Source organism: Amborella trichopoda, chromosome 4, assembly GCF_054954075.1.
Source record: "Amborella trichopoda isolate Santa Cruz 75 chromosome 4, AtrichopodaSantaCruz75HAP2 v2.0, whole genome shotgun sequence".
Taxonomy (NCBI): domain Eukaryota; kingdom Viridiplantae; phylum Streptophyta; class Magnoliopsida; order Amborellales; family Amborellaceae; genus Amborella; species Amborella trichopoda.
The window spans coordinates 24,105,991-24,178,079 of NC_142339.1; the positions used below are offsets into that span (position 1 = coordinate 24,105,991).

Sequence of the window (72,089 nt, forward strand, 5' to 3'; positions counted from 1 at the left end):
TGGGTGACAACGGAGCCCAGTCATTATCCCTTCTTCGACGGCCATCCCTTCTTCAAGGCTGAGTGACAACGTAGCCCAATCATCATTCCTTCTTCAATGCTGGGTGACAACGTAGCCCAGTCATTATCCCTTCTTCAAGGCTTGGTGACAACGTAGCCCAGTCATTATCACAAGGCTGTCATAGGTACTGTCCAACAGGCTGAAGACTTAAAATAATAATCCCCCCAAATCACAAACAAGGTCATCATAGGTACCATCCGAGGGTGAGGACTTTGATAGGATCCCTCAAAAGTCTCTTCTCCCCCTAAATTCTCCACGGATGGACCTATACATTGCATCCAAACGTCTGAGCATCCTAGTTACAGCATTGCATGAATCTCCTCGACATTCACGTGGTACTGTGGCTAGGAAGAAAAAAGTAATAAAGCCGAAAGAAATTTTCTTAATGTTGTCCTTCTCTCTTCTCTAGAAACATAATATTTGGCAGGACAAGTTGTTTGAACACATTTTTCAGCACCTTGGTCCCTGATGCGGAATAAAGAGGAAGCCGGTCAATAAAGCTTGACAAAACAGTTGAAATTTTGACAGTCTCAAAATTCTGCCAGAATTGGTCAAAATCTTCATAAGCACTCCAAAAGGCCACCTGCCAAGTTTCGACTCATTCTGACATGTCTAAGGTAGTGAACATAAAGAAACAATTTTCAGAAAATTGGCCTCTAGCACCATGAAATGGACCCGTATAACTAAAAATATATTTTTGGTGTGTCGAATCGCTATGGGACCACCTCCATTGGATCTGGAACGGTTGAAAACCACTATGGATCAAGTTTCGGCTTAATCAGATACTCCAAGACAAAGTTATAAGAAACACATTGAAACAGGAGGGGCCACGCGCTATTCTCGTGTGGCCACCCTGCACCAAAGCACCATTAAAGGTGGCTATTTTTAAAGTCACGGGTAGTGACTTTCAGGGACCATATCTCAATCGTTATGGGTCAGATCACACTCAAATTTTATGAACGTGTTGGTCTCATCGAGACGAGCGTTTTGATTTGTGGTACGCCCCGTGATGACATCCGAACAGGGAGAAAAGCAAGAGAAAAGTTTCGGATCGGTGAAGAAGCAGAAAATTCAGCAGCAACAGGCCTCGCTCGAGCGGCCAAATCATGGCGCTCACATATCGGATCAACACAAAACTAATTCCATAGTGTGCGTAAGGTCTAGAGCTATCATTGGTCCAAACTTCGTACATGATGAATAGTTGGATTTTACACAAGAAGCCAACGAAGTGATTCAAATTCCAATGTCGGATTTCTAGATTCCTACCAAAAAACCCAAAAGTCGCAAAATCTTCGCTCGGGCACCAAATCGTGTCCTGTTTGTTGCAACGCGATCGTGACGGCATGCTCAGTGCACTACGATGAAGAAATCACATAATAACATCCAAGAAAGATCGCACTATCGATCCAAAATTTTCAAAGTTCATGCAAATTTCAAGTCTCATGATTGTGGCTTAGAAACACGATCCATGGCTCGAAATTGGTAACAAATCGATCGCCATGCCGAGTCCTACAAGAAAACTATCATCTCTTAATAAAATGGACATCAGAGCAACCCTGGATTAATCATGGAAGATCACGCAAGTTTTAGGGCAGCAGCAGGGACTGTTTTGAAATTCCATGAATTATTAAGTAGGAGCAAAACAGTCATTTTTTACTCTATTTTCTTAATTTTCTTTAATTTAAAATAATTGTAATTATCCTCAATGTAGGTAGTTTTTTTGTATCCACCCATGTTTGAGCCCAATTCTATATAAACATGTTAAACCTAATTGTAAAGGGACCTTTGATCATTCAATAAAATTTCAATTTTTGGTTTAAGTTCATCGGTACGTCTTGGAGAGAGAGAGTGCAGAGAGAAGAAAACAGTCGATACCTATCAATAAGGTCATTTTCTGTCTCCTCCTCTTTTCTCTCTCATCTCTCTTATCTCTTTCTCTCTCTTTCATTTCTCTCTTCTCTCTCTTCTGTTTCTCTCTCTCTCTTCTCTTTCTCTTTCTCTTTCTTTGTCTCTCTTCCTTCTCATGACTAAGATGATAGTCCAAGCTCCACCGAGACGGTGGGTCCCATAGTCCGCATGAGTGGTAGGGCCGGCCATCACCTCAGTCTTCTTCATCTTTATCTCTCTTTCTCTCTCTTCTTTTATCTATCTTCCTCTTGTCTCTCTCATCTCTTTCTCTCTCTTCTTTTCTCTCCTCTCCTTTTCTCTCTCCTCTCCTTTTCTCTCTCATATCTATCTCTCATTCTCTCTCTTCTTTTCTCTCTCATCTCTCTTTCTCTCTCCTCTCTCTTTCTCTCTCTTTCTCTCTCCTCTTTCACAAACAGCAGAACCCCATCGCCGTCTGTGTTTTTCTCATTCTCTTCTTTTCTCTTCCCTTGTGGTCTCGCATGACCACAACCCTCCTCTTCTCTCATCCCTATGGTCCCTCACGACCACAACTTTCTCCTCTCCTTCCTTGTGGTCGAGCAAGACCACAATTCTCCTTTTTTCTCATTCTTTTATCCCCTGCAAGTCTATCAGCTCCATGTGCACCCTCGGGTCTACGTCCTCAATCTTTTCCTTGTGGTCCCTCTTGTCACCTCCCTTTCTCTTCTTTTTTTGTGATCCTTCACATTACCCCTCTTGGTGCACCTTCGCATCCCGTATTTTCCTCTCATATTCTGTGGTCCCACGAGACCACCATTTCCAAAAACTTTTTAACTCAGCGTCATCTGTGCAAAACATACTTTAGCGCCGCCTGTGCAAAATATAACCTAGCACCGTTTGTACAATTTTTTTCCCATTGCCGCCCGTGTTAATCAAAACCTATTGCCGACCGTGTTAACCAAAATCCACCGCCGCCTGTGAAAACCATATCCTATTGCCGCCTGTGAAAACTCCCTCCTAATGTCGTCTCACCTCACCCCACTTCATTCTCTTCTACATTTTGTCTTATTATCCAACACACTCCTCTTACATTTATATAATCGCCCTTTTAATATTATTTTATGTCACCCTTGTCTAAGTGTCAATCCTCCCTCTCTTCCTCTTAACCAAATTATTACCCCTTTTTCTTTATTATTATCATACTTCTTTCAACCCATTCCAATAACCAACTCATTCATTATTTTATTTTATTAAAACATTCTCTCTCTCTCTCTCTCTCTCTCTCTCTCTCTCTCTCTCTCTCTCTCTTTCTCTCTCTCTCTCTTAACTAACTAATTTATTTACCTTATTTTATTCAAACACTCACTCTCCCTCTTTTAACAGATTTATCTCTTTGCTTTTCTTTTTTATTTTGCTTTACCTCCCCTCATGTCACCCATTATACCGTATTTCACTTTATCCAATTACTTCATTTATTTTTACTTTATTTTATTTATCTTATTCATTCATTATATCTTCATTTATTTCTATTTACTTGATTTTATTTTATTTTATTCACTTTATCTCTTTTTATATTATTTCCATCACCCCATTTTATTTTATTCATTGCATTTATTTTATCTTACCTTACTTTATTTTAGTTTATTCCTTTACCTTATTCTATTTACCCCACTCATTTATTTTAATTTATCTTTATCATCTTTATTTTATTTTATTTTTCTCACCTCATTGATATTATTTCATTATTCCATTTTATTTTATTTATTTTATTCCACTTATTTCATCCTACTATCCCTTACTCTATTTTTATTCATTTATTTTATTTTAATTATCTCATCTTATTTTATTTTCTTCCATCCCTTTTATTTTATATTACTTCATTTTATTTATTTCATTTCACTTCATTCCATTTTAATTCTAATTTCATTTTCTGATTTTTTTTTATTTTTATTTTTATTTTAATTCATCTCTCTCATTTTTATTTCATCCTGTAACAAGGCGGGGACCTTTCGCCCCACTTGTCGATACTTCTAATGTGTGTGTGTGTGTTTGTTTGCAGGAAAAGAGAAAGAGGTGATTCCAAACCGGCCATAGGCCAGGGGGGCTTTCCAACGTGATCTAATAAGGCGCCCATGCCAGCCAACCCGAGCGTGTCACAAACCCACGTGAGGTAAGTCCCGCCTCACGATCCCAATTCCTCTCTCACTGGTTGGTACTCCTGCCCGCGTGTTCTTTACGTGGTTCCCGATATGGTGATATTAGATCCCGGGTCCATCTCGAACCCGGAACCACCAGGTCAACCCGACCAGGAGGGCAAGATCGAGGCACCTAACCATTGTTCTGTGATGATTGTGGATGCTGAGAATGAATGTATGTTTCACAAATCCGTTACAAAATGTATGTTTATGTGTATACATTGTGAGAGAATAGTTGTTATTATGCTCTTTACCATGAAATGAAGGTTATAGAACATGTTCTTGAGGCACGTATGGTATTATTGTGAAGTTCCAGGAATATCCATGTATTTTATGGGGTTTTCGAACAGTTAAACCAAGTTCTTTTGACCTCAAATCACCGCCATTTGAAGGATATGCAAGTCTAGTAAAATGTTCGTGTTTATCCATTATCGAAATTCTTTATAAAAACGAAGTTATATTTCAAAACATGGGAGTATGTAACTATTGGTGGTTTTTCCCTGGATCTTTCACTATCACTGTTGTGGTCACTGGTTTTAACTAACCAAACGATGTCCATTTCCTCTCAAACCGCTACCATTTGTAAAGTCTTTGAGTGGGCTTAAACTTTCATTTAGAAATTATTTTGAGATTCCACTTAGATGGAAAGTTATTCATCATTTTGTGAAAATATGTCACTGAAGACAGTCTAGGTAAAACTCAGAACTATCACCTTGTTTGGCATGGGTCTTTGAACAATCAAATGGAGTCCAAATGCTTTCAAACTGACCTTGTTAGAAAGATATGTCTTGGTTTAAACTTTTATTTTGAAATTGTCTCAAAATACTTCATGAATTGAGAGTTATCGTGATATGAAGCAGGGTATGTCACTGTCTCATGTACACAGCATGATGCAGCTAGCAAACCCCCCATTTTCTTGTACCTCTAAGAGGTCAAACGGGGTCCAATTGTCTCAAACCACCTCCCCTTGTGAAAGATAGATGTGTCTAATACAAAATTGATTTTGGAACCGTTTACAAATTCCAAATGAACCAAAAGTTACGACTCTATTAGTGAGCACACATCATTGCCTATAATTACAGGAGATTGAGCTGTAACGCTCGGCGTTGCTATTGCTACTGTTACTATGACACTGCTACTATTACCTTGATATTGCTATGGTCATTGTGACACTGTGAATATGATACTGCTATATTAATAAGCGGAACTGATAATGACCACTACGCTATGGGCCACCCATTGATAATAAGTAATGTGATATTGTTTATACTATGAAATATTGTGCCTTTAACCACCACGCAATGGGTCACCCACTGGCGGTTGGATACTACTCTGCCAGCTACTGATTTAATTGTACCTCAACCCCAATGATAGGAATGGGGTCTAGAAGAGAAACTAGATAATTGGATGGGTTGCTCCCCCAATTGTTATGAGTACTACGCATTGGGACACTCAATGGTAGTGTAACGCTTTCTCGCCAGAAAGGCATAAGGAGAGGGTCGTGTATTGCAGGGCCACTGCCCATCGAATACCCCAAAACGCGCTGGGGACATGTATGTGTGTGAGGGCATTACGAAGTGGGACACCTACTTTTCATTGTCCTCCCTCTTGAAAGAGGGTAGAGGTTTCATGCTATAGGATTGGCTTGACCTTATCAATGAAACTTGTACTTCAGGAGTAGGCTTCTCTAGCTTTCACTGCATAATTTATGAACTGTTAATCTTACTGTCTGCTAAAAATGAAATGATTTATTATTTATACACTGCATATTCCTGATAAGTGGACTGTGTTTATCCTTTCATTATGAATATGTTAAAGGCGCACAATAGAGGAAATTTTCTTGATACCTCCGTAAATTAGTGAGCACTGTTTACTGTTATCACTGTTTATAAAGTTGGAATGCAATGATGTAGATCTGCTTACTGGGCTTTTAGCTCATTTCATTTTACTCCCATGACTATAGAGTGAAGAGTGTTAGTCTCTGATTTGAAGGCAGGTAGTTGTTCTGTGTTGGGTGGTTGAAGCTTGAAGTTTTGTGGAGTTGCCTTCATAAGCTTTTCATAGTATGTATTTAGTGGTTATGCCACTGTGATGTTTATTTTAAGCCTTGTATTTTGGGCCATTAGTGCCTTGGAGAAATTGTAAGAACTTTTGGACATCTAGTGAAATGGACATGGCTGTTCTTTTGGTATAATATCTATCTTTATGTGTAGATTTTAGTTTTATTTCATGGTTTGCTCTTGATTCCATGTTTTTATGCGTTGAGCCACGCCCACCTTAGTGACATTCGCCACCTCATGTCGCAATCCCACACTTTTTCGCCCTCCGGCATGTACCGTATGGGGTTAGGGGGCAAGGTCGTGACAGCACATGCTAGCGTTGTGCATGTCTGAACCTGATCACTGTCATGCGTGTCAATGCTATTGCCACCCATGGCTAGCGTGGCGCATGTTTGAGCCTCGTCACTGTTGTGAGTGTTCGGCCTTCATCCCCAGTAGGAGTTACACTTGTGCTGCAGCCCATCATCCCCAGTAGGAGTTATACTTGTGCTGCAGCCCATCATCCCCAGTGGAGTTAGGTGTATGCCAAAAAAAAAAAGGTCATGCTTACCTCTTCAATCCCCAGTTGGTCTGTTTCGCACTAAGCTATATTATCCCCAGTGAGTCGAGTCACCTTTCATAAACCTATTCTTCATGGAATCTCATCATTCACCCCCGGAGATTGAGTCTCATCTTTCACCCCTAGAGATTCACACTTGCCCCCCTAATCCCTAGTGAGGTTCGCTTCCATTTTGCCACTCCTTGTAAGGCCACCATTTCCATCTAAGCCCTCTGTTGGCCTTAACCATTTTATCCCTAGGGAGTCGGATTGCAACCCACGGACCTATTTCCTATGGAGCTTAATCTACATGGCACACAATGGCCTAGATGCAAGACCTTAAACTGCATGGTCCAAACTATATGACCTTAAACTGTAGCGAAGGTCTTATTGCACGACCTTAAACTGCATGGTCCTAGCTGCATGACTTTAAACTGCAAAGCCATGGTTCAAACTATACAACCTTGAACTGTAGCGGAGGTCTAGTTGTACGATCTTAAGCTGCATGGTTCTAGTTACATGACTTTAAACTGCATAGCCACAGTCCAAGCTATATGACCTTAAACCATAGTGCACGTCCTGGCCGCATGACGTTAATTGCTTTGCCCAGGTCCCGGAGGCATGACGTTAAACTCGCCCCCACACACGCCCTTTACGTGCGTCTTTATGCACGTCTTCCCTAACTTACCCATCCATTTTCTCACACCACCTTCATCAACACCCCAGAAATCCATCTTCCTTCACTGCCATTCACCATTCCCGAGTGAGTCTCACCCACGCTCACCAACATTGAGACATTCCATCATCCATACCAGCCGTCAGATAGTGGGTCACCACTTTTCACCTTCCATCCATGCGCCATTCATTTCTTATTGACAGGCTCGTGCCATCTCCCCAAAGTGAGTCAAACCACCACCATACTCACTCTGTGGCCTCTGCAGACTGTTGTTCATCACCATTATGATCCAGTTGACCTTAAACTATAGTGCACATCCTGGCCACATGACGTTAAAAGGCTTTGCACAGGTCCTGGAGGCATGACCCTAAACACGCCTTCAAAAAAAAGAAGAGAATAATAGGCATGGTGTATACCTTGACAATGGAATGTCATGAGTAAAAATGACGGACGGGCATGGTCACGAAATCATGAGTAAAAGAGTTATGTAAAATAAAAACCCAAGCACGATGAAAACCCGAACGGGCACCGTGAGTAAAAATGGAAGAGTAGAGGGTGGACATGGCCAAAAGGTCATGGGTAAAAAAAGAGTCCCGAATAAAAAGAGGTTGGTGAAAACCGTCTCTATGGCGCCGCTTCTCAGTCCAAGTGAAAACCTGCAAAGGGATCTTGGACCAATAAGGCAGGTTGATTCAGCGTTTGCCTCTATAGGTGGCTTCAGCCACTGTGCAAGAAGAAAAAACCCTGGTGTCAGAATGCCTTGATACCATGACCCAAAAAGATGAGCATTAAGGAAATATTCTGACAACCTGAGTCTATTCGCACAAGGACTCGAATGACAGAAGACTCGCCAAGAAGGCAAGACAAGTCTCATGAAGAAGAGCACCATTCCCAGGAGGTCACTAACACACTCGAAGATGCTGAAGGTGCCCTATGAAAGCTAAGTCAGCCAGACCTTGGACCTGTTATTCAGCAACCAGGATTGAGCCCCCAGGGGTCGCTTGGGAGAAAGAAGAGAGGTATCCTGATTGTCAAAACTTCTAGCAGTAAGCAGGGCCCACAGTTGGTCACCTCGACACTTGCCCGTCAAGAAAAATCTGGTGCGAAAAGCATATGGCCTCCAACAAAAGGCGCTTCAACAGACCATCCAGAACAAACAACAAAACAAAGAAACCCAAACTAAATGGGAAAATTCCCTTAAGCATAGCACTTGACCACCAGACGGGCCTAATTCTGACTAACAAGGTCCGTACAAAATCCTCAGCTGTCAGAATCACAAACAGTCCCTTGAGGGTGAGGACTTCGACAGGATCCCTCAAAAAGTCTCTTCTCCCCCAAAGTCTCCACGGATGGACCTGCACAATGCATCCAAACGTCTAAGCATCCTAGTTACGGCATTGCGTGGAAAGCTGTTTGAAGACATTTTTCGACACCTTGGGTCCCCAATGCGGAATAAAGGAGAAGACGGTCAATAAAACCCTAATTTATAGTGGAATTCTCAAAAGTCTCATAATTTCTCCAAAATGGGTGAAAATGTTCTTAAGAAAATTAAAAGGTCATCTGCCAAGTTTTGTCCCAATCTGACTTGTCCAAGGCAGTGCAGACAAATAAACAATTTCAAAAAATAGGTCTCTAGCACCCTGAAACAGACCCTATAACTAAAACCCTATTAGCGGTACATCAAATGGATATGGGACCACTGCCATTGGATCCGGCATGATTGAAAACCCCTGGGAGTCATGTTTTACCTTAAACAAACATTCCAAGACAAAGTTATGAGAAAAATACTGAAAAAAGATAGGCCGCACGCTATCCCGTGAGCCCTCCCTGCACCAGTCTCTATTAATGGAAACTGGTTTTCACAATCTTGAGCAGCAAATTTTGGAGGTCATACCTCCCTCGATCTAACACGGTACGCAATCAAATTTTGCGAGCATATTCATCTCGTCAAGACGAGTGTTTTAATATGTGGCACGCCCCGTGACGACCTCCGAGTGGGGAGAAAAACTACAGAAAAGTTGACGATTCATTGCAAAAGTTGTAGGAAATTAAGCAGCGACACGTCCCGCTAGAGCGGCTATATCACGACGCTCGCATATCGGATCGACGCAAAATCAGTTGCATCACGTGCATAAGGTCCAGGGCTACGTCTGGTCCGAACCTCGCGCGTGATGCACAATCGGATTTCACGTACGAAGTCAATAAAGTTGTAAATTTTGGCCGGCGAAATTCAAATTCTGGCCCAACCCCAAAGATGGTAAAATCTTCTTCTGAGCACGAAATCGAGCTGTGTTTGTTGCAACACGATCGTGACAACATGCTCCGTGAAATTCAGTGAAGAAATCACAGAAAAAATAAGAAATGATCATAGTATCCATCGGAAGTTTTCAAGATCCATACAAATTTCAAGTCACATGATCGTAACCTACAAACGCAATCTGTGGTTCGAAGTTGGTATCAAATCGATCGTCATGCCGAGCTCAACAAGAAAACAATCATCTTTTTGCCAAACTAGCACCGGAGCAATTCCGAATCATCCATGAAAGATTACACACGTTCTAGGGCAAAAGCAAAGACTGTTTTGAAATTCCATGTATTGTTGGGCAGAGACAAAACCATAATTTTATACCCATTTTTATATTTTCTTTTAATTCAAATAAATTGTAATTTTTAGTAATTATGGTAGATTTTGATTAATCCACCCATATTAAGCAAAAGTCTATATATATCATATTATATCATTGTACAAGAGATCCCACTTTGCTTAATAAAATTGCTATCTTTCTTCATTGTTGGATTACGTTTTGGAGAGAGAATGGAGAGAGAAATTTTTGAGTCTATACCCTTAAGCTTAAGGTAACTCTCGCTCCTGTCTCTTCTCTCCTGTCTTTTCTCTCTCCTCTCTCTCTTCTCTCTTCTCTCTCCTCTCTTTTTTTCTCTTCTATATTCTCTTTTTCTCTCTCATCTCTCTATCTCTTTTTTCTCGCTTCTCTTTCTCCCTCTTTCTCTCTTCTCTATCATGGACAAGCTGTCGCCCTTGTTTCACTCTTTTTCCTTTCTTCTCTTTTCCCTCTTCACTCTTTTTCCTTTCTTCTCTTTTCCCTCTTCCCGGTGGTCCCTCATGACCACAACCTTCCCTTCTTTTTTTTTTCTCTCTGTAATCCCGCGGGACCACCCTTTATCTCTTTTTCTTTTCTTTTTATTGCCACCGATTACTTGCTCCCTGTCCACCCTTGGGTACACCTTCTTCTTCGTTTTTTTACTAGTCCCTCTTGTCCACATCCCTACCCCTTCTTTTGCTGTGTACCGTCACATTACCCCCGTTGTGCACCCTCGTATTCTCTCTCAATTTTTTTTCAAGCTCCGTGGTCCTGCGCGACCACCGTTTCCCCCATCTTCCCTATCGCGGTTTGCAACCAACCATGTCGCGGTTTGTGACCCATCTTCCCTATCGCGGTTTGCAACCGACCCTATCGCGGTTTGCAACCCACCTCATCGTCGCGCGTGAACTCCACCCATAGCCGCTTGCAACCCACCTCATCACCGCGCGTGAACTCCATCCATCGTCGTGTGCCCCTCACCAACCCATCGCCGTGTGCCCCTCTCCACGCCACTGCCATGCGCCCCTCTCCCATGCTACTGTTGCTCTCTCTCTAACCCTTCATCATCTCTTTCTACCTCTGCCACCCGTCACTGCCAAGCCCTCTTCCTCTCTTTCCAATATCCCGCACCCCTACTCAACTTGGCTGGCTGCTACCCCTTTCTTCCCATTCTTGCCCATCTCTCTTTCTTCTTCCTGTACCCGAGACCAAGAGCCGGCAACTTCCTCCACCTTGCTGCTCCATCAGCGGCAGTACAGCCCCCATCTCGGCCAGCCCTTTCTCAGCTGTCCTCTCCTTGCGTCCTTCTCTCAACCTGCCGTCTTATTTCCATTCACCTACAACTTGCTAACCCTCTGCTACTCTCTCGTGTTCTCTTCTCCCTGCTATCTCCCACTTTCTCTCTCTAAAAAAAACCCAGCAATGACTCTTTTTCCCTCTGTTCTTCGCTACTCTCTTCCTCTCTATAATTCCTCCACCATCTACTCTCACAGCCCTCTCTCTCCGCCGCTTCCTGCTGCAACCACCACTAGCGGCCATCACCTCACTCTCTTCTTCCTCAATCACTCGCCTGCAGCCACTTCCACCCAACTGTAACCACTCGCGCACCTCCTCTCTCTGCCCTTCAGCTGTTTCCTCGCATTTCCGCCACCTCACGCAGCCATCTCCGCCACTTGGCTGCAGACTCCGCCATCTCGTTGTTGATCCTTCCCTGTTTCCAACAAACCTCTGTCTATCTCAATCGCAGCCCAAACCTTGTTCAACCACCTCCGCCCCTCTCGCTCTGTAGCCCCTCTCGTTCACCTTTCCATTTCGTCCTCATGTTCCTCTCTGCGACCTTCCGCTCCTTCTCTCTCTGTCCAAAAATAACCCACGAGTGCTTTCCCCTTTCTTTTTCGTCCTTTTCTTTTCGGTCGCGTGAGTTTCGTTTCGTTTCGTTCTGCCCCCTTTGTTTCGTTCTTTTCGTTATGTTTCATGCAGTGTTTAAAAAAAAACCGAGTCGCCCGGTTCGACTCGGGAATCGTCATGAACGAATCGAATCGGTGAAAAAACAGGAATCGTCCGGTTCTAGAGAGAACCGGACGATTCTGTACAGTGACTCGCTGATTCACTGTACGGAATCGGCGAGTCCCGTACAGTGAATCGGTGAGTCCCGTACGGTTTTTTTTTATTTATTTATTTTTATTTATTTATTTATTTATTTTTTTTATTTTTTTTATTTTTTTATTTTTTTTTTAAATCCATGATAGATTTTTTTGTAATACTTGAACGATTTTTTTGTAATCCATGATCGAATTGTTTTTTTTTTTTTTTTTTGTAATTTATGATCGAATTTTTTGTTTTTTTTTTTTTTTTTGTAACCCATGATAGAATTTTTTGTAATCCATGATCGAATTTTTTGTTTTTTTGTTTTTTTTTTTGTAACCCATGATAGAATTTTTTGTAATCCATGATCGAATGTTTTGTAATCCATGATCGAAATGTTTGTTTTTTTTTGTAATCCATGATCGAAATGTTTTTTTTTTTTTTGTAATCCATGATCGAATTTTTTGTAACCCATGATAGAGTTTTTTGTAATCCATGATTGAATTTTTTGTAATCCATGATCGAATTGTTTTTTACTTTTTTTGTAATCCACGATGGAATTTTTTGTTTTTTTATGTTTTTTTTTTTTGTAATCCATGATCGAATTTTATGTAATCCATGAACGAATTTTTTGTAATCCATGATCGAATTTTTTGTAATCCATGATCGAATTTTTTGTAATCCATGATCGAATTTTTTGTAATCCATGATTGAATTTTTTGAAAATTTGTGGTTTTTTTTTTTTAATCCATGATCGAATTTTTTTTTGTAATCCATGATAGAATTTTTTGAAAATTTGTGATATTTGTTTTTTAATCCATGATCAAATTTTTTTTTGTAATCCATGATAGAATTTTTTGAAAATTTGTGATTTTTTTTTTTTTAATCCATGATCGATTTTTTTGAAAATTTGTTAATTTTTTTTTTAATCCATATTATTCAAAGAGAAAATGAGAGAGATGATGATTCTGAGGCCACCCTATCCCAGCCATATTATTCACATATCGAGTCATAACAACAACAGTGTAGGGATGAGCACGACTGTGCAGGTGAGCATGAAGGATGGACAAGCTTCGGGGATTTTGGATTGGGAACACAATAAAACACTAACACTCAGGGATTTGGGAATAGTCAGACGCCTGCTAATATTGATGATTCGTTTTTAGATCGAATCAATGAATTGTTAAACGAATTCAATCAATGGCACCAGCGTGACCAAGAAGAACAATAACGTCGTCTATCATTTTATTTTTAGATCATATGTTACTAATTTTATGCTTTATTGTAGTCCATGTATGTTGATATACTTATTCCATGATAATTCTATGTTTATCCTTTGGTGTGATGTAAATTAAATGCTGAATGGCGGTTCATGCAGAGAAAGAACATATCAATATTCGCATATTCATTCAAAAACATGAAAATTCTTAATGGAGTACCCTCATTTCTTATTGAATTCCTAAAAAACAATATTTATAATGAATTTTAATAATTTTTTCGGATTATTTTTAAACTTTATTCTGACAGATTCACCCGATTTTCAATCAGGATTGCTGATTCACCGATCCGGATCAATTTTTTGGGTACCCGATCCGGGTCACCGATCCTTTTTTTAAACCATTGGTTTCATCCGGTCTGCTCATTTCACTTCCTCACCTTCATACTCGATACCCAATATCCAATCCCCTCTCTCTCTCTCTTAATCAACACGCTTTCTTAACATCTCCTACCCTTTCAAATCCAATACCCGTCCCTCTTCCTTTGTCAACCCAAACAAACTTTCTCTCTGTCTCAACTAAAGTTTTCTCTTTCTTTATTTTATTAAAACCATCCTATTTACTTCTTTTACCCCTTCCTTTTATATTATCTCATTTTACTCCCTTTTATTTCATTGCATTTACTTCCCTTGATTCCATTCCATTTCTTTCAATTTATTTTGCCTCACTCACTTTACCCTATCGTACTTTACTCTTACTCCATTCATTTATTTTATTTTAATCATTTCATCTTATTTTATTTTCTTCCATCCTTTATATTTTATTTTACTTTACTTTATTTATTCACTTTATTTTACTTTATTTCATTTTATTTTAGTTTAATCCCTTTTCCATTTTCTAAATCTATTTTATTTTCATTTTAATTCATCTCTCTCATTTTCTATCACTCTCATTTTATCATCACTTTTATTTTACTTTCGTCTCTTTTGGAAGACCTAGCGAGATTCAAGCTAGTCTTCACCTCCCCTCTTTCTCTTCTTTACTTGTTTGACAAGAGGGCAGATTGAGTCTTGTGTTGCGTTTCTAGTCTCGTCTTCGAGCAGTATTGCCACCATGCCGGTCTGAGTTACCGTGTCCATCTTGCTGCCACGTCAGACTAGTCATCGCCGGTGTTGGTTCTGTCGTCGAGCAGTATTGCCGCTGTACCGATCTGAGTTACCGTGCCCATCTTGCTGCCACGTCAGACTCGCGATCCTGCCGTCGAGTAGTATTGCCGTCATGCCGATCTGAGTTATCATGCCCGTGTTGCTACCACGTCAAATCTGTCACCGTATTGGTTTAACTACTGTGCCAACCGAGCCGCCCGGTCAAACTTCTTCTCTTACCTTCATTTCTTTTATCTCTTTGCTTCTCTCATGCTTTACGGTAAAATATGTACCGAGAGTCCCTTGTCAAGAAGACGCCGGGAGGTTGTCGAATTGACACAGATTTTCGTGAGTTATTTTCCCATTTCTTCCTTGAGTACACACATACGTGTGCGCTTGCCCTATAACATGGTGGGGACCGATGTCCCACTCGTCCGTATTTTTAATGTGTGTTTGTGCGTTTGCAGGAACGGAGAAAGTAGGTCAAGAGAGGCGATTCCAAACCGACCACAGGCCAGGGGGGCATTCCAAGGTGATGTAAGAGGGCGCCCATATGAGCTAGACCGAGCGTGTCATGCACCCACATGAGGTAAGTCCCAGCTCACGAGCGTAATTTCTCTCTCACCAGTTGGTACTCCTACCCACATCCTCTTTACGTGATTCTCGAGAGAGTCCTTTGCATGCACTTGAGAGAGAAGTCTTAGTCCTTGTGAATCAAGCCTAAAGTCTAAGGTTTAGGTGTGTGGCTTAGGTAGGTTGGGGTAAGTTAAGGTGTATAAAAACTATGGTGTATGGATTATGTTAGTATGCATGAAAGGTTTAAAGTATATAGGTGTTATGGTGTATTGATGTAACTAAGGTGTATGGAGTAGGGTATGGTGTATTGATGTAACTAAGGTGTATGGAGTAGGGTATGGTGTATTGATGTAACTAAGGTGTATGGAGTAGGGTATGGTGTAGGAAAGCTAAGGTAAGATATAGGATTAGGAGCTAAGAGTTCTAGGGTGTATGGGAGCTAGAGTGTATGGGGTAGGATTAGGAGTTGGGAATCTTAGGGAAGTTGGAATTTTGGAGTTGTAGGGAGTAAAGAGTTCCTAGGGGTATTTTCTCTCTCTAGGAAGTGTTTCTCTCTCCTCCCTCCTTGAGTCTTGGGTTTGGAATCAAAGCAAAAGAAAAAACCTAAGTTATTAGAATTCTCAAGCACTTCTCGTTAATTTCCAAAACTCTCGAGAGAGACTATTACAAATGACTTAAGTTCCTTATATAGAGCAACCCCAAAACATGGATAGATTGCTCAAAAACCACTAGAATTGTCAAAAATTATACATTTAATAAATTAAAATAATGATCCCGTTTTTTGAATAAATAACCAAAATACACCTAAGCATTTTTCACGAAATGACAAAAACATCCCTCCTTGAGGGGCCTTTTGCCTTTGCTCGGCTTCAGGAATTTTTTTGGACATTTTCAGTGGTAATTCAAACATTCAAACGTCGTAGAATAGATGCTTGGACTATGACGCACATTTTGATACTCTTTGATCATCTTAGAACGGATTTTTAAGGAAGAACCCAAAATCCGGCAAACTTTCATAAACTTGTGATTCTTCAACCACCAATTCAGCGCGATCCGTGATGTGTCGGGACTTCATTTTAATCACAAATTGAAGAGGATACTATCACGATCATTTGTGATAAATTTCATCCATTTTGGTTTCCGTTTGAGCACGTTCCAAATCAGAAAATGGGATTACAATTACTAGAAATTGTGCTTTCTTCAACCTCAAAATTCGGTGTCATCCGATCTCCGATCAATCATAAAAATTATATCAAACTTAAGCTCTTCGAAGCACAATCGTAACAGATCCATACTTGCGACGATCTGACATCGGGATCTTGAGCTATAGCCTCTCAAAGAATGAGATGTTCCTCTTTTTAAAATCTGAATTTTCATATTTCGAGCTCATCTTCTCTCTAACAATTCTCTCGTTTTGGGCCATGCCATAATGCGTGTCATATGTCAAAATGAGCGTATCGTCGAGATCTAGCTTATGTCTGAATTTGAGCTTAATTGGACCCAAAATAAGTAAGTTATGAGCATTTGACATTCATCCCGAAATGTGAAAATACAATTTTTATAAATAAAAACTGGGTCCAATTGAACCAAAATTTGGTACATGGGGTTTTTTCGATGTTACAGATCCAATAGCGGATGTTTGATACTCTTTAGAGACCTAGAAAATAGGGTTATAGTTATATGTTCATTTTTCAGCATGGGAGGAACTAGATTTGAAAACCGAGTTTTGTCCTGATTAGCTCAAAACTTATCAAAATGCGACGAAACATTATAGGTGTCCTTAGGGCATCCAACAATTTGAGGTCATTCTGACACTTTTAGATATCGTTCAATATTAGGCTTATTGCTACAGTGTTTCCGTAGTCTGGCGATGTCTTGAACACCAACAGAACCAGGTTTGACTCTTTCCTTATTCATCCCGTGGATACATTGTTTGAACACATTTTTCAGCACCTCGGTTCCTGATGCGAAATAAAGAGGAAGCATGTTATTAAAGCCTACAAAAACAGTGAAAAATTCGATAGTCTCATAGTGGGATCAGAATTGGTTAAGATCTTCATTAGGACTCCAAAAGGCCATCTACCAAGTTTTATCGCAATCAAATATGTCTAACGAAATGAACACAAAGCAACAATTTCGGAAAGATTGGCCTCTAGCACCCTAAAATGGACCCTGTGGGACCACTGTCATTGGATCCGACATGGTCGAAAACCCCTATGAGGCAAGTTTCGGCTTAATTGGGTACTCCAGGACAAAGTTATGGGAAAAGGGGTAGGCCGCATACTATTCCCGTGTGGGCACCCTACACCAAAACACCATTAAAGGTGGTTGTTTTCACCTTCACGGGCAGTGACTTTTAGGGTCTATATCTCACTCAATCCGAGTCAGATCACGCTCAAATTTGATGAGCGTGTTCTTCTCATCGAGACGAGCATTTTGATAGGTGGTACGTCCCCGTGACGATTCTCGAGCAGGGAGAAAAACTAGAAGAAGTTGATGATCCGTGAAGAAAGTTTCAAAAAATTCTGCAGTAGCACGCCGCACTCTGACGGCCAAATCACGATGTTCGCGTACCCGATTGATACGAAACCAATTGCATTATGTGCGTAAGGTCTGTGGCTATCTCTGGTCTAAACTTTGCATATGATGAATAGTTGGATTTATCACACGAAGGCGTCGAAGCTGTTGTAAATTTCGGCCGCCGGATTTCAAGATTCGGGCAAAAAACTCAAGATGACGAAATCTTCATCCGAATGCGAAATCGAGCCGCATTTGTTGCAATGTGATCATGAAATCATGCTCAGTGTGATTCAACAAAGAAACATAAGAAAAACATCAAGGAATGAGTACACTATCGATTCGAAGGTTTCAAGATTCATCCAAAATTCAAGTTTCATGATCATCGCTCAAAAACATGATTCATGGCTCGAAGTTGGTATCAAATCGATCGTCATGCTAAGCCCTACAAGAAAACAATCATTTTTTTATCAAACGGGTATCAGAAAAATCCCCGGATCAGTCATGAAAGATCACGCAAGTTATCGGGCAGCAACATGAACTGTTTTGGAATTCCACACATTGTTAGGTAAGGCCAAAATAATCTTTTTGCACCTTTGTTTAGGTTTTTTTTTAATTCAATTAAATTGTAATTGTCTTCAATTTTAGGTAGATTTTGGGAATCCACCTATGTTTGGGCTCAATTCTATATAAAATGCAAAGCCAAATTGTAAAAAATAACTAGAGACCTTCGATGATTCAATATAATTTCAATTTCTAGCTTAAGTTCATAGGTGCATCTTGGAGAGAGAGAGAGAGGAGAGAGAAGAAAAGGACAGGTACCCTTCGGTAAGGTAACTTTCTTTCTCCTCCAGTCTTTCTCTCTCTTCTTCTCATCTCTATCTCTCTTTCTCTCTCTTCTTCTCATCTCTATCTCTCTCTCTTTTTTCCTCATCTCTCTTTCTCTCTCTCTCTTCTTCTCATCTCTATCTCTCTCTCTTCTTTTCCTAACACGGCCAGCGACGCTCAGCGCCGACTGTGTTCTCTCTCTCTTCTTTGTCTGACACAGCTCGCGACGCTCAACGCCGACTGTATTTTCTCTCTCTTCTTTTCCTAACATAGCCTGCGACGCTCAATGCCGCTTTGTTCTCTCTCTCACAGCTGGCGACACTCAGCGCCGACTTTGTTCTCTCTCTCTTCTTTGTCTAATACAACTGGCGACACTCAGCGCTAACTATGTTCTGTCTCTCTTCTTTGTCTAACATAGCCAGCGACGCTCAATGCCGACCGTGTTTTCTCTCTCTTCTTTGTCTAACATAGCCGACAACTCTCAACGCAGACTGTGTTCTGTCTATCTTCTTTGTCTAACACAACTGGCGACGCTCAGCGTCGACCGTGTTTTCTCTCTCTTCTTTGTCTAACACAGCCGACGACGCTCAACGTAGATTGTGTTCTCTCTCTCTCTCTCTTTCTCTCTCTCTTTTGTCTAACATAACCGGCGATGCTCAACGTCGATTTTGTTTTCTCTCTCTTCTTTGTTTAACACAACTAGCGACGCTCAGTGCCTACTGTATTCTCTCTCTATTCTTTGTCTAACACAGCTGGCAATGCTCAGCTCCAACTGTGTTCTCTCTCTCTTCTTTGTCTAACACCTCCGACGACGTTCAGCGAGGACTGTATCCTCTTCCTCGTCTTTGCCTAATACAGCCGACGACGCCTAGCGCCATCTGTGTTCTTCTCTTTTCTCTCACACTCTTCTCCTCCTTTTTTTCTCTTCCTCTCCTTCTTTCTATTCTCTTCTTCTTCTCTTATCTTACTTTTTATTCTTTCTTTATGATTTCCACTCATTCTGTTATTCTTTCATTTAATTAAGAGGGGTTGAGATTAGCCTATCATGGTAGTCCTGTCGTCCAGCTGTAATGTTGTTGTACCATAATTACTATGCCCATTTTATTGCCACGACAGACTAACCATTGTGTCTAGCTAGTCAGTATTGGTATTGACGTCTAATAGTAATTTTGTTGAGCCAGTTTGAGTTACCGAGCCCGTTTTACTACACGTCCGGCCAATTATCCACTAGCTTAGTCACTATGTCGATCTCCCCGCCTAATGAAATTCTTCTCTCTTCCATCTTCCTTCTCTTGTTCTTCTCTTCTTCTTATGAATGTGCACGCTTGTGTACGTTCACAAAAGGGGCATGGTGAGGTCTGTTGACCCACATGTTCTATAACATTTATCATATGTGTGTGATTGCAGAAAACAAGATAATACAGGCCAAGAGAGGCGATTTCGAACCAGTTTTACTACTAGAAGGCTTTCTTCGTGATCTAAGAGGGAGTCCACACGAGCCAGCTCGAGTAAGTTCTGAACCTACCTTAAATTCATCTCTCATCGATTGGTAATATCTGCTCTTGTTCTCGAACGAGCTTCCCAAAAGAGCGATCTCAAAGTCCCGAGTCTCTTTTGAAACTCGAGACGCGTGCCACCTGATCATCCTGATCCCGAAAGCGAGATCGAGGCACCTAACCATACACGTACGTAAAAAATGACATATAATAAGGGTGTCTATACTCAACAACCAGATGAACCTAATTGACTCAAGTGAATCATGAATTGTACAACCAGAAGAATATCACAGTGGCTTTGGAGCACAAGCATGAGTCTAATGAATGAAAAACAAAACGAGCATAAGCTACTCCGTGACTAAAAATTCTCATGATGAAAATAATGAGGATTAACCTTTGCTTATCCAATAAAAGGCACAAAGAATTCCCGCGACTCAAGTCCCCATCAGGGTACCATCGAAGTGGACGCCTGGCGCTCGATTACTTAGACTAAAAGATTTCATGACCTCGAGGGATCATATTGTCTGTGTGCTTCCTCAAACCTAACAATAAAATTTTTTTTTGTGAGGACTCACTAGTCCCTCTTTAAGATGAACATCTAAAACTTAAGATTTCTATCCAATGGATCAGAAAATATTCTAATAAAAATATTTTAAAATTTTAGTTTTTATATTTTATTTTTTATATTCATGATCATCGTAGTATAGATCATGAATCACTACAAATTTGAATCCAAGATCTATAAAAATAATGGGGGCTCAAGAGAGTCCGCATGAAAATAAAATGACTCTAGAACTCATAAAAAAATAATCTTTGATAATTTTAGGACCCAAAATTTTGAGATTTCAGTTATTCAACCCGTATGCTTTGGTCAATAATAAAAGAATAAATATTTCTTTTAAATATAGTTATCTAGTAATTTTTTGGTTGTTTCCAAAATTTAAGATTAAAAAAACTCCTGATATTAATCTTAGACCAATAGTAATAGATGTACAGTATTCTCCTCCCGGAACATATCATACTCACCGACCATCGCATGTCCAAAAATAAAGCGCTGTTGCATTATCACCAGGAGCGTATGATGTAAAATGAATCTGATCATATGATGTCGAAAAAGGCCTTTCAGCATAAAAACTCTTTACGACCGTTTGAAATTCTAATTTCATATCCAATTACAAAATTTTAAGTTACAAAATTTTAAGTTCAAAAATATCGTGGAGGAAAAATATAAACGTTAAAAATCTTTAAAACTGACGGTCTAGATAATACATTAACACAATGCATTATTTTTAAGATTTGAAATCTTACTTTGATTGTAACTATTTATCTTGAAAAATTGTTTCATAACCATATTTCTACATATGGGGTCAAAAAAGTGTAACGCACTTATCGTAAAGATAAATGTAAGTAGTTGTTTCTATTTAAAAACAATGGAAACTAACAATCCAAATATTTTTTTACGAGTATTATTATTATTATTAAATTTACTTATTTATTTTTATTCATGAGATTACACGTCTTTAAAAATAAAATCTATCTTAAAAGTAGATTTAGTAAGAGGCTCGCATTTCTACATATGCCGGCTTGACCATATAGTAATTGGGTCTATATATCTTGAAGTCAAGATGATTGGATTCAGGATTTTGTTAGCTAACAATATTTTTTTTTTTTTCTGATACGCTTTAATTTAGAGCCTCGTTCTTATATAAACTTTTTCCGCTGTTATATTTCCCTTATAAATCGTATCTTGTTTATTTATCTTTATCCGTCTCTCGTAACATAGCACACGTGCCCTATTTTTCCGATGTTCTATTTCCCTTACAAGATCGGAGCACAAATATGTGGCCTTACTTCGCTGTCATTTCTGCTTTCCATCCACGTTCTTATTGCTTCGAAGAAGAAGAGCAGTACAGAGGCCCTCTCCCTCTCCCTCTGATTCTGCAATGTCAATGGCTTTACCTTTACTTATCATCAGAGATGACTGTGACGAGAGCAGAACCGAAAAGCCCTCTGTTTCCCTCTCCTCCTCACTTGAATCCTTTCTCAAAGCCGCGGTCGGCATGAAGGAAGAGGTGCGAGGATCAGATTTTTCTGTCTTCTTTCAAATTTCCTTTCGAGAAAGAGAGATTTTTTTTTTTTTTCTTGTGCTTTTGTTTCAGATTTTTGTTTTTTTTTTCATTCTTTATTTGCAGGTGGTGGAAAACACATGGAGGAAAAGTGAAGGTGGGACGGAGGATCCTACTCTCTACACCGGCTTGTTAGGAACAGCATTCACTTGCTTGCTCTCTCACAGGGCTACCGGAAACGGGGAGGACCTCCAAATCGCATCTGATATTGTGGACACTTGCACCGTGGTCGTCAGGACCACCAAGAGGTGCGTATCCCCTCTATGGTACCAGACACCGATGTTTTTGTTTGTCCTCCAGTGAGAGAGACCCTGTTTCTCTCTCAATCTTTTGGCTTACCCTCTAATGGATAGAGATCTTCTCCTCTCGTATAAAATAAAGAGAAAATATCTTCTTCCTCTTAGGGAAAGGTGAAGCATGGAAGTTCTATCCTCCCCCTATCATCCAGCTTACCAATTTTGATCAAAAGAGTCGCTCACCATTTGATCTTAGTTCTGACGTCTCAAAATATTTTATTTTTAATTTTTTTTTATACAAATTGTATGAATATATACCATTTTCTCATTAGAGGGCACCTATAAAAAATATTAAAAATAATTTTTTTGATAAAATATAATAACCAAAACACTATTTAAAACTTTTAAAGGTATTTTGGTCATTTTATTTTATTGAAAATATTTTTTTTATATTTTTTGTTAGTGCGAGTTTAATAGAGGAATGAACATCCAAAATTTTGTGTCAAAATAGTTTATTAATAAAATTAAAAATAAAATAGGGTAAAAAAAATTAAAAATAAAATAGTGTAGAGACATGACATTGATACAATCTTAGCCCTCCATTCAGAATGGACGGTTCGATAAGGAGGAGGATAGAACTTCTATGCTGTAGGGGAAACATAAAAAGCTTGCTCATCTTCTTATCTCTATTTTTTATTTTTATTTCCTACTAGCAAATGGTATCTATCTTTTCTATCTTAAAATTTTTGCCTATGAATTTTTTACCAAAAAAAATACTAAAATGACACCTTCTCAACACTCTTTCCTTTTGTCTATCTCATAAAGCACCATCTCGCTCTCAAATCACCGCTTCTCTCTCTCTCAGAACTCAATCGCTCTCTCTAATACCTAAAGTTGCATAGAAGTTCCCCTCTCTACATTCTCCTTGAACATTTGAAGGTGTTGTTGAAATGCCTCGAAACACTCAATTTGTCTTTCTTTCAATTTGGGGAAGACATCAGTTTGAGTTGGGTAAAAGTTTGCAACTGATCTTCAAATTGGTTTGAAGAAGGACGTTTGTGAAGAGGCCTATGTATTGTTATAGATACCATCGCGGAAAGGCTGCCTTGAACTTGTTTTCGCTTGAAAAATGGCTTGCTCCTTATTTTTTACCGGTAGTTTGCCTTGGAAAACATTGGACTTCGCCGAAAAATTTGTGTTTGGCCATTTTTGGTGGCGAGTTTTCCTTTTGAGGGAGGAACGGCTTTAATTTCGAGGTAGAGAGAGAAAGAGAGGCAGGTAGAGAGAGATAGTGAGAGAGGGCTGGTAGAGAGAGAAAGCTTCTCCTTTTTTATTGGCATTTGCCCTGGAAAATGTTGGACTTCGTCGAAAAATTTGTGTTTGGCCATTTTTGGTGGTGAGTTTTTCTTTTGTGAGGGGGAGCTTTAATTTTGAGGGTAGAGAGAGAAAGAGAGAGGTAGGTAGAGAGAAAAGTCAGAGAGGGCTAGTAGAGAGAGAAAATATTGCCATAACAACATGAGAGAACCGGCTAGATAATTATTAGAGAGTGAGAGAGAGGAGAGATACGATGTAGAGAGGGGAACTTACACAACAGGATTGAAATCCTGTGATATTATCTCATGCTATTGTATTCAGAGCGGGGGCTTGCTTTGGGCACACTAACTTTTTCAAAGTAACGGTGTCGGAGGCACGACCCGACTAGTTAAGGCTAAGATCGCATCGCCGGGTGAAGGGACGGCGGGTAAAGGGACGGGCTGACTGGTACGACCCGGCCAGTTAAGGGCTAGGAACGAGGCCAGTGCACACCATGAAGGCAGACCGGTCAGTCTGTCCCTTCACCCGGCAATGCGTTCCTGGCCTTAACTGGCCAGGTTGTGCCTATGGCACCGTTACTTTGAAGAAATTAGAGTGCTCAAAGTAAGCCTACGAAATTAGAGTGCTCAAAGAAATCCTACGCTATGAATAGATTTGCATGGGATAACATCACAAGATTTCGGTCCTATTATAATGGCCTTCGACTTCTCTGTGACTTTGGGTATTCGAGGGAGAGAGAGATGGATTTTTGAGAGAGAGAGAGAGATGGTGCATTGAGAGATAGATAGAGAGAGATACTTTGGGTATTAGAGAGAGAGACAGTGATTTGAGAGAGAGAGAGATGTTGTTTTGAGAGGTAGAGAGAGAGAGATGGTGCTTTGAGAGATAGACGGCAATGGAAAAGAAAAGAGTGTCATTTTAGTATTTTTTTTGGTAAAAACTTCATGATCAAAGGGGTTCAGAAGGTTGTAAGATAGAAAAGATGGTGACCTTTTTGCTTACAAGTAATATTTTCAATCCTTAGGTCTCATGAGAAATAGAAGTAAAAAATAGGGGATAAGAAGATAGTTTCCTTAAAATATATGATAATATAATACATTACATAAAAAAAAAATCTTATTTTTAAATTTCTAGACCTGAGTCCAAGTCGGGTGGTCCTTGTGAATTGGATTCGGGACCAATCAAGTGGGAGAGAGTGCTTGAACTTACTATCGTTATAACTTATTTCAGGCGCGTTGCATTCCTATGCGGGAGAGCTGGGGTTTATGTCCTTGGAGCTATGGTTGCTAATTACAGAGACGACCAGTATCGACGTGAATTGTTCCTTAATCTCTTCTGTGAGGTAAATTAACACGAATTCTCAAAACCCTAAATCCCCCTTTTCTTGAATTTCAATCCTTTGTCCTGAATAGTAATTTTGGGAACCCAAGGTAGTAGAAGAGAGAGCCCTACCAGCAGGCCCCGGAGAAGGAGTTTTAGGCATGCCTTACGAGCTTCTATTTGGGTGGGCTGGTTTCCTCTGGTCCGCCCTTTTCATAAACAAGCACCTTGGAGATGGAACAATCCCTCAGAGCCTTCTGATGCCCATCGTGGAGGCGGTGATCTCTGGGGGACGCATCGGGGCCACACACACCACCTGCCCACTCATGTACCAGTGGCATGGCACGCATTACTGGGGCGCCGCCCAGGACTTGGCAGGCATTATGCACGTCCTCCTCCACTTCCCCCTCTCTCTCAGGACCTCTCCGACGTAAATGGAACACTTACATATATGATCAAGAACCGGCTTCCCCATTCTAAGAACTACCCCTCGAGTCAGGGCAATGGGAGGGATAGCCTGGTTCAATGGTCTCGTGGGGTTGGAGGAGTTTGCTTAGCTCTCTGTAAAGCCGCCTAGGTTTGCTTAATCCTAACCCATCTCTTGTGGGTATTTTTCTTTGGACATGTACCTATTTGTTATTGAGTTGGATTTAACTTGAAAGATGCCCTTGTAACCGAAGAATGAATCACGCAGACCAATAAGAACAACCCAAAATTCTAAAATGTCTCAAAATAATTCCACAAGATATGTAGTTTTTTAAGAGCTAGTTTTTTTTGGGCTAGACTCATTTGGGATCCAATGAAGGGTCGAACCTGCCATACTTGTAACACTTTAGGAGCTAGTTTTTTTTTTTACTGGACTCTTATAGGATCCAGTGGCTGGTCAAACCTGTCGTACTTGTAACAATGGCCCGAACCCTAGACCAAATTGGTATGTTTTCTAGTTGGTAGTCTAAAGGGTCGAACCCATGGTCTGATCAGTTACTCATAAAAACCGGTCCAGACACACTTTGCTGCCATATTATAAAAAATGAAAAGAAGTTATGTCTATACCATATTTAAATAGGGTTATTATGTGGAGATCCATATTTTAGCAAATTTTACTAAGGAGTGTGGTTTGTATAGAGCCTAGGCTCTAAACAATCAAATTAGATCCTACCTTCAAATAGTATTGAAAAATATAGTTTCAATACTGGAAATCTTTCAGATAGCTTTAAAATATATTTTCATCTTTATTTATAAAATTTAAAGCATTAAAAATAGTGTAGATCGAGAGATCTATTGTTAAGGCCCGAACTCTTCCAGCATATTGCTTTTTACAGGCGAGTAGACAGCACAGGAGAAACGCCGCGAGTGGAAAACCGTGCGTGGTGCGTTACCACCATGCACAATTAAATAGGGTAGTCCAAGGGGCTACCTCACAGGAGAAACGCCGCGCGTGGAAAACCGTGCGTGATGCGTTACCACCATGCACAATTAAATAGGGTAGTCCAAGGGGCTACCTCTTTTCCTTCTTTTTCCTCTCCCTTGTTCACCCCCCCCCCCCCCCCCCCCCCCCCCCCCCCCCTCGTCTTTGTTTGCCACTTAGTTGTGGCATGCTGCCACCCCTCCTCTCCCTACCCATGTTAAACGCCAACCTCACTCCAAATGCTACACCGTCTCTCCCTCTCCCTCATGCCACCTTCATTGGCCTTAGAATTTTAAGGCTTTTCATTCAACCACCATTAGAAGCTTGGGTAAACCTGGAGGTCTCTTGGCACAGGTAAGTGGATTATAGCATCCATGCTTTCATAGTTTTTGTTTGAATACAAGCTTGAGAATGTATGAAAGCATGCTAGAATAAGCCCTGATTTTCCAGGACTGTACCTCTTATTTGCATGATAGATTGAGCCTTAAAGGTATTTCTGTTAGCTATAAAAATTGGTTGGTAAACACCCTTGTGAAACTGGTTTAAGCTGAAAATAACCTTGCATTAATGCCTATTTTAGTTTGAAAGTTACTAATCACTCTTTGAAGTGTGCCAAAATTTGGGTATGAAATTCTGCAATTTCCAGAAAGATGCATGCTCTGTAAATTGAACTTTTCATTGACTTATATACTTCAAAATGAGTAAAAAACCAGTTTAAATGAAAGCTATGTGTGTCTACTGTGATTTTTCTATTTAATCTCAGTTGAAATTCTTTACGGATTGAGAGCTATGCTTCTGTTTGTGAGTACATGTCACTGTTATCAAATTTCAGTAGATTTCAGAAATATCATTCCTGTTGTGCTGATGTTTTGTTTAGCCAAATGAACTCTAAATGACTCATAACCACAGCCATTTGAAAGATACACGACTTTACTATGAGTTTCATGTTTTAACCTTGTCCAAATTCTGTATAATTTGAGAGTTGTGTTTCAAAGTATGTGGACATGTATTTGTTGATAGATTGTAGAAAACACAAAAAGTTTGTTCCTGTTTTCATAAGTTTTAAATAATCAAATGGGGTTCAATTTCCTTCAAACCACTTTTATTTGAATGGTATATGTGTCCTTTTGAATTCACATGTTCAAAGAATTTTGAAGTTATTCCTAAATCAAGAGTTATACATCAAATTATGAGAATACGTCACTGATTACCGAACTCAGCAATTTCCAGATCTATTACTTCTGTTACTTTAAGATTTTGACGGACCAAATGGGGTCCAAATACTCTCAAATTACTATCACATGGAAGCTAAGAATGATAAATTGAATATAAATAACTTGGTAGTGGATACTGTATCTCTGTTATCTGATTCTGCTTATGATTCTAGTTCTGATTCTGCCCACTACGCAATGGGCCCTCCATTGGTAGTGAATAATATATTTATCTGATTCGGATTCTGATCCTGACCACTACAGAATGGGTCCTCCATTGGTAGTGGGTAATGTAATTATGATAATTGCCTACTACGCAATGGGTCCTCCATTGGTAGTGGGCTATACTATACCTCGACTCCTATGATAAGAGAGGAGTCGAGATGCAACTGTAAATAACTGGGAGGGTCGCGCCCCCCACTTTGTTATGGGCACTACATATTAGGTCCTCCAATGGCAGTGTAACGCCCTCTCTCCTGATGACATCATAGGAGGGTCGTGTCTTGCAAGGCTTCAGCCTATCGTAAACCCCAAAGCGTGCTGGGGACTGTGTGCGTGAGTGAGGACATTATGAAGTGGGGCCCTCACTTGTCATTGTCCTCCTTCCTGAATGAAGGTAGAAGTCACAAGTTACAAGACTGGCTTAACCTGGTCCATGTGACTTCTACTTCGGGAGTAGGCCCTATTAATTTCTGTATGTCTGAACTGTATGCCCTAGCCAAGCTTCTGACTGTGTGATAGTGATATATGTATGTATGACTATTTAGTTCATGAAACATGGAAAGCCCTGAGATCTGAACTTTTTCTGCTCACTCTGTCTGTATCTATTAATGTATGATTGTATTCTGTGATCTTGCTTGAACTGTGATAGTTGTGGGTCTGTCATCCTTTAGAAGTGCATTTAGGTTGGAATGCAAGGGTGCTGAATTCGCTTACTGAGCCTTTAGCTCATACCACTCTTTTTCCCCTCTGATACCCTAGTGTGGACAGCTAGACGGTGGTGGCAGTCGTTTTGAAGCTTAAAGTTCCAGTTGGTGACTCTTTTGATGGTAGGTGCCTGGTGGATGTGTAAAATTGTATTTTGAAGAATTCTGGAATTTTTGTGATCAGGCCTGTTGTGCCTTGAACTTGTTGTAACAGGAAATTTTGGAGTCTGAATAGGTATATAAATGGTGTTATTTTACTCAGGTTTGGATTTTGTTTTGTATGAGTTTTTGCTTTATTTTATGGTTTGCTGTGATTCCAAATTAAATTATGCGTTGAGCCACTCCCACTTGAGTGACATCCGCGACCTCTGTGTTCGCGATCCCACGCTTTGTCGCCCTCCAGTATGGGACGGCGGGGATCGGGGGGCGGGGTCGTGACAACTTACCTGTGCCGAGAGACTTCTAGATTTACTCAAGCTTCTAATGGTGGTTCAATGGAAAGCCTTAAAATTTTAAGGCCAAGGAAGGTGGCATGAGGGAGAGGGAGAGAGAGAGAGTGAGAGAGGGTGTAGCATTTATAGTGAGCTTGGAGAGGAGGGGTGGCAGCATTCCACAACTAAGTGGTGGGGGGGGGGGGGGGGAGGGGGCACGTGGTGAACAAGGGAGAGGAAAAAGAAGGGGGGGGGGGGGGGGGGGGGGGAGGGGCCACGTGGTGAACAAGGGAGAGGAAAAAGAAGGAAAAGAGGTAGGCCCTTGGACTACCCGATTTAATTGTGCATGGTGGTAACACATCACGTACGGTTTTCCACGCGATGCATTTCTTCTGTGCCGTCTACTCGCTTGTGAAAAGCAATACGCCCGAAAAGTTCAGGCCCTAACATCATCCCCTCCTTTAGACGATTTTGTCTCCAAAATCATAATTCCATTAATCGAATAAATGGGGGAACTTATCCCGAATATAATTCTCCTGTTCCCAGGTTGACTCATCCCGGGAATGGTATTGCCACAAAACACGGACAAGAGGAATTTCTTTATTGCATAGTATCGGCACTCTCCTATCCAGAATCTTAATTGGCTGCTCAACATACGTTAAGTCTTCCCTGATTGGAATTGGCTCATATTTCAAAACATGGGATGGGTCCGGCTGATACCTTCTTAACAAAGATACATGAAACACATCATGAATATGTGCCAACTCGGGTAGCAAGGCAAGCCGATAAGCCATACTTCCAACCCTCTCCAAAATTTCAAAAGGCCTAATAAACCATGGACTCAACTTTCCCTTCTTGCCAAATCTCAAAACGCCCTTAATCGGCGATAACTTCAAGAAAACTCGATCATTTACTTCAAACTCGATGTCTCTTCTTCGATTGTCGGCGTAACTCTTTTGCCGACTCTGAGCGATCTTAAGTCTTTCCTGAATCAAGGCCATTTTTTCTGAGGTAACTTGAACAATTTCTGACCCTAACAACCTGCTCTAACCTATCTCATCCCAACAGATAGGGGATCTACATTTCCTCCCATACAAAGCTTCAAAAGGCCCCATCTGAATATTGGATTGGAAGCTGTTATTATAAGTAAATTCGATCCGAGGCAGATGATCCTCCCAGCTTCCTTTGAAGTCAGTAATACAAGCTCTCAACATGCCTTCCAGAGTTTGAATTGTTCTTTCTGATTGTCCATCAGTCTGAGGGTGAAAAGTAGTGCTAAAAGTAAGTCTCGTCCCTAGGGATGATTGCAGACTGTTCCAAAATCTTGAAGTAAATCTGGTGTCCCTGTCAGATACGATACTGACAAGTGTTCCATGTAACCTCACAATCTCTTTAATGTACAAATGGGCAAGTCTATCCAAGTTATAAGTCGTGCGGACCGATAAGAAATGGGCTGCTTTAGTCAGTCTGTCCACAATGACCCAAATACTATTATGCTCGGTACCTGTCCTAGGTAAGCCAGAAACAAAATCCATGGTAATGTGCTCCCACTTTCATTTGGGTACTGGTGAGGGTTGCAACAATCCTGCGGGTTTTTGATGTTCAGCTTTCACCTGCTGACATGTCAAGCACTTGGAGACAAACTGTGCCACATCTCTCTACATATTATTCCACCATAAAGTTTTCTTCAGGTCTTGATACATCTTGGTAGTCCCTGGGTGCACAATATAACGGGAGTGGTGTGCTTCTTCTAAAATAGCCCGTTTTATACCATCATCATTTGGAACACATATCCGATCCTTGAACCTTACCAAATCATCACTGCTGATAGAGCAATTATATTTTCTCCCCAGCTTTATTTCTTCGAGGATTTTCATGATATGAGGATCCTCTTTCTGTGCCTTACAAATTTGTTGAAAGAGCTGGGGCTCCAGCCTTATACCAGCAGTCATGCCTACCCCATTTCCAAGGGGCGGATCTGGGTGCCATTCTACTGCATCTTCTATCAGTTTCATTTATCAAACCATCAGATGTGTTATTGATACCACTGGCTTTGGACTCAAAGAAACGGCTACTACATTAGTTTTACCCGATTGGTAATTGATGATACAATCATAAACATTCAGTAGATCCATCCATCTTCTTTGCCTCATGTTCAACTCTCTCTGGGAAAACAGATACTTGAGGCTTTTATGGTCCGTAAATATCTTAAATTGGGCCCCTTAGAGGTAATGTCTCCATATTTTCAAAGCAAAACTACCGCTGCGAGTTCCAACTCATGAGTAGGGTAGTTTTTCTAAATGGCTTTAACTCCCTGGAGGCATAAGCTATGACCTTTTCACGCTGCATCAACACACATCCAAGCACTTTAAGTGAGACATCATAATATACCACAAAATCTTTGTTTCCTTCGGGCAAGGTCAGTATTGGGGCCGTAGTCAATCTCCTCTTCAGTTCCTGAAAACTCTTCTTACAATCAGCTGATCATACAAAATTCACCTCTTTCTGAGTTAGGCGGGTCAAAGTGAGCGTTATCTTTGAAAACCCTTCAACAAATCGCCTATAATATCAGGTCAGTCCTATAAAATTGCGGACCTCAGTCACATTTGTCGGTCTTCCCCACTTCAGAACAGCTTCAACCTTACGAAGATCAACCGCGACCCCGTCCTTAGAAATAATGGGCCCAAGGAAGGACACGCTAGGGAGCCAGAACTCACTCTTCTCCAACTTAGCATACAACTTTTCTGTTTTCAGGGTTTGGAGGACCGTTATTAAGTGCTGCCCATGCTGTTCCAGGTTTCTTAAATATATCAAAATATCATCTATAAAGACCACCACAAAATCATTTAGAAAGGGTCTAAACACCCTATTCATCAAATCCATAAAGATTGCCGGGGCGTTGGTTAATCCAAATGCCATTACCAAGAACTCATAGTGGTCATACCGGGTTCTAAATGCGATCTTAGGGACATCCCCTTCCTTGACCAGCAGTTGATGATAACCTGATCAGAGGTCAATTTTAGAAAATACTTGGGCCTCTTGTAGTTGATCAAAAAGGTCATCAATTATAGGCAAGGGGTACTTGTTCTTTTTAGTGACTTGTTCAGCTATCTGTAATCTATACAAAGTATTAAAGATCCATCTTTCTTTTTCACAAATAGGACCAGTGCCCCCTAAGGTGACACACTCGGTCGGATGAACCCTTTTTCTAATAATTCTTGTAATTGCTCCTTTAATTCTTTCAATTCAGCTGGGGCCATCCTATAAGGGGTTTTAGAGATGGGAGCAGAACCAGGAACCACATCTATTTCAAACTCTATCTCTCTGACTGGAAGCAGAGAAGTCAACTCTTCGAGAAAAAATTCCGGATACTCCCTCACCACTGGTATCTTCTCCAACTTGGACTGGACATCCCTATTCTCTACTACATATGCCAGATACCCAACACTTCATTTGGCTAATAGGCGAGAAGCCCGAAGGGCTGAAATAATGTGTATAGGGGAAACATCTTTAATACCAACAAAATTCAACTCAGGCAAATTTGGGTGTCTGAAGGTCACAGTTTTATCATAATAATTTACTGTAGCATAATACGTGGACAACCAGTTCATGCCCAAAATTACATCAAAATCCTGAATGTTTAGCAATATTAAGTCTATAGACAAAATACATCCTTCAAGCAGAACTTCATAGTGTTTATAAACAGTATCAGTTTCTATAGACTCCCCCATAGGTGTACGAATAACCAATATCTAGTTAAGCAATGCAAGTTTAACATTTATGTGGCATGCAAAGTGAGGTGCAATAAAAGAATGGGTGGATCCAGGGTCAATCGGAATTTTAGCTTCCCAAACATAGATAGGGAGCGTACCTCTAATAACTGAAGTTTGATGCCTTAGCCTCCTGCTCAGTGAGAGGAAATACCCGACCTTGAGTCTTGGGTCGGTTTTCAGGTCCCCTCATTGGGCAATCTCTAATTTGGTGGCCCCGCTTGCCACATCTGAAACATGCCCCAGTCTTCCTTCGGCAATCGGCAGTCGAATGATTATCCTTCCCACAGTGTGGACACGTCGGGCGTCGACTCTCTCTTATATTGCCTGGCCATGATTTTTGGATCTTCCTGCCCCTCTGATTTTCTTCTCCCCTAAGGTTCCTCTTAAGTGGTGGGCATGCTTTCCTCCCCGAATTTCTAAACTAAGCTGGTCTCATCATCCAGTTTCCCCCAACTCGGGATCCTTCATAGTTCCTTTCAATTTTCATAGCTAAGTCTACCAAATGGGAGAAAACCTTCAAATTTACGGATATTACCTTCCCCCTTATCTCTGACCTAAGGCCCCTCTCAAACTTATTCGCCTTCCGTGCCTCGGTATTGATGATGTGGGGTGCAAACTTTGATAACTCCGCAAACCTGGCTGCATACTGTTCCACAGTTAAATTTCCCTGTTGCAGCTCGATAAACTCTACTTCTTTTCTTTCCCTTATTGAATCGGGAAAGTACTTCTCTTGAAGGCTTCAAGAAAGTTTCCCCAGTTCCTGCTTCTGCCTAAGACTGTTTCATTGAGCCCCATCAGTGCGCAACGTCCCCTTCTAGCATAAAGGTCCCTTGCTTGACTGTCTGTTCTTCTGTGCATTGCAGTACCTCAAAGATCTTCTCCATCTCTCTTCTCCATCTTTCAACCTTTTCTACTCCCCCAAGCCCTAAAAAGGTTGGAGGAGCCAACCTCTTAAATTTCTCTATCAAATTGCTATCATTTGAGTCAGGGGTAGGGGAAGATGGGGCTGACATAGCTTCTTGCATCATTTGCATCATAGCCCCTTAAGTTTTGACAAACTCCCTGAGGGCATCAATATTTTCGCTACGGGAGCTTATATCATTGGCTCTTTTTCTCAGCATCTTCAACCTAAAACAGTTGCACCCAATCACCAACTTACACAGAAACTACTCCAAAGACACTTTTACAACTCTTTAAGCTAAGAATCCTAACCTGGCTGCTCTGATACCATAATTGTCACGACCCCACTCCCCGACCTTCACCGTCCCATACCGAAGGGCGACATAGCGCGGAATCGCGAACACAGAGGTCGCGGATGTCACTCAGGTGGGAGCGGCTCGGCGCATCATTTAATTTGGAATCACAGCAAACCATGAAATAATACAAAAAACACATACAAAACAAAATCCAAAACTGAGTAAAATAACACCATTTATATACCTATTCAGACTCCAAAATTTCCTGTTACAACAAGTTCAAAGCACAACAGGCCTGATCACAAAAATTCCAGAATTCTTCAAAATACAATTTCACACATCAACCAGGCACCTACCATCAAAAGAGTCACCAACTGGAACTTTAAGCTTCAAAACGACTGCCACCACCGTCTAGCTGTCCACACTAGGGTATCAGATCTCACTCTACACAGAGGGGAAAAAGAGTGGTATGAGCTAAAGGCTCAGTAAGCGAATTCAACACCCTTGCATTCCAATCTAGACTCCTAAAGGATAACAGACCCACAACTATCACAGTTCATGCAAGATCACAGAATACAATCATACATTAATAGATACAGACAGAGTGAGTAGAAAAAGTTCAGATCTCAAGGTTTTCCATGTTTCATGAACTAAATATTCAAACATACATATATCACTATCACACAGTCAGAAGCTTGGCTAAGGCATACAGTTCAGACAGACAGAAATTAATAGAGCCTACTCCCGAAGTAGAAATCACATCGACCAGGCTAAGCCAGTCCTATAACTTGTGACTTCTACCCTTATTCAGGAAGGAGGACAATGACAAGTGGAGGCCCCCTTCTTAATGTCCTCACTCACGCACAGTCCCTAGCGCGCTTTGGGGTTTACGATAGGCTGAGGCCTTGCAAGATACGACCCTCCCCTGGTGCCGTCAGGTGAGACAGCGTTACACTACCATTGGAGGACCCAATATGTAGTGCCCATAACAGAGTGGGGGGCACGACCCTCCCAGTTATTTACATTTACATCTCGACTCCTCTCCTATCATAGGAGTCGAGGTATAGTATACCCCACTACCAATAGAGGACCCATTGCATAGCAGGCAATTATCAGAATTAATGTACCCACTACCAATGGAGGACCCATTGCGTAGTGGTTAGGATCAAAATCCAAATCACATAAATATATTATCCACTACCAATGGAGGACCCATTGCATAGTGGTCAGGATCAAAATCCAAATCAAATAAATACATTATCCACTACCATTGGAGGGCCCATTGTGTAGTGGCTAGATTCAGAACCAGAATCATAAGCAGAATCAGATAACTGAGATACAAAACTTCTACCAATGGAATACCCATTGCGTTGTGGCCAGAATCAGAATTATATAGGTATCATACCTAATACAAGCATGCTTAAACATTCACTCATTTCAAGAGATCAGGAACATTCATGGTATCATAAGTATGCCAGTTCAATATCATCTTACAAAAGAATCAAGCCATGTTCAACATATAGATGCATAGCAGATGTATGATCTACTCAATGACTATGAATTCATTATAATTCTTATCAGAAATATGCATGTGCAAGGTAAGACATAACATCCAACTTATGAGGGAAATTTACTTCTTTTCAATTGCTATTTTAGAGTGTGTATGAGCCTCCCTCAATCACAAAAAGTATGAAGCTTAATTGAGCATGACCAATTCAGGGCTAATATAGAGTCTTGAAATTCTGAAATGTCATATTGGGGTAAGTTTCATAATCTGGGATATAAACATCAATTTTATACGGAATTTCAATATAATTCCAAAACAAACTTTCAAGTTAACATTCTTAGCTTTCATTTGATAGTAATTTGAGAGCATTTGGTCCCCATTTGGTCCGTCAAAAGCTTAAAGTACCAGAAGAAATAGTTCTAAAAATATCTGAGTTCGGTCATCAGTGAGGTATTCTCATAATTTGATGTATAACTCTTGATTTATAAATAATTTCAAAATTAGTTAAACTAGTGAATTCAAAAGGACACATAGAACTTTCAAATAAAACAGGTTTGAAGGAAATTGAACCCCATTTGATTAATTAAAACTTATGAAAATAGGAACAAAATTTCTGTGTTTTCCGCAATCTGTCAACAAATACATGTCCACATACTTTGAAACACAACTCTCAAATTTTATAGAATTTGGACAAGGTTAAAACATGAAACTAGTAGTAAACTCGTGTATCTTTCAAATGGCCATGTTTATGAATCATTAAGACTTCATTTGGCTAATCAAAACATCAACACAACAGGAATTATATTTCTGAAATCTGCTGAAATTTGATAAGAGTGACATGTACTCACAAACAGAAACATAGCTCTCAACCCGTAAAAACTATCAACTGAGATTAAACAGAAAAATCACAATAGACACACATAGCTTCCATTTAAACTGGTTTTTAACTCATTTTGATGTATATAAGTCAATGAAAAGTTCAATTTACAGAGCATGCATCTTTCTGGAAAATTGCAGAATTTCATACCCAAATTTTGGCACACTTCAAAGAGTGATTAGTAACTTTCAAACTAAAATAGGCATTAATGCAAGGTTATTTTCAGCTTAAACCAAATTCACAAGGGTGTTTACCCACCAATTTTTATAGCCATAAAAAATGCCTTCAAGGTTCAATCTTTCATGCAAGTAAGAGGCACAATCCTGGAAAATCAGGGCTTATTCTAGCATGCTATCATACATGCTCAAGCTTGTATTCAAACAAAAACTATGAAAGCATGGATGCTATAATCCACTTACTTGTGCCAAGAGACCTTCAGATTTACCCATGCTTCTAATGGTGGTTGAATGGAAAGCCTTGAAATTCTAAGGCTAAGGAAGGTGGCGTGAGCGAGAGGGAGAGAAAGAGGGAGAGAGGGTGTAGCATTTGGAGTGAGGTTGGGTTTAACATGGGTAGGGAGAGGAGGGGTGGCAGCATGCCACAACTAAGTGGCAAACAAAGCGGGGGGGAGGGGGGGGGAGCACGTGGTGAACAAGGGAGAGGAAAAAGAAGGTAAAGAGGTAGTCCCTTGGACTACCCTATTTAATTGTGCATGGTGGTAACACATCACGCACGGTTTTCCATGTGCGGTGTTTCTCCTGTGCCGTCTACTCGCCTGTGAAAAGCAATACGCTGGAAAAGTTCGGGCCCTAACATAAGTGGAATATAGCATCCATGCTTTCATAATTTTTGTTTGAATACAAGCTTAAGCATGTATGATAGCATGCTAGAATAAGCCCTGATTTTTCAGGATTGTACCTCTTATTTGCATGATAGATTGAGCCTTAAAGGCATTTTTGTTGGCTATGAAATTGGTAGGTAAAAACTCTTTTGAATCTGGTTTAAGCTGAAAATAACCTTGCATTAATGCCGATTTTAATTTAAAAGTTACTAATCACTCTTTGAAGTGTGCCAAAATTCGGGTATGAAATTCTGTAATTTTCCCAAAAGATGCATGTTCTGTAAATTGAACTTTTCATTGACTTATATACCTCAAAATGATTTAAAAACAAGTTTAAATGAAAGCTATGTGAGTCTACTGTGATTTTTCTATTTAAACTCAGTTGAAATTCTTTGCGGATTGAGAGCTATGTTTCTGTTTGTGAGTACACGTCACTGTTATTAAATTTCAGAAATATCATTCCTGTTGTGCTGATGTTTTGTTTGGCCAAATGAAGTTTAAATGACTCATAAACAAAGCCATTTGAAAGATACACGATTTTACTATGAGTTTCATGTTTTAACCTTGTCCAAATTCTGTATAATTTGAGAGTTATGTTTCAAAGTATGTGGACATATATTTGTTGACAGATTGCAGAAAACTCAGAAAGTTTGTTCCTGTTTTCATAAGTTTTAAATAATCAAATGGGGTTCAATTTCCTTCAAACCAGTTTTATTTGAAAGGTATATGTGTCCTTTTGAATTCACATGTTCAAAGAATTTTGAAATTATTTCTAAATCAAGAGTTATACATCGAATTATGAGAATACCTCACTGATGACCGAACTCAGCAATTTCCAAAACTATTGCTTTTGGTTCTTTAAGCTTTGGATAGACCAAATGGGGTCCAAATGCTCTCAAATTACTATCACATGAAAGCTAAGAATGTTAAATTGAAAGTTTGTTTTTGAATTGTATTGAAATTCATTATAAAATTGATGTTTATATCCCAGATTATGAAACATACCCCAATATGACATTTTAGAATTTCAAGACTCTATATTAGCCTTGAATTGGTCATGCTCAATTAAGCTTCATACTTTTATTGATTGAGGGAGGCTCATACTCACTCTGAAAGAGCAATTGAAAAGAAGTAAATTTCCCTCATAAGTTGGATGTTATGTCTCACCTTGCATATGCATATTCATGATAAGAATTATAATGAATTCTTAGTTATTGAGTAGATCATACATCTGCTATACATCGATATGTTGAACATGGCTTGATTCTTTTGTAAGATGATACTGAAATGGCATACGTATGATACCATGAATGTTCCTGACCTCTTTAAATGAGTGAATGTTTAAGCATGCTTGTATTAGGTATGATACCTATATAATTCCGATTCTGGCCTCTACGCAATGGATCTTCCATTGGTAGTGGATACTGTATCTCTGTTATCTGATTCTGGTTACTACGCAATGGGCCCTCCATTGGTAGTGAAAAATGTATTTATCTAATTGGGATTCTGATGCTGACCACTACGTAATGGGTCCTCCATTGGTAGTGGGTATAGTAATTCTGATAATTGCCTTCTACGCAATGGGTCCTCCATTAGTAGTGGGGTATACCATACCTCGACTCCTATGATAGGAGAGGAGTCGAGATGTAACTGTAAATAACTGGGATGGTTGCGCCCCCGACTCTGTTATGGGCACTACATATTGGGTCGTCCAATGCTAGTGTAATGCCCTCTTGCCTGACGACACCAAGAGAGGGTCGTGTCTTGCAAAGCGTGCTGGGGACTGTGTTCGTGAGTGAGGACTACGAAGTGTGGCCCTCACTTGTTATTATCCTCCTTCCAGAATGAGGGTAGAAGTCACAAGTTACAGGATTGGCTTAACCGCGTCGATGTGACTTCTACTTCAGGATTAGGCCCTATTAATTTCTGTCTATTTGAACTGTATGCCCTAGCCAAGCTTCGGACTGTGTGATAGTGATATATGTATGTATGACTATTTAGTTCATGAAACATGGAAAGCCCTGAGAATTGAACTTTTTCTACTCACTCTGTCTGTATCTATTAATGTATGATTGTATTCTGTGATCTTGCATGAACTGTGATAGTTGTGCGTCTATTATCCTTTAGGAGTGCATTTAGGTTGGAATGCAAGGGTGCTGAATTCGCTTACTGAGCCTTTAGCTCATACCACTCTTTTTGCCCTCTGATACCTTAGTGTGGACAGCTGGACGGTGGTGGCAGTCGTTTTGAAGCTTAAAGTTCCAGTTGGTGACTCTTTTGATGGTAGGTGCTTGGTGGATGTGTAAAATTGTATTTTGAAGAATTCTGGAATTTTTGTGATCAGGCCTGTTGTGCCTTGAACTTGTTGTAACATGAAATTTTGGAGTCTGAATAGGTATATAAATGGTGTTATTTTTCTCAGGTTTGGATTTTGTTTTGTATGAGTTTTTGCTTTATTTCATGGTTTGCTGTGATTCCAAATTAAATTATGCGTTGAGCCACTCCCACCTGAGTGGCATCCGCGACCTCTGTGTTCGCGATCCCGAGCTCTGTCGTTCTCCGGTATGGGAAGGCGGGGGTCGGGGAGCGGGGTCGTGAAATCTATAAAAACTTCAAAATCTTGAAAATTGATGGTCTAAAAATGCATTACAAAATATGCTATTTCCAAAATTTGAAGTGTATTTTTTTCTCATGTCCATACATCTTGATGTCGAGATGATCAATTTGAGCATATTTGGGCATCAAAACCACCTTTTCTAGTGATGTTTTTGAGATAGGTTCTAATTTGATTGATTAGAGCCTCGGGTCTATATAAACTTTTCGCTTTACTAAAAGGTTTTTATATTTTCAATTGTGACCCTCGTTCCGATATTCCAAACATAAAAAAAAGTTAAAAAAATATATATTTTTAATAATTTTTGTTAAATGTAGGGCTTCCTACCTAGCGGGGAGACATTTTGGGATATATCCAATGTTTTGAACATCGGACTACCCTTCGGTTCGGCAGTCCAGTGACCCAAACATTGTACCGCCTATAGCGCTTATATTTTATGGATGGTCTCATGTTTGAAACATGAGATTGGTCTTTTAGCTGGCGGTCCAATGTTAGAAACATCAAACAGCATAATGACAATTTGACATTAGACCATCAATAGGGCTGTGGCGCATAAGTTAAAATTATTGATAGTCTGATAGTTAGTTATATTGAATAATAATTAGTTATATTGAATAATCATTTGAATATGGTGTTCGATGTTTTTAACATCGGACCTCATGCTAAGAGACTTGTCCGATGTTTTGAACAATAGGGCAATATGATGTTCGGATGTTTTGAACTATCGAAAAATATGATGTTCAGATGTTTTGAACCATAGGGCAATGGGGAATATGATGTTCAGGACCTAGAACTACTAAACTTTAGTGTTGTCTAATGTTGGAAACATTGGACATACCCAACATTGTCACCTGTCACAAGGAAGCCCTACAATGTAAATAAAATAAAAAAGCGGTATGATGTTTAGAACAACCAAGAGGCAAAATTAGAATAATTAAAAAATGGTGCGTAGGGTAGACCTCTGTGTAAATTTTGCTAAAATATGGACCCCCACATAATAACTCTATTTAAATATAGTAAGGACATAATTTTTCCTGTTAGAGATATGGAAGACAATGCAATTTACATTTTATTGTCGGTTTCTAGTCAAGGAACTTTTTATTGTTCAATTTATATTATATAATCTGTTTCTAATGAAGTATCTTTTCATTGTTCTCATTAGTTTGCTGGATGATTCATTTTCAGGTTTTTGGAAATGATGCAAGGTTTCGTGCTACTCCCATTGATGCGAGCGAGGTAGTGTTGAAGAAGGGAGTGGGGCAGAACTTGTCTCTTGTCTCTTGGCGACAGTGAGAGCGGGAACGCCTATGCCTTTCTTTCAGTCCATCGGCTAACAGGGGAGGAAGTCCATTTGGAGAGGGCAAAGGCCTTCGGCGGGTGGGTTTCCCAAAAGCTAATGATAGGTGCACAGTCGCAAGGCGGTGACAAGCCCTATTCTCTATTCCAGGGTTTGACAGGGGCCGCTTGCCTATGCTTCGACCTCTCCACGCCCATGGCTTCTAGGTTCCCTGGATTTGAGCTCTAGCATGCGCAACACTCTTGACATGGCTCACCTAAGTTATTCATCTTGGGTGATGGACTGTGAGCCATGCTATTCATGTTGAGTAGTGGACTGTGAAAAAAACATTGGTATATAAAAAACCTTGTAACGGGTGAAAAACTTGAATCATAGCTAACGGGTGAAAATCTTGGATCATAGCTCAAAGATCGATGATTATCGTTTGTTTTTAAGAAAAAACTTCGAGGATTTGAACCCTTGACCTTTCCTAATAACTGATGTCTATCTCAAAGCCCAAGTTCAAGATACTTTTGTAGTCGTTGGGCCTGAAACTGTTTGGAGTTTGGATATAAATTTATATTGAATGGCCTATTTGGAAGGACCAGAGTTCAGTATTAGTTTGCATATAAATTTGTACCGAGTGCCTTGTTTGGATGGACCGATTCAGCATTAGTACTATTGTCTTCCTCCCACAACTTTTTGAACCGCGTATACAAAAAAAAACTAAAAAAACAAGCTATTAAACAAGGAAAAATATTATATAACGTTGAGGCTCTAAACAATAAAATTAAGACGCATTTCAGAAATTCACTAGAAGTTGTTTCCATGCCAAAATATTATATAACGTTGAGGCTCTAAACAATAAAATTAAGACGCATTTCAGAAATTCACTAGAAGTTGTTTCCATGCCAAAAGACCCTCAAATCTAATAATCTCGACTTTGAGATACGTGGACATTAAAAAAAAAAAAGACTTTTTTTTTTTAACAAGATCACAATGACTTTATTACTCAATTAAACTAACAATTTCAGTGAAGATGATAAATACAATAATTAAAAGGATAACAAATTAAGCACCAAAGATGGGCCAACACTCCATCATTAGGAAGCGAGTCAGCCCTTTCATTCATTTCCCTAAAATCATGATTGAAAGCCCCAACCTTATTGCGATAAATAACCAAAGCTTCCAACCAAAACCTTCTCAAGCTCTAAGGTGGCTTACTAGATATAGACATCCAGTTGATAACATTAAGAGAATCCCCTTCCACCAGCCATGCAGATTGATCACAACGATCCTTCAACAACTTTAAACCTTGAAGCATAGCTAATATTTCTGCTTGGTTTGCTATAGTTATCCCACAAGGGCCACAAAAAGTGATTATCTCTACACGCTGATAATCTCTAACCACACCCCCAAAACCAGCATGCTCTGGGTATCCCAAAGAACTGCCATCAAAATTCAACTTAAAACATCCACGATAGGGTGGGTCCATTGACATCGAATATTGGGTCTATAACTTCGTTGGTGTAACAAACTCCTCACATTCAGTCGAATATCAATATTTGAAACCCCGAAACCTTCTTTCGAAAAAGAAAACCACAACCAAACATTTTGAAAAATCTTATCTTTCACTTTCACACGATCCAACTCCCAACTAAATCCCTAAAATATTCGCCTATTTCTCTCTGACCACACTTCCCAAAGCATTGAAGCTCTAAAAATCTGCCATATCATCACCCCCCTTTTAGGCAAAGAAGAAATCGAGACTTGATCTATTAGATCAAACTGATGTGCCGATGAAGGCATTTGAAAACCAATAACTTAAAAGGCCCAAATCCATACCGCTGAATTAAACTGGCAATGAATGAATAAATGATCTCTAGTCTCCTCATCATTTTTATACAACAAGCAAATATTAACCATTATTTTCCCCCTCTTCCTCAAATTGTCAACTATTAGCACTTTATTTTGCAAGAGTGTCCATAAAAAGATTTGAATCTTATGTGGAATATGCCATTTCCAAATGAATTTGAGCTTTGGTTGTTCCCATCTTAATCTATGATGAAATAATAGATGATACACAGACTTCACTAAGAACATACCATCTGCAATTAACTCCCATACTACCTCATCCTCATGATGTCTGGATATGTAAATTGTATCAAGATCTAGCAACAGATCACAAAATTGATTAAGAACAACATTTGGCACCCTATTATAGCTCAATCGAATATCCCAAGATAATCTATCAACAGACCACCTTATAGCCTCGTCCACCTTTAAATGCTCATTTACACACCTATCAAACACTTCTTTATACTTAAATCTCAACAGACCATCACCCATCCACTTACGATTCCAAAAATCAATAGTAGATCCTCTACCCACTTCCCACCTCAAGTTTCTCACTACCAATTCCCTAGTAGAGTATATACCTTTCCACAATTGGGATTGCCAATTTCCTCCTCTTCCCTTACCAATAAAGCCACTATTATCCACACCATATTTAACAACCAAAACTTCCTTCCACAATTGATCTCCATCTTTAATAGATCCCCACCACCATTTGGATAGCAGAGCTAAATTAACAAATGTGATCTTGCAAATCCCCAGACCCCCTTCAGCTTTAGGAGTGCAAACTTTATCTCAGCTCACCAAATGGTATTTTTTGTTACCATCAAAAGAGTCTCATAAAAAATTGCGCATGAGCCGCTCAATTTCCTTAACAATAGGGGCTGACATATAAAGCAAGGATAGCAAGTAAACATGCATATTAGATAGAGTTGATTTGATCAAAGTAACACGCCCTCCAGGAGATAAAAATTTAGACTTCCATAAATCTAGCTTAGAGATAACTCTATTAATATCTGGGTCCCATACCGATCTTGAGAACCTTTTATCTGAAATAGGAATGCCTAGATAATTAAAAGGAAGACTACCAACCGCACACCCTATTGACAATGCTAATTCATCAACCAAGGCAGGCTCAACACCCACTACAGTGGTTTTTGAAAAATTAACTTTAAGACCCATAGTAACCTCACAACATCGTAAGAATAAAGAGATAGCTAGAACCTTATCTCCATTTGCATCACAGAATATGATTGTGTCATCAGCATATTGCAGGTGAGAGATAATAGGGCGCTCAACAGCCACTCTGAAGCCATTAAACCTACCTATCTGTTCAATTCTTTTAAGCATTAAGCTAAAACCCTCCGCCACCAAAGTGAACATAAATGGTGACAATGGTTCTCCTTGCCTCAAACCTCTAGAAGCTTTAAAAAAACCCTTTGGGCTTCCATTCATTAGGACTGAAAAATGAGCCGATGATAAGCAACCTCTAATCCACCTTCTCCATCAGACCCCAAACTTCATTCTCAACATAATCTCATCTAAAACATTCCATTCAACCCTATCATATGCCTTTTCTAAATCTAATTTCAACACCACACCTGGTTCTGCGCACAAAACTTTAGAATGAAGATATTTTTGAGCAATTAAAACATTATTATCCATGATAATTCTTCCTTTAATAAAAGCTGATTGGGGGCCAGAGACCACTAACGAAAATACCTTCTTCAATCTGAGGGATAACAACTTTGCAACAATCTTATAGAGACTTGTTAGTAAGATAATAGGTCTCAGATCAGAAATACTAGCGATCGCATTCTTTTTAAGAATAGAGCAATAAACATAGAGTTAATGCTCTTATCTATAACTCCGTGATTAAAGAAATCAACCACCATATAAAACACCTCATCCCCTACTAAATCCCAGAAGTTATGGAAAAAAACCAAGGGGAAACCATTTGGTCCAAATGCCTTATCCCCATTAAGAGAGAAAGAACACGTTTTACTTCCTCCTTAGTCACAGGTATTTCCAATTCATGGCACCTCAGGAAAAGAGACACCCATAATGCATTCGTTGGTAAAGGCCTCCTCAAATTTTCTAACAAACTCATTATCCCAAACTTCACCATCCTCCTCAACTAAGTTACCAAAAAAAATTACAGTGATATCATTAATGATCTTTCTAGAGTTTGCAATTGCATGAAAGAAAGCAATATTTAAATCACCTTCTTTCAGCCATTTTACTCTAGATCTTTGTCTCCAATAAATTTCCTCATGTCTTTAACAAGTCATGCAACTCAGCTTCCAGCCGGTCCTTAGTAGCTGCAACCTCTACCGAAAGAACTCCCAACAATTGAGTATCCTCCTCTAGAAATTGTAACTGTGACATAACACTATCTAATTTCATTTTCAAATAGAACCTATTTGCTTGCTTCCAATCAATTAAAAAGTGTTTAACTATTAACAGTTTTTTGTGCAATCTATGGCCATGATGTCCTATCACAGTCGTATTTAACCAAGTATGCTTTACCAAATCAACAACGTTTGATTCAAGCAACCAATCAGCATCCATACAAAAAGGTCTAGGCCCCATAACGTTTTTGCTAGATTGTAAGCATAATAGTATATGGCCTAAGAATAATTTTGCCAACAAAGAAACCGAAGCCAAGGGAAACTGGCTTTCCCAATCCGTCGAGACTAAAAACCTGTCTAATTTGCTCATAACCAAATTAACCAGACTATTAGTAGACTAGGTATACTGAACACCAGACACCGGTAACTCCATCAGCCCATTTGTCATGACAAAATCATTGAATAACCTCATCCCACCATTATAAGACACATTTGAAGAAGTTTCATCAGAATTGCTGATGAAATAGAAATCTCCCCCCAAGCAAAAAGGCAAGCAAACATCCCTCAAACAAGAAGTTAAATAATTAAGGAACACAATTTTAAGAGCATGAATATTAGGCCCATATACATTCATAAGCAACCATCAAAAATGAGAAAAAGGACACTAGAAAATCATTCTAAAAAATCGATCATTGATGATAATCTGAGAACAAAGCACTACTGATGGGTCCCAAATTGCCCAAAGGCCACCAGAAAAACCCACAACATCCACCCCACAAAACATAACAGATTTCAACCCCCCAAATTCTCTAACAATACTAATAGTAGGACCAGGCATTTTAGTTTCTTGTAATAAAATAATATCAAGTCTAAACTTATTAACCAAAAGTTTTAGTTCCTACTTACGTTTAGCACTACCAAGTCCCCTAACATTCCAGGATAAAATTATTATGGAACGAAAGAAGAGCGGCCCTCATTAGCTGCCAACAACGATCCATTAGTATAAAATTGGGCACTAGGCCCCTGGAAATCATCATCATCGCCTGAAAGATTAAGCACCTTACCTGTGAAGGGCTTACAAGTTGTCTTGGGTACAGAACGAGCCGCCACACGAGCCGACCAACGAATTGGCTTGGATGCAGGTTCCTTTCCCTTGCTTGTCACAGAATTACTAGCAAGATTTTTATCTTTAACCTCCTCACACCCATTAGCAGAGACACCTGCTGCAACCTTCACCTTGGCCCTTGCTTTCTTCACATTATCTCTAATGACATCAAACGCCACTCGGAAGGTGGTCGTCATCCATTCCACCTAATAGATTCTGAAGGTGGTGGTCATCCAAAACATCATCACCAATCCCTTCAGCAGGCATAATATTGAGAGGAGGGACAAAATCAACCTCTTCTTCTGACCACCCATCATCAGCATCAGGCTGGAAACTCACATGATTTTCTTTCTCTTCAACCATAACAAGTGGGAGTCCCTATTCCTCAAGAGGAGTGTGAGGAACCACATTCCCAACATTCTCATGAGCAGCTTTCCTGAATGGTAGGAACCTAGTAGCCATTGTTCTACATGAAAGGACGATGAAATGCAAGAGTGAGTCCTGATCCCCCTTACGCACCAGCCCGACGAGGTTTAACTGATCAGCATCCTTCAGCACCGAGTTGCAAAAGTTGATCTTCTGATCTTCATCCACCACCCTGTCAAGCACCGTTAACACAGGGAGAGACGAAACATCGAAATCAACTTTACCTTGAGTAGCCTTCTTTAGTACTACCCCTTCACCATCCAACTTGCCAATCACATTAACTGCAGGATATGGAGTACCCATAAACATCAATCTTGGTTCTCTCTCCTGCCATTCTTTTCCCCTTGTCAACTGATAAAATTTCGTCCTCATTCTCACATGTGATAGGCAACTGTTGCCTATTCAGGTTACCACCTCCTATGGACACGGTCAACCCTCCCCCATTTGAAAAAAAAACTTTCCTTTCTTTTGGTATCCCCCCCTTTTTTGAATTTGACACATTCTTATTCTTTTCCACCCACACCTTATCATGCGCTTTAACGTTACTTGAAGAATCCGTCCATTTATGGTATGGGTGCCATTTGTTGCCACGTGTCCCCGTCTCCCTTACCATCCCTGATTTTGGCCATTTCATCATCGACATCCTTTTCGAAGCTTCTCCATCTAGACTAGACTGAAAGCAGCCAAACCTTTTATCTTTACGAGATTGAACTCTGGTCCACTTATTATCTGATACTTTCTCCTTAGATTTCTTCAACATTGGAGCCCGTGAAATTCTACGATTTTTAACCCCCTCAATATTGACATCGATTAAAAAGTCTTCAAATCCAACTGAAAGCTTAATCTTACGAGGTTTATGAGAGAGAACGTTGCAGTTCACTTTAACTCTAACAAACAATAAATCATCACCTGACAAAGCCTCCCAATCAACCCCTAAGAAATCACCAAAAACATTCCATGAACGCTGAACATTCAGGCTCCACAAATGAATCGGAACCACCCCAAAATTTAATCCAGAAAGCTTGCTTCTGGATCAAGGAAGAATGATCGGAACTTTTCCACTTCGCCACGAACAATGTTCTACCATGAACTCTTTTGACCTGAGGTACAATGGCCTTTTGAACATCCTCACAAGATTATAAGTAGAAAATAAACTTATTATTCCCTATCCATTTAATTCTTGGAGGGTAAGATAAACCCCAAGCTCTACAAGCCCAATCACCAAGACCAAAAAAGTGTTGTGATGGAGGTGAGAAAGAATCAAGCACAACCAAAGCCACTCGCTTGATAGCCTTTGCCACCTCCTCACGTTCGATACTCACCGAGACTAGGTCGACACCTTCTTTTTCCTCTTCCTCCATTACAAAGTTTGAAAAAATAAGACTTGCTCACTCTCGAGAGAGTTCACAACTTTGACTCCTGAAACTAGTCAATTACCACCATCGTTCATCTCCCTCTCTCTCTCTACTCTCTCTCATGCTTGAGGGCTTGAAGCCTTCGAATCTCCATCTTTTAAATTCTTGAGCCTAGAAAACTACTCTATCTTATTAATGCCTTGATCTCTCTCCCTCTCCTTCTTTAAAGCCTTCAACATATTTGCAAGGTGGGCTCTCTTGCTAAGGTCTCTTTTAAAGGCTTAAAAACTTTTCCCTCTCTCTCTTCACTTGAAGGATCGAACAACTATAATCAAAGAAACTCGAGGAAGCCTGTAATGGCGTCAAGATGAACACCAACTTCGTGGATCTCATTCACAAAGCCGCCCCTTCACCTCACTCGCCTCCACCTCCATGAAACTAACGAACCAAAATCCCTCTGACTCCAAACCCTAGAATTCCAAGACAGCTCTGATTTGGACTCGGAAGAAGATGAGCAGACCTTCTGAGAATTAGGGCACAAAAATTATGGCAATAATTCCTCTGCTTTGGGAGCATTTCACTTCAACCATTGGCATCATCATTAACCCATAATCTCACAAGATCTCTCTCTACAGGCCATCAGCATCAATCACTTGGGAACTTTAAACTAATTCCCTTGATAAAGGCCTATTCTACAAAATTGACTTTGACGACTCTGCAATGCTTTCTTAGTGCACTCCAGTCTGCAATTGTGGCCTTTGCCATTGAGAAAAGAGAAGGGCTTAGAAGGGGTACTCCAGTCTGCCATTGTGGCTTCGCCATTGCACTCCAGTCTGCAATGATTTATTCCAAATTAGGGTTTCAGGAATTAAATGAACATCTTACCAGTGAAAGAGAATAAATAAATATCTTTAAAAAAAAAAAGAAGAAGACTTCCAAGTCTTAGAAATGTGCATCTTGTAAAGTATTTATCTAAATCATTGATTTTTAAGATTTTTAAGTATGCATAGATCTATTTAATTTACACTATTTTAAGTTTTAAATTTTATAAATAGATATAAAATAAATTTTTAGGCCATCATAAAGATTTTCGATACTGAAACATCTTTCGATAGTATTTGCAAGTACTCCTTACTTTACTTTGATTGTTTAGGACATCAGCCCTATACAAATCACACCCATTAAACAACAGAGCGAAAAAATAAACATAAAATACTTTACTTTGATTGTTTAGGACCTTAGCCCTATACAAATCACCCATTAAACAATCCTCAGCGGGGAAAAATAAACAGGGAGACATGAATTATCCCAAGGAGGGTGGACCCAAACTGTCGTCCACATGCTCACTGGATAGTGATGTTATCCTAAACACTGACCATCATCGTACAATTTTATGTTGGAAGATGATTTTGGCATGCTCCGATCATCTTTAATCATGTTGATGGACCACCAATTTTGTGTATCATTGATTTGCATCTCTGTGGAATAATCTAAAGAAAGAAAGAATTGTGGCAAATTAGAGGCATGAAACACGGTGAGCATGGACCATGCATTTGACCAATAATGAACAAATAAAAAGTAAAAAGTGATTTTGATTTCTCAGAAGTCAAATAAAAAATGATTTGAATTTTTCAGAAGTAATGATCTAAGTGCCTAAAAAAACAAAAGAAACAAAAATATATTTTGCAAGTTATGCTCTGTTTTTATTATTTGTGTGGATATGTGCTTCTGCGCTGTTCTTACTTTTGCCAAGTAAGAAGCCTACTTGGCAAAAGTAAACGTCTTGAGCTGTGTTCGTAAAATTGAACTGGAACAGTTAACCGAATATGGGTCAGAAGCGGTTTAATCGGTCTAATCAGTAAATCAGTCGATTCAACCATTCTAACAGGACAATTCTCGAGGCGGTCAAAAAATTGTTGAAAAAAATAAAAGAGATACAAAAAATATACTAAAATATAAAAAATATCTAAATAATGATTAAAAAAGAAAACACATTCAAATGACGTTGAAAATTAATGAAAAAAATAGATTTTAAAGGTGCCTAGGGGTATTTTTAAAAAATTTCGAAAAAGATAGAAAAATATAAAAATGAGTATTAATGACCAAAACAATTTCTAATCTTTACCATAATGTAAAGAATATTAAAAAGTGTATCCATAATATAAAGAAAATTACCATAATCAAATTCCATATTTCTGGGATTTTATATATATTTTTTTGAATTTTTTTTTACGGGTCAATCACCAAAACCGCCCTAAATCGAAACCGACCAGTGACCGATTCCGATCTAACAAGGCGGTTACCGATTAGATCACCCGATTTTTCCAACATGGGTCTTGAGTGAAAAGCCGACATGAATAGGAGGGGAACACGTCCGGATGCATCAAATTAAAAAGAATATGCTATGGGGAACACAACCTACATTCACTTGTCTGTAAAACCTTACTTTGGGTGTTTAGAAACTTAAAAATTCATCTGCCCTATACGTGCCCTTGAAACAAGAAAATTCATCTGCCCTATACATGCCCTTCTAAAAAACTGACATCTTAAAATTAAACAAAGACGGTCTAATTTCCAGACTACCAAATTTGGGTGTTTAGAAACTTAAAAATCTGACTTGTTATGAAAATGCTCACATGGTGATGCTAAAGTGGATTCAAAATTTAAGATTGAGAAGATCCTCCACCTTTGAGGAAGAAGATATACTTTACTCCTGCAAGAGCATTCTATACACGCTCATTAAGCAGTAACCTCCTGTTCCAGACTGGAGGTATGGTTGTTGATGCAATTTATCAAAGAAAGATTGTTTGCACTGGTATCATAACCCACACTTTCATTTCTTTGCATCCTTCTATGCACTTTTTCTTTTCTGGGTGTGGTTTGCATAAGGTTGCAACCTTTTAAACAATTCAATTAACGTGCAACTCCAAATTTTTATGATCGATGTGATTTTGATATAAAATTTTTTTGAGATGGCTTGAGAATCTATTATGATATCCAGTTATAAAATTTTAAACTCTAAACATGGTTCAAATCAAATAGACCTATAAACACATGAAAATCTTGAAAAGACGGTCTAAATAATGTATTGCAAGATACACTATTTCAAGGACTCAAAATTTTTTTTTCTTTTCATATTCATATATCTTGATCAATTAGAGGGTTTCCAACATCCAAACAACCTTTTATGATGAATTTTTGAGGTGCACATTCTTTTCATATTCATGCATTTCGATGTCGAAATGATCAATTAGAGGGTTTCCAACATCCAAACAACCTTTGACGATGAATTTTTGAGGTGCACCTTTAAGTCTACATTTTAAGGTTGCAACCTTATAAAAACGTTTTTGGGTTTCCAACATCCAAACGACCTTTTACGATGAATTTTTAAGGTGCACCTTTAATTCTACATTTTAAGGTTGCAACCTTATAAAAAAATTTTCCTTTCTTTCCTAAATATCGCTAGTTCCCTAACAAATCGTACCCTATAGATGTAAATTGGCAAGTTCACACACATATATCATTGCTTTAGTTGATGAGGAAAAAAACATTCCAAACACAGGAAAACAAGTACTGCCTTGTCAATCGTCACACAGAGAGAGAGAGATCCTAAATGTGTTTTTAGAAAAAATATCTCCTTACCTCATATTTTTAAGTTTCATTTCTCAATAGTCCTTAGGTTTCAAAACATATCTTGAGGCATAGAAATCTTAGGTTTTATACCTTCTAACCCCCTAGGATAATTTTTACCCACTTTAAACCTACTTTTTAGCCTAAACAAATTTAAGAAATACATCTTTTCTAAATCCCATCATTTCTCTCTCTTCCCCAAACTTCTCTGTCTTTCTCTCTCTCCCGCGAGTCTCCCTAAAGATACCATCCTTTCTCTTTCTTCCCTAAACTTCTCTCTCTTTCTCTCTCTCATGATTACCTCCGCCCAAGCACTGGCCATGGTCGGTTCCGATGGTGTGCAGTGTATATCAGAAAGCATGCACTCATTTCCCCCAAGGACGGCAAGACTCTAGTACACTGAGTTTGAGGAACTGAAAGCGTTTATGGATTTGAATTTTACATTTGAGGAGAGTGAATTGAGTCCTAGATTAAAATCCATCATTCCTGAGCTCCAAAGAATGGTAAAGATAAATGAGAAAGAGAATGAGAAGCAAGAAGAAGAGAATAAAAATATTTTCAGACCATACTTATCAGAGGCATGGTCAGTGAGACAACCAGAGAGCAAGTTGATTCAATAGAAAATACCTGAACTGAGTTAAAGCATGGATATGAAGGAGCAACTCAAACTTTGGGCCCATAATGTTGCCTCTACAGTGAGATAATGATAGAGAAAGCAAGGTTTATAACCATTTTTCTGCCCAAAAGAAGTTGATCTTTGTTTGTCGGACCCATGTAGCTCTAAGTGTAGTTCTGAAATTATGAAAGTAGGTAGTGTCTGCAAATTACAAGAGCCTGTAAAGGCCTGCTTTTTAAGCTTCCTCAAGAGAAGAAGAGAAGAAGATAAGATTTTATTCTTGATGTTTTTTGGGGATTAAATGTATGACGTCCACCTTGATCAGCAGAGAGGGGCAGCTTTATCGCTTGTTTTTATGCTTGTGGGAAACATAGGGGAAGAGAGAGAGGTTGAAGAAATATTGGGAGAGTGAGAGACAGGTTTGGGGAATCATGGAGGGAGAGAGACTGTGGGAGACACGAGAGAGGGAAAATAAAGAGAGAGAGAAGGGGTTTGGGGAATATAAGTGAAGAGAGAAATGATAGAATTTATAAAGTGTATATCTTTCTTATATTTGTTTGGGCTAAAAGATAGGTTTAAAGTGAGTAAAGTTAGTCAGGGGGTTAGAAGATGGGTGTGGTTTCTATAAGGTTGCAACCTTAAACAATCCAAAGAAGGTGCACCTCTAAATTTTATCATAACATCTAATTTTGGTGTAAAGCATTCTTAGGATTATCTCAAAATTTATTTTCATATCTAATTGTAAAATTTTAAAGTAAAAAAATGCTTCAAATCAAGTAGATATATAAACATATGAAAATCTTGAAAATGGACAATCTAGATAATGTGTTGCAAGATACACTATTTTTTGAACTCAAAATCTTTTTTCTTTCATATTCATACAACATGATGTTGAGATGAACAATTAGAGGGTTTTTTAATATTAAAACAACATTTTCTGATGGATTTTTGAGGTGTATCTGTAATTCTACATTTTAAGGTTGCAACCTTGTATAAAAAATTTTCCTTAGAAGGTATGTTTTGAAATCTTAGCTCTACGGAGAAAGGCAGCCTAAAACTGGGGGATATGGAATTATTTTCCCTTATTTTTTACGGTAAATGCTGCAGAAAGGATATCATTCAAGTGGGAGAAGTTTGGTGTCCAAGAATGTGAAAGGTAAAGCTATTTTCTATGGGTTTATGTTGGATCCAAACCATTCCTATTTTTTTGAGGTTCCCTGTTTTGTAGGTAAAGTTACATATATCTTGTGTATTTTTTTTTGGATAATTCAGTGAGGAAAACATGCCCCTAACTGTTTTTTCAAGTAAATTAGAAGTTAGCTTTTTGAAGGAGTATTAGTGGGTTAGTTTTAGTGGTGGGACTAGAAATCACAACCTGGTGACTAGGATGTGGGGTGCTACCACCATAACGCAGCCCCTTGGCATTCACTATTTTATAGGGTGGGATATCCTTTAGATTTGGGAGTTATGTTAAGCTGAAATGGTAGGAATGTGGCTTTATTTTATTATTATTTATTATTATTATTATAATAAGCCTTAGGTGATTATTATTCTTTAGCCTTTTCTCTCTATAGAAAACTTTGTAGAGAAAGAAAATGTGTATAGAAAGGTAAAGAGAAGAAGGTGAGTTCTTGGAGTCCTTGGATAAGTCTATAAGAGAGAAAATAGCATGTTTAAGAGCTTGTAAGAGAGAGCTTGAAAACCCTCACATTCTTCATATTTGCATGGTGTTCTTTTTATTAATAGAAGAGAAAATTGCTGCATATTATTCGTAGACAATTGTTAAACCACGTAAATATTTGCTCTTCGTGTTCTTTGATTTTCTGCACTATTTTTTCCTTTATATTTACCTAAACCTTGGTTTTTATCCTCTTTAATTTATATCAAAGCTTAAGGTTTGAAATCCTGCTAGGCACGAGGTTTGAAGATGAGATGGATAGAGGAATTTAAATCAAATATGAAATCCCAAAGTTGGATAATCTTAGAAAAAGGAGAAAAGTGTTGGTTAATGTTTGTTTGTTGTGTAAGAATGATGAAGAGAATGGGGATCATCTATTTTTTCATTGCCCGTATACTTATTCTCTATGGAGTTGGGCCATACAAAAAATTGGTGTACTTTTGTTTGTCCACAATCAATATTTAATCTTGCTTCTCAATTGAAAATTCTTGGTCTCCCTAAGATGGGTGTTATGCTTTGGGATATGCTTAAGGAGTTATTTTTTAGGAGATTAGGCTAGAAAGAAAAGATGTACTTTTGATGGAATGTCGCTTGAGTTACAAGACGTTAAGAACAATACTTTATATAGAGTTTGGAGTTGATTCAATGTCACCAAGGAGGGAAAGGGGGTAACTCGGTTTGTTTTTTAAAATAACACAGCCAATTTAGTTCTTTTGTGGTTTATGAAAGTCCGTCCAAAAGTGTGTTGGACTCTACCTGCGAGAGGATGCCTCAAGTTAAATTTTGATGGAACTTCTCTAGGAAACCTTGCTAAGGCCGGTATTGGGCGTATATGTCGAGAGAGTGAAGGTTTGGTGATTTTTTATTTTGCTGCCCCATGTGGAATGGTGACTGCCAATTATGCTGAAATGGCAGCTTCGCTACAAGGTATTTTAATTTGGAAGGATAAGGGTTTGGGGAATGCTCTGATCATTGAAGGAGATTCCTTAAATTTTATCAATTGGTGTAATAGATCTTCTAGACTTCCGTGGAGAATGAGATCTATGTGGCTGAAAATAATGGACTTAACAAACCTATTTTTATTTACTTTCAATCATGTATATAGAGAGAGGCGAATTTAGTTGCAAACGATTTGGCTAGGACAGGCTTTGGCTTAGACTTGTTAATGATTCCTGATTATCTATTGTAATCCACTATGTTTGTAATGAGTTTTTGAATCAATAAAATTAAGTACTCTTATAAAAAAAAAAATGAAATTACAAAGTTGGATGGTTTAAATATCTCAACCTAGAAATTGAAGATGCATGCAATATTTGGGTAAATAGGTTGCGTCAAGGTCTTAAATGCCAAAGAAGGAAAACTTAAAAAGAGATGAGTAGTAATTTGTTGAGAATGATCATTTGGCCAAGGCAAATACCTTTTGGATGTGCCCATTTTATTCGATGTCTCCTAAGACAAATCAGCTAAAGATTTATGGGATATGCTAAAAAATAATTATCAAGGAATGTTTCTTTCTAATAATTTTTTCTTTCTCGACAACTTTATAATCTTAAGATGAGTGATGATGCTTCGTTACAACTCCACATAAACAAGTTTAATACCCTCATTAGCGTATTGATAGCACTAGCTTTGAAAATTAATGAAGGCAAAGCAATCATAATACTTTGTTCTATGCCAATATTATGGGTTAGGACCATCATGGATCTCAGTAGTGTGAAGCCCCTGGAATTTTAATATCGTTATTTCAACATTTCTTATCGAGGAGTATTGGGGAAAGTTTAGTAAGTAATCATTTATGAATATGTTACAAGCACAAGATATATCAATGGAGAGAACTACAAGAAATGGTCAGAATAGAAGTCAAGAGGGTGTGATAAAGTTTTCATCAGTAGAAATTCAGGCCATGTAAAGAAATATTATAATGTCAGTAGAAATTCAGGCGACGTAAAGAAATATTATAATGCACAAACAAGAAACCAGGACTCCCCTAAATCTGGTTGAAATGAGAAGTACAATTAAAGTGAGTCTCAAAGCAATTTAATAGAAAAACTTGAGTTTTCTAAAGATTAAAAAGTTATGTGTGGGTAAGAAGGAACTTTTCCGATATTGTGCATCATTTTATGTGATCATTGGGATTAGTTTCGTAAATATCCGACATGCGATGGAGGTATTATTTTCATAGGAAATAATGATTCATTTAAAATAGTTGGACTTGGATTTGTGTACTCAAGATATTCAATTAAGTAACATGCACAATCCTGAGTATCAGACATGTTCCAAATCGTAAAAAGAATATCTAATCATTGGGAAAATTTAACGAGCAATGTTTCAAGCTTCCAGGTGATAATTGATATTTAAAAATTTCAAAGGGAGCACTAGTCATTGTGAAAAGAGAGTTAACAATGGCAGTTTGTACAAACTTATTGGAGAAACAATTTTGAGGGAGTTTGATAATGCAATGGTGGAATCCATTATACCATGGCATGTGCACTTGAGCCACATGAGTGAACATGTAACTCAAGGTACTTCTAAATTAAAAACTGCGTCTCCAGTTTAACATCTCTTAATTTAGAATTTTTAGAGGTCATACTTATTTGAGAAATAAAATAAATTGGACATTGTTTTATCTGCCACTAAAAGTAGAGATTTTTTTTAATTGATTCACTTGGATGCATGGGAATCATTTGTTATCTCTATTAGGGGTGATACATAATTTGTCACGTTTTTATTAATAGTTTTTCCAGAAAAATGTGGATTTATTTGTTGAAAAAGAAATCTGATGCCTTCAGTTGTCTTAAGAAGTTCAACACCTTAGTAAAAAAGACAAAAGGCAAGAGTATCAAGTGTTTATGACTGCTAGGTAATTGATAATTCTTGGAACACCTCAACAAAATGGGGATGCTAAGAGGATGAATAATACCATTATGGAGAGTACCAAGTGTATGTAAAGTTTTATTAGGATAGAGCAATGTTTTTGGGCATAAGTAATTTATACAACTTATTTCCCTATTAACAAGTCCCTCTCCCAATACTGTTATTGATTACAAGATACCAAACGAGATTTGGACATGTAAACTAGTTGATTATTCTTTTCTTTGCTTGTTTTGGGTGTGATACACATACTTTGATCTCAAAGGAAAATAAAACTAATTTGGATGTGAAATTCAAAAAGTACGTTTATTTCTTGTTATGTAGATGGCACATAATCCCAATCCCCAAAAAAAAAGGGGTACAGATTATGGGATTTTACTGACCACAAGACTATTCTTAGCTATAAGTTATTTTAAATAAAAATTAAATATTAAAAAGGAATAAGAATATAAAAGTAGTTGAGATATAATGCACCCATGAAAACCAGTGAAATGGTCGTCAAGACCAAGAACATGAAATTGTCTAAGATCTTTAAGAATATTTCGATGGTGTTGGATTGACAAGATCTGAAACTCCTAAAAAGGGTCCTGTCAGCTTAACAACTATTTCTTGTTCTATGCATCTCCAATAGATGAGGAGGTGAGAATTTCTTAAATGGAAGCAAATGAAGTGCCAATAGCAAGCATTCCTAAAATAAGATAAGGACTCCCTACAAAAAAAACAAAACACAGGACTTTTTCAAATTACTAAAATGGGCAAAAGTCAATTGGCTGCAGGTGAGTCTTCAAGAGTAAAAAAGGTTTTCATTATATTGTTGAAAGGTACAAAGCTCGATTGGTAGTAAATTATTATGCTAAAAGATTACATACTAATTTTGATAAAATATTACAAAAATTTCCCATTTGATCACTATTAGAAATGATTTGGCTATGGTTATTTTCTTGATTTAAAGTTGGAAAAATTAAATGTGAAAACTGTTTTCTTGCACAGTGACTTAAAAGAAAAACGTTTTATGACTAACTTGTGGATTTTGCTAAATAATGTAAGGATAATTTAGTTTATACGCTCAAGAAATCATTATATGGGTTGAACATACTCCGAGACGGTACTAACGATTTGATTCTTTCATATTACGCTTAAATTTTTGTAGATTTGTAGCTAAGCATTATACTATTTTTTCGTAACTATAGTGATGGAAGCTTTATTATATTGTTACATATTGATGAAATGATTGCTAGATGACCAAATAAAAAAAATATTACAAATAATTAAAGTTTTAGTTGGCCAGGAAATTTGAGATGAAGATTTGGGAACTGTTAATTGAATTCTTGGTATGTGCATTTAGAGACAAGAAGAATAGGAAAATTTGGTCAAATTAGAAGAATTATGTAGAAAATTTTTTACAGCACTTCAAAATGCAGAATGCAAAAATTATTGTTACCCAATTTCCTGTACATATGATGTTGTCTTCGAAACAATATTCTAGCACCAAAGTATAGAAGACACAGATATCCTAAGTACCATTTTCATGAATAGTCATGAGCCTTATGTTTGCTATGGTTAGCACCAGATCTGACATAGTATAAGGAGTGGGAGTTGTGAGTAGATACATGGAAAATCCTGGCTATGATCACTGGACCACTATGGAGTGGATCGTTATTACTTGAAGAGAACTTGTAATGGTGGTATTTCTTATAATGAGATGGCTTTGAAAGTTGCGGATTATATTGATGCAACTTTTGCATGTGATTTGGATAAAAGAATATCTATTATCGAGTATATTTTTTCTTTGGGAGGTGCGCACTTAGTTTGTCATCAAGGTTGTCGTATGTGGTAACTTTGTCATCTATAGAGTTTCATACTATATAAATTTCTCATGCATCTAAAAACGTAATTTGGCTAAACAAGTTAATCAGTGAGTTTCGAGTTGTGTAAGAAAGTATACAACTCCACTGTGATAACCAAAGTGCCTTACTTTTAGCAAGGAGTTCATCCTTCCATGGTAGCACTAAGTATATTAATGTTGAGTACCACTTTATTCATGATGTGGTAGAAAATGCAAGAATTTTATATAAAAAGTTCATATTGATGACAATTTAGCAAATATGTTGACTAAACCTATTAGGAAATGATCACTTGATACAAAAATTCCTTGGGGCTTGTGGTTACTTGATGATTAATGATTAATATAGAATACTTTTTTGAAGAAAATCAGTCAAAATGCAAGCATGTTTACAAATAGGAAAATATTATAAGAAGAATCAATTTTCATAGGCTTAAGTGAGACCTAGAGATTTCTATTTTTTAGCGTTTCTTATTTTGTTGGTAAGCATGACATATATTCTATATATGGGTTTTTGATATTTTGATAGAGTGGGATATCTTTTAGATTTGGGAGTTCCTTGTTTCTGATATGAATGGTGTATCCTTGTAACCCAGAAGGCTGAAAAGTGAGTTTCTTTGATAGGCCACAAGTGATTAGCATTTTATCCTTATAAAAAGCTTCGAACAATGAGAAAATATATGTATGCAAAAATAGAGAGAGAAAAGGGTAAGTTCAAAGACCTGATGTAAGATCAAGTCCTTCGTCCTCCCCGGCCCAAGCTGACCCTAGTTCTTGGTCCATACCCATTGCTTGATCTGATGGAGATGACTCTTTCTTGCGCAAGAAAAGTCGGCCAGCCACAATCCCATTCACAGTTCTGACGTGAGGTCCATCAAAGCCTCAAAGCCAAGTGCGACAGGGGCTGCAATCCGGACCAGAGAAGCCACTCATATAATCAAGGCAGCCTGCTCTAATGACCCTCTTCACAAGAACCCCTTTTACCCTCTTCGAATCATAGAGTTCGAAGAGGAGGTTCGAGACTCCTGCAAGTGGTCAGCGTCGTAGAAGATGACCTGACCACCCAGCAGCCACGGTCCCAAGACCGTCGAGAACCGGTCCTCACGCGGTCTGCATATAAGACTCGAGTTCCGTTGAGGCATGTTGACCGATTTGCCACGCACGATCTGCTAAGATAGGAAGCCTACAACTGCACCTAAGGCTGAACTCCCTAAAGAAACGGTCAGTGTCATGGTCGTGACCGGACATACCAATGCCCAAGAAGAACGCATGGATAGGTTCGAACACATGGTGTGAGCAATGATGGAGAAGATAGATGGCATGGAAAGCACGCAGCCAACAGCTGATTCATTCTGCCATGAGGCCCATTCCCATCCGTCGGAGGACGCAGTCCCAAAGCAAACTCCCCCACCGGCCTCGTAAGACAGTTTTGTCCCTCGAATGGTTTCACATGAAGACATCGACAATATGGTGACTCACAGCTTGAAGAACAAACAGATCTTGAGAATGCATGGGACAATGCTTTACCAAAAGTCGTACCCCTCCTACATTGATCAAGTTATGTTTCCCTCTGATTAGCAAAAAGGGAAGCTTCCCTTATTCAATGGTACAACTTCCCCGCACCAGCATATCACGCATTTCCAAGCGGCATGTCGAGAGACAGCGGTTGATGGGAGACCTCTCGTCTGTCAGTTCGTTGAAACTCTTGATGGCCCGGCCTTTCAGTGGTATGCTCGACTTCCTCCAAATTCAATACATGCTTGGGAAGAGATGGAACAAATGTTCTAATAGCACTTCTATGAGGTTCAGAGAAAGGTCCAAACCATTGAGCTTCTCACTCTGACTCAAGAGCAGGACGACGCTGTGGACCAATTCATAGCCATATGGAGGGATTTGGCTACTTATCACACCAATTCTATGTTAGAAAAAGAAGCAGCCCAAACTTGCGGGTGAAACATGCAACCCGAGATTGCCCTACATGTTGAGGCCTCCAATACTACCTCAATGTCAGAGCTGATCTCTAAGTTAGTTCGCATAAAGAGCCTATCACTCCACCATGGTAGGTCACATCAACAGTCTTTGAGCTCGGGAAACAACCGAAATAATGGTAATTCTCGAACCAATGCCTAAGGCAATCTGCCAAAAGGAGCAATAAGTGCATCTATCACTGTTAATGATCCGAAGAAGGCTACCTCTCAAACTTTGGATCTCTCCAAAGGGGTAGGTACATAGACGTAGAAAGTGCCTCTACCAGGCAAGTAACAGCAGTCATACAGCTTGGTACCGTCACCTGTGAGCCTTAATCGATTATTGAGCCAACCATCAGAACAAGGTCTATCCTTTCGAAAAAGAATGGGTTCCCTCATTACTCCGACTATTGCTGGAAAAGAATATGATTGAGCTGCCTGAGATCAAGTTTCCTGATCAAGCTGGTCTCGGTAGGCATGCAAAATATTGTGCTTATCACTAGAGGGTAAGCCACCCCACAGAGTAATGTTACACGCTCAAAGACATCATCGAAACCCTGATCTAGAAGGGTCAGATAAAGCTCGAAGAGCTAAAGAAGCCATTCGAGGTAGTAGAAGCTTCCCACGCAGTGATAGTCCAAGAAGAAGATGAAGCGTTCGGTCTCCTTCGCACCATGTTTGTCATGATGCTTCAAGAAGGTCTCATCACGCCAAAGCTGGCAAGGCAGCACCAATGCCTTGCTCAGGGAACTGAGAACCACTAGTGCCCATACCATAAGATATGGGGCTACGACCTGAGTGAGTGCTCCAGTTTCCACGACATAATTGTGAAGAAAATACAGGGATGCCAAGAAGCTTGTGATGTTCCACAAGGAGATCCCCAAGTCACTGATCCATCGGTGTAAGAGGGCCTCCCGACACAAGACCCCGGTAATGATGATTCAGATCCCTCTATGCCCTCGACTTCCCAGCCATGGAGAGTCTATCACGAGTGGAGAAGACTCAAATCCTTAAGGTGTGAAGCAATTCGTCAAGCTAGGGCTGCTCATAAACCTTGCAAGACGGATCAAACACCTCCAAATGGAATCAAGAGGAGACGGGCACCAAGGGCTTCTTGCTGAAGGAATAAGATTCCTCAACCACCGGTTGAACAAGACTTTCTCAAGCCTGTTCCTCTGTTGCCAACCTTATAGGACTTCATCCTTGGTGCAATCATCCCTACTTCCTCATCTCATCAGGAGGACATCCCTGAGCCATCGTTTACTCGGGCCACATCCAACAAGGGTGACGACACTAAAAGCACCCCTCAACGGTCTAAGAAGGGGAAAGACTCAAAAGATCCCCTGCACACGTCCAACTCTGGTGATGACGTAAAAAGCTTCCTAAATTGGTCTGATGAGGGGAATGACCTTAAAAGTTCGTCACCAACTAATCCCTCTTCCTCTTCTTTTTCTTCTCCTTCCTCCTCAATATTTGTTGCAGGTACGATCCGAGAGTGTCCAGACTTCGAGGCCCTCGAAAGAGAACTCGAGGGAACCAATATAAGCAGGTCGCTATGAAAGTGGCTGAGAAAGATGCTAGTCCAAGTGGCTAGATTCTTAACACTCACTGATGCCATGGTAGTTCGAGCCAAGTCAAAGCAATCCTCTTCTTCTGGGAGACACAGGAAGCTAAAGCCAAAGAAACCCCAGTGGCCTCTTGAGTCGGATTTTTAGCAAAGGTTGAGAGAATCAAGAGGATAGCGCTTCTATTCTCAAGAAGCCTACCACTTGGTGCAGATCTCAGAATCGACAACCAGCACCGGGCAAATGAGCTTGAGATCGAGGAAGACGCTACAACCTCCACCTCAGAAGCCAAAAGACCTGAGGTTTCTTGGTCCACCACTCCTTTCTTGTCCAAATACCCCAGACAATCCACCCATCCTCAAGTTCCCTGTGACACCTCTGGTCCCATACACCCAACCACTTCTTCCTTTCCAAATACCTCAGCCAATCCACCAATCCTCAATTACCCAGGGACACTTCTCATCCCATGCACCTAATTACCTCCTAGGACTCAACCTCAAACCTCCACTCCATTAAAATAAATCCATGTCACTCAATCCACCCAATCCATCCAAACTTCCCAACCCATGCCGGCTGCACAGCAAAGTCAGCTAGCAGTCCAAAATAAGTCCCCTCCACCTAAACCTGCTCCTCAATCTACTATACCACCCAAGCCAGTGGCAGGGCCAGGAGCACAAAAGGCTGACAAGAAAAGAGTGAAATATGATGTGATAGGGCACCTGAGAAAGCTTGCAGCCCTTCTTAGCATCTATTATGCTCTCATGCTCTCAAGGAACTACCGTGTGGCTCTAGTTCAGGCTCTTTCTAATCCAGAAGTGTAAGAGATCGAGGTGGACCCAACAATCCTAAGTGGATATATGGCTATCACTTTCTCAGAGGATGATCTTCAATTGGGAGGAAAATTTCACAACCGCCCTCTCTTAGTGACTGGTGAGCTACATACATGCCCCATCAACCAAATTATGCTGGATGGAGGGTCGACAGTCAACCTTATCCCAAGGAGATTTCTCACTCGATTGGGATTGGGGTCTAAAGATCTTATCCCGACTTATATCACAGTCTAGGGTTTCAACCAGTCAGGGGAGAAGCCGGCTGGCACGATTCTCCTTCGTCTCAAGATCAGTGAATTAATCAATTTCATATAATCGACACCGACACCTCCTACAACATCCTACTTGATCGCCCTTGGCTCCATGACCAGGGAGTGGTTCCGTCCACATTACACCAGTGCTTCAAGTACAATCAAGATGGGAGATAGTATACAGTCTATGCTGATAAAAGGCCATTTCCTATAGCCGAAACTCACTATGTTGTTGCTAAGTATTACTTCACAGATTCGGTGTCACCCCAAAATGACCGAAAGTCTATGAGGAAGATAGAACCCTCGCCTCATGAAGAATTGAGGACATTGGGTGAACACTCGTGAACATGTTTAAAGAGGAGGAAAGATAAGGAAAAATCCTCCCTCTGACTCCCATTCATCCCAGTATGCCATCCATCATCTCTGAAGAAACTCCATCTTCCCCTCAAGATGAGGCCTTGCCTTCTGTCCTGAGTGACCTTTGCAAGAAGATGAACCAGAAGTCATTATTGAGACTGAGGAAATCATGGGGATAGATCTCCCAGCCCCAAAGGTCACCTACACGTCGGACCATCGAAAGGTCTTGCATGTCCCCATTGCACTCTTGAAAGCAGAACTCGCACACTAGCCACTGCGGAAGGTCTTGCGCTTCCCTGATTCTGCGAGAGGAGAGCAGTCAAAAAAAGGATAGCCCTCTCACCCTCGAGAGCAGAATCCCCTGGCAGAGTTAAAAAGTGAGGTTCACAGTCTCCAGAACCAATTGGAGGTTATGCATATCGCCTCAAAACATCTAAAGGAGTTCGTGCCAGAGATCAAGAGCTACGACGAGTTGGAAGTGAATGCACCTCAAATAGAAGCCAAAGCCCCTCCTGATTGGACTATTTATAGTGAGCAGGCTCATCAAATAATGAGAAAAATGAATTATGAGCCCATGTCTAACCAAACATTATGAGGGGAGGAGGCAACCACTCTCCCATTCGAGGCCATCGAAACCACATCAGCTGGTCACAAGACAAAGCAAGGCATAGTTTTTTCCTTTGAAAAAGGGCAGAAACAGTGAATGCCCTGAAACGTGGCCTACCTAAGACCGAGAGATGAGATGCAGCGGAGTAGCAAGAAAGAATAAAGTCACGGAGGAGAAAAAGAAGTATTTTATTCATAAATTCAAGAGATCGTTACAAAGAAAGAAAAAAGAAAGGGACAAAATGATACATTAAAAAATGATCAATGATCTCATCGATCTTCGCTCTAGAAGCTGCAGAAGAAGCCTTAGCACGCTGAATGCGTCCCTTCAGGTTAAGCACCAATTTATTCCAAAGAGGCATTTTCCTCCCCCAGGGTGTAGTCGAGGGCTAATATTTCCTTGGCTAAGATCTCATCTTTTGTTTCCCAAGATTTTGCATCATTCTCGAGCCCATCGAACTCCTCCCTCATCCTCTGTATTTTGGCCTTCAAGGTCGTCAGTCTATTGAAGTGAGCGATCTCCCCTTCATTGAGGTCAGAACTCCGAGAAGCCACAACATCCTTCTTCCAGAGAGGCCAAGTGAGAATCCTCTAATTGTCGTACGGCAACCTCCTATTCAAGTGCCTCTATTCGCCATCCCTCCAGCTCATTTATGGTGCCATAAAAGTATGGGAGGACCTCTGGTGCACCCCCAAGAATGGCGATCTTCCTTAATTTTTGGATCGCATCGTCAAGTTCAGAAAGAAGATATCCTTCAGTCTCTGAACGCTCAGGTGAAGCATGTCCATAATTATGCCAGGCATCCTGCTGAAACGAAGCCTGAGCGATGCTGCTGGGGCCACCACGACAGAAGAATTTTGGGTTCGAGGATGGGCTCGAAGGGATCATAGCCATTTGAGTCATTGGCTCTTCTGAAGCAATCACTAAGCCCAAAGCCTCAGGCTCCTCAGATTCAAGGGGAGCCCCAGTCTCAGGCTGCTTGGACCCCTCAGTTTTGTCTCCTCGCCTGGCCTTTCACTCACGGTCCTTTCCCCCAGCAAACGTAACCCTCTCAAGACTAGAGTCAACTTCTCCTTGGCTCTCAACCTCTAAAGCCACCACAGCAAGCTCCATCCCTTCAGGGCCAACTACTTCTTCCTACTCCTCACTTTCTGGAGAAGTCCCAATAAGGTTAGCAGCAACCTCCTCACCTTGACCTTTGCCTATTGAGGCCACCACCCCAGTCTCAGCATGCTCTGAAACAGCAGCTTTGGTATGCCTCGATAAGTTCTAGGCCAGTTTCTTCTCCTTATTCTTCATCCTCTTGAACTACCATCTCAGCCTTGACAAGTGCAAGGCCCACCTCCTCCCTTCGACCTTCATCCTCTGGAGTCACCACTTCAATCTCAACTGTAGCCTCTTCTACTTGGTCCGTATCCTCCACAACTAGAACCTCTACCACTTCCTCTTCAAGATCTACTGTCACTGAACCCCCAAGATCTCCCTCCTCAGAATGGCTTGCCCGTAACTTTATCACTCGGGGCAGAAGCTTCCTATTGCTCGGATGCCTCATCAATCATAGCTCCCTCCTACTAGGGGATGCTTGGGCCCTCACAACCCTTGACTATAGCCCCTGCCTCAGTAGAGGCAGCAACCTCTTAAAGTTCAGAGGCCCTGTCAGCTTCAAGTTCCTTCCATTGAGCAGCAACTGCAGAATCCTCATCTCTAGCTCCATTAATCTCCATCAAAACTGGATCTGACCTAGGAATCTGGGGCACCACCCTAAGCTCAGGTGTCTCCTCCCTATTATAAGCAATGGCGATAGGCTCAAAGGTGCCAAATTCATCTACCTCAGGTTTTGAAGAAGTAGAAAAAGGCTCAGGAGAGATAGAAGATGACAAAGAAAGGGCAGAGGGTGACTCAAAAAGAGTAGCGCACGAAAAGGAGGAGGCAGAAGATGAAGAGCTATCCCTTGATTCTGGAATGACAGGAAGTTTCACACTGCTGCATTTTGGAGCAGATCTGACAGCCCGAGTCAATGCGCGAGTGCCAGTGGGGGCAGCGCACTTCCTTTTCTTCCCTCCAGCTGGCAAAGGAGTAGATGCCTCAGAACTTCCCTCTCGAGAAGAGCCTTCAGCAAGAGCGCTATGCAGACCGCTCCCTATCAGCGCATTCAAGTCTTGAATTGGGCGCCCTTCATGACCAAGGACCTTTCGACCCTCCCTCCATTGAAAGATAGAGATGAGGTTGTAAAAAAGGCTCCTCGTCTTCTTCTTCATGGTAAGAAGCTGCGGTGAAGAGTCGTCTACTGTTATCTTTAGGGGTATACCAAGAGCCTGCCAGTTCCAAGGGGGTATTGATGATCTTCCTTTGTCAAGTATCATGGTGTCAGTTGCAGTTCTCCCCTTTCCATGGGTGATCAGCTTCCCAGTATCCCCAGCTGGTAATCCTCCACCAGCGTGCATAGGCCTCGGTCGCCCGCACCCTTCTGCCAAAATGCGGCACCACATATTTGTTAACCTCTATCATCTCCAAACATGTGGACCATGCAGTGCAAATATGCTCTAGCCGCCATGATTCCCGAAGAGTCCCTAGCTCTTCCTTCTTCCTTATTTTACTCTACCATGACGTTTCTCAAATAATACAAAGAAGGGGCAACCCTGATCGAGCCCATGCTGGCGAGCGAAACAATGGGGAAGTACCCTTCGAGCAGGGCGTCATAGGAAGTCCTGTAGGGAAAAACTCCCCCTCTAATGCTCAAGATGAACATGAGCTCTTTGATTGTAGTAGGAGCTCCATCCAGCTCCTTACCCATCTCGTCATTAAGGCCCGGTCAGTAAGCCCCCAACTGGAAATGGGACCCAACGCATGCTGAAAGTCTCATTTCAAAACAAGTTATGAGCATCCCTCAGGCAGTGAAAGATAGCCTTTTGCCCAGCAATCCTCATCAGGAACGGGCACATCTTCTCCCCTACACTTAGATTTCTGACATAAGTGGCAGGGAAATATGCTCCTAGCCACCGATACATGTAATGAATGGGGAACGGTGCCTTGAAGTCCCAAGGGAAAGTTTCACCTCCGACGAGGCCATTACCCCCCTCCTTGTCTTTATAAGCCTTCTCTCTCAAGATAGCTCCCAGTCCATGGTAAATGTTGCACAAGACTAGTTATACAAGAGCATATTGACTCCTCGTCATGTCGCAGGTCACATAGAGCAGGCTTGGACGGATCGTATCGGCTCCCCCAAGGAAAAAAAATTTGCATAGGAACAAGGCCAAGTATGCGATCAAGAAGACACAGTCATAGCTGGTCTGGGGTTGGTAAATTGGAGGCGTCCCCTTCATAGCTGCCTTCCCCTTTCCTCTTGAAATGACTGAGCTAGTCTCCTCAGGATAATCCCTGCAAAAGAATTTTAGCCACTCGACAAAGGTCACTCGACCATTGCTGGCCTTGGAGTAAAGTAGCTGGTAAATCTCGAAGATTTCCTGAAGACTGGCAGGCAATTCCTCTTCACCAAGGCGTGCACCACCAAAAATCACCGAGTTCTGAGGCATGAACTTGTCATACCTCGCGCCTATGAGTGGCAGCCAGCCAATGAAATGAGGATCCAACAAGGAGATCCCTGCCTCACCATGATCAAGGAGCCATGTATTGCATGCATGACTCCATGTCTCTAATAATACCTTGATGGTATTTGAGCATCAGTCATAATAGCTGCCTAAACACTGCATGACATCTAATAGAGGCACGCTCAAGAATACTCCTGTGTGATCCTAGCACCTTGACGGTCTAGGAAGAGTATCCCTTCACGTACTGGTTCTTCCCTTGCACACGGAGACCAGCAGAAGACTATATCAGCCCCATTGTCTTCACCATCATCTTCCCCAACATGACTAAATTCTCACCAGAAGCCACGTTCTTATGCATGCAATGGAGGAGAGCCACCCCTTCTTCGATACTGACATTACCATCGTTGCCTTCCTGGACCTCGAAAGGAATCGGGTCGATAATGAAAGTGACACTAAGGAGCCACTCTGGTCTGCATATTGGTTTTCTCAACCAAATGGGCTCACCCCTGACCAGGCTTTCCCTAGTAAATTCATTGGTGCCATGCTCTCCTCCCCTTGGAAGATTCTTTACGTCAGGGATTCTGTATGAAGACCCAGCCATTATATTAAGCTTAAGGGCTCACTGCCATGTGCGAGTCACAAAGGCACTGACTATCACCGAGAATGCAGGCACTGACTAGCGCCACGCGTGACTAACGTCACTTGTATTGATTAAAACCCAACACTGGTTGTATTCTCAAAATCTAACGTCGGTTGTGTTCATCAAGGCTAGCGCCGACTGTGTTTGTCAAGGCCCAGCGCCGGATGTGTTCTCAAAAGCTAATGCCAACTGTGTTCATCAATGCTAGCGCTGATTATGTTTGTCGAGGCCCAATGCCGACTGTGTTCTCAAAAGCTAACGTCGGCTACGTTTTTCAAGACTAGCATCTACTGTGTTTATCAAGGCTCAGCGTCATTCGTTTTCAAATCCCTCACACGTGCCCCCTGGTGCACCGCCTGATAACTTTCAGCCGTGAAGTGGTCTGACATGTGTCCTCGCACGTGTGGATGGTGATCGTCACCACTCAATGATCGTTCGTCGTCAGCCACTGTTCACTACCTTACGACCTCTCGGTTTCTTACCGGGCACTCGTTGAAAACCCACTGACATACCTTCCCCCTTCCTTCACAACATCGAAAACCGCCAAAAGCTTGCGGCAGGCCTCTGTTACACTCCTCCGTCCTTGTTTTCTCACTCCTCCAGTATCCCAAGACCCTTGCCAGAACTCCTATGGCTTTGCTAACAAGACACCAGCAGTAGCAACCCCCGCGAATTCCTCTGTGTTCCTTGTGTAACCCTACCAGTCCAGTCGGAACCTTCTCTTTCTCGTCGAACTTCAAGAAATTGCCTCTGAGCCTCACGTTCTTACTAGAGTCCTCACCGGGAAATCTCCTTCTCTCTCTTACTGGTCAATACCGTTTTACTTTCGATAAAACGATGAAAAGGGGGTTTTACCCCCTTATATAGATGATGCTTCCCTGAAGTGCTCCGCACAAATTGAAAATGTCAGACAGGTCCCTGAAGGCCAAACGACGATGGGCCAGATCAGACCGGGTAGGGCTCAGACCCTTAGCCCGAACAGAAGCTTATCGCCGCTCATGTAACGCTAACCAACAAGCGTCAAAAGAACCAAGACCGGGTCTGACCAAAGCTTGACGCCCGAACTCAGATTATCGTCGTCTATGACTAACGCTGCACACGAAAGTCACTGACCAATGCCGCGTGCAACTAACGCCTTTTGTGATGCCTGCTCAGTGCCACGAGTGTTACTGCCGCTCATGCTAATGCCGCGCCTGTTATTGCCACCCATGTTAGCACCGTACGTGTCACTGCTGCTCGTGCTGGTGTTGCGCATATCTGAGCCTGGCTACCACCATCTGTGTTTGGCCACTACCCCAGTAGAGTGACACCTGTGCCTCGGCCTGTCATGTCTAGTGGAGTTATGAGCATGCCACTGCCCTTGATCCCCACAGAGTCACACTCACCCCCTAATCCCCAGTGAAGTCCGCTCCCATTTGCCATCCCTCGTCAAGCCACCATCTCCATCTAGGCCCTCTGCTTGTGTATGGCCTTAACCATTTTTTCCCCAGGGAGTCGGATTGCTGTCAGACGCATTCACAATGGTCTAGACGCATGACCCTAAACTGCGTGGTCCGAGCTATACGAACTTAAACTGTAGCAGAGGCCTAGTTGCACGACCTTAAACTGCATGGTCCGTGCTCCATGACCATAAACTGCACAGTCATGGTCCAAACTATATGACCTCAAACTGTAGCAAAGGTTTAGCTGCACGACCTTAAACTGCATGGTCCTAGCTGCATGACTTTAAATGGCATAGCCATGGTCCAAGCTATATGACCCTAAACTATAGTGCATGTCCTAGTCGTATGACGTTAAATTGCTTCACACAGGTCCCAGAGGTAGGACTTTAAACACGCCTCCACATATGCGCACAACACCTTTCATGTACCACCCTCATAACTTCCCAGTGAATCCATTCAGTTAATTACCATTCATCATTCCCCAGTGAGTCCTACCCATGCTCACAAATGGCAAGCCATCCCACCATCCATACTCGTCGTCAGCTAGTGGGTCACCACTTTCCACCTTCCATTCAAATACCATCCATCTTTCACAGGCAGCCTCGTGCCATCTCCCCAAAGTGAGTCAAACTATCACCATACTCACTCCATGGTCTCCACAAATTGCCATTCATCTCTGCCGTGGTCTAGCTGTATGACCTTAAACTATAAGTTCTTTGCACAGGTCTAGGAGGCATGACCCTAAACACGCCCTCACAAAAAAAAAGAATATCATGCATGGTGTAATCCTGAAAAAGGGAACTCCATGAGTAAAAATGACAAATGGGCATGGTCACAAAACCATGAGTAAGAGAGTTCCGTAAATAAAAATCGGGCACGGTGAAAACCCAAAAAGGGCACCGTGAGTAAAAATGGAAAGAAAGCAGACATGATCGTCCAGTCATGGGCAAAAGAAATTAATAAAAAGGAGGTTGGTGAAAACCATCTTTAGGACACTACTTCCCCCCATCCAAGTGAAGACTTGCAACTGGCGCTCGAGTCAATAAAATCAGGTTGATGCAGCATTCATCTTAATAGACAGCTTCAGCCAGCATTTTAAGAAAAAAAGTCCTCGGTAGCAGAAGATCCTGTTATCGAGACCCAAAGACAATGTCTACAACAGACAAGAAACTGTCAAACCAGGTCAATACCTGACTACAACAACCAGAGTGACGCCAATCATGGCCACCTCGAAAAAACCCCTCCCTGACAAGACCAGACGTCTGAGACAGGCCAACAAAAAGCCCCCGACTGGACCCGGCAGGATGGGACCTCATAGGTACTCTGCTTGTCATAGCAAACCTGGCGAAGCAACGAACAAACGCCACCAAAGATGTCCAATAGGGTGTAGACTTTAAAATCATTCCTCAAACAAACAAAAACAGTCCACGCGAGGGTGAGGACTTTGACAAGATCCCTCAAAGCTTTATATCTATCTTCCTCTGTCTTTCTCTACTTCTCTATCTCTTTCTCTACTTCTCTATCTCTTTCTCTATTTCTCTCTCTTTCTCTACTTCTCTATCTCTTTCTCTCTTTATCTATCTCTTTCTCTACTTCTCTATCTACTTCTCTATCTCTTTCTCTGCTTTTCTATCTTATTCTTCGATCTCTCTTTTTCGTTATTACTCTATCTCTTGCTATCTCTCTTTCTCTATCTCCCATCACTCTTTCTCTTCTTCTCTTCTGGCATGCACAGTAGTGGCAGCATTGTGCATGTCTCTCTCTCTTTCTCTCTTCCTCTCTTTCTCTTTCTTTCTCTTTCTCTCTCCTTTCTATCTCTCTCTTTTCTCTTCCTTCATCTCTTTGTCCCTTCTTTAGTGCTGGGTGAACACATAGCCCAGTAATTCTCTCTCATTCTCTTCTTTTCTTCTCTTCTCTTGACATGCACAATAGTGGCAGTGTCATGCATGCCCCTCTTTCCCTCTTTCTCTCTCTTTTTCTTCCTCCTTCAGTGCTGGGTGAACTCGTAGCCCAGTCATTATCTTCTTCTCTCTTCTGACATGCACAGTAGTGGTAGCACCGTGCATGCCTCTCTTTATTTCCCTCTTTCTCTCTTCTTCTTATCTCTTCATCTATCACTCTCTTTTCTTCTCATTCGTCTGTGTTAACACAAAGCCCAGTCAACATCTATTCTTCGGTGTTGGTTGAACACGTAGCCCAGTCATCATCCTTCTTCAATGCTAGGTGAACATAAAGTCT

The 72,089-nt window shown here is 40.3% G+C and overlaps 1 protein-coding gene and 1 long non-coding RNA gene across 2 annotated transcripts; both read left to right on the forward strand.

Moving 5' to 3' along the window:
• Positions 1–14,125: 14,125 nt before the first annotated feature.
• LOC148782359 (uncharacterized) lies at positions 14,126–19,906 on the forward strand. The gene is made up of 3 exons (XR_016053404.1): positions 14,126–14,663; positions 14,910–15,031; positions 19,771–19,906. It is a non-coding gene; the product is annotated as an uncharacterized LOC148782359 (long non-coding RNA).
• A 1,826-nt stretch (positions 19,907–21,732) lies between these two features.
• GCL1 (GCR2-like 1) lies at positions 21,733–41,522 on the forward strand. Its single transcript, XM_006829866.4, is given in 7 exon segments — positions 21,733–21,931; positions 22,052–22,233; positions 24,766–24,877; positions 24,966–25,263; positions 25,266–25,432; positions 40,825–40,905; positions 40,907–41,522. Coding segments are annotated over 7 exon segments (1,227 nt in total). The 5' UTR covers positions 21,733–21,802; the 3' UTR covers positions 41,165–41,522.
• The last annotated feature ends 30,567 nt before the right edge of the window (positions 41,523–72,089 follow it).